The 70,467-nt window shown below is 51.6% G+C and overlaps 1 protein-coding gene across 2 annotated transcripts; it reads left to right on the top strand.

Annotated features, from left to right (window-relative positions):
* Positions 1-15,382: 15,382 nt before the first annotated feature.
* WSCD1 (WSC domain containing 1) lies at positions 15,383-57,693 on the top strand. Of its 2 annotated transcripts, none has more exons than XM_052658092.1 (9): positions 15,383-15,471; positions 25,742-26,444; positions 32,945-33,059; positions 33,412-33,596; positions 35,319-35,440; positions 50,137-50,296; positions 51,275-51,439; positions 54,768-54,968; positions 56,533-57,693. In XM_052658092.1, the coding sequence occupies exons 2-9, from the start codon at positions 26,018-26,020 to the stop codon at positions 56,883-56,885; spliced, it is 1,728 nt and encodes a 575-aa protein (XP_052514052.1). In that variant the 5' UTR covers positions 15,383-15,471; positions 25,742-26,017; the 3' UTR covers positions 56,886-57,693. The 2 variants fall into 2 exon arrangements, with proteins under 2 accessions (XP_052514052.1, XP_052514053.1); XM_052658093.1 differs by lacking the exon at positions 15,383-15,471 and adding an exon at positions 18,092-18,121.
* Positions 57,694-70,467: the final 12,774 nt, after the last annotated feature.

Here is a 70,467-nt window from a genome sequence, read left to right as displayed (position 1 = left end):
CATTGAATTGGTAATGCCATCCAACCACATCATCCTCTGATCTCTTCACACCTTCCTTTATTCAACATCAATTTAGGCTCCAGGCACCAGACTGGAGGAGGCAAAGCTGAGAAGCACATGGCCCTTAGGGATCCTTTGTGGCCCTTCAGGGAAAGATAGACATGTGCGGTAGACAGGTGTGGAGAGATTAAGCCACCCTGGAATGTAAAATCATCTTGTAGTTTGGGCTCCATTGATGAGCTTGACCCTGAAGGGGGCCAGTTGGCGCTCTGTCTGCAGAACTGTGAAACTGAACCAGTAATGGTCCAGCTTTCAGGTGGCTAGAACCATAAGGACAATTTAGATGCTGTCAGGTAATACTTTTCTACCTTGTGGCTAAGTTGAGGAAGATGCTGGTTTGTAGAGAGATGGAGAGACAGAGAGGGACAGAGAGAGAGAAAGAGGCCAATCCTGAGATAAAAGCAAGAGTTAAATGGGAAAAGCGGGTACTTGCATTTTCAAGTTTATATTCCAGGTCTTCCTGAGGCTCAGCTATATTCTTGTCCCTCATATACTTACAACTAGGCCCGTCTTTTTGCCTAAGCTAGTTTGAGTGAGTTCTTGATGCTTGCAAACAAAAGTGTTTGTAACCATACTGACAAATGGCGATCTCGCGGCCTGCTGGTCCTACAGAAGAGAGGAGGCTACCAGGAGCTGGGACAGGGGATGTCTCACTCTAGGTGAAGGAGTCAGGCCAGCCAAGGAGGGCTTCATGAGAGGATCAGAATTCAGTCACCCTTATGAAGGGACTGGTAACAGTGGTGAATACTGTGCCAGACACTCTTCTAAATGCTCCATGATTATCTCAAGATTAGTTCTCACAGCATCCTAGGAAGGTGGGACAATAGTAATTCCATTCTTTCAGAAGGGAAAACTCAGACTCAGAGAAGCTAAGTTGCTTGCCCAAGATCATGTAACCCAGAAGTGGTGGAGCTGAGATTGGCATTCTGGTCTCTGGCTTCATTCAGCTACTAGGCTGTGCTGTCTCCGCTATCCAAGGCACTTCCTCAGGGTTAATTTCATGGACAAGGAGCAGGCAGGGCTGGGCTGAAGGCTGATGCCTCAGGTAGAGGAAACTGCTCATACAAGGAAATGTAGAGAGGAGTGGGAGAGGATGATGAATCTGGGCATGATTCTATACACAATTTGCAGAGCCCAGCACAAAATGAGAATAGGGCACTCCTTGATCAAAAATTATGAAGAATTTCAAGACAGGACTTCCCTGCTGGTCCAGTGGGTGAGAATCTGCTTGCCAATGCAGGGGACACGGATTCGGTTCCTGGTCTGGGAGGATCCCAATTTCTCATGGCAACTAAGCTCGTGCCCCACAACTACTGGGCCTGTGCTCTAGAGCCCGGGCTCTGAAACAAGAGAAAACACCACAGTGAGAAGCCCACACACCACAACTAGAGAGTAGCCCCCCACTTGCTGAGCCATGTGGGCAGCAACGAAGACCTGGCACAGCCAAAAATAAAGAAAGTTATATACATATATAAATCTTTCTTTAAAACAAAGGAATTTCAAGACGGCCACAGCAGAGCCTTAAAGCAGACACAGCCCTTCTGGATGTCAGGTTCTGCATGCCAGCCCAGACCACGCACTCAACCTAGAATTTTCTGCCTGGGGTTCAAAAGGGAGTCGGGTGGGTATTGTGGTGTCAGATGAGGGTAGTGTGGGCCTTTTGTGCAAGATCAGAGGCTTTGGGTTTAATTCTAATTCTATAAGGGTTGGGTCACCAGTGAAAGACTGAGAAACCAGTGATTCCATCTAAGTTTGGGCTTACACCTAGCAGATCACTGTTGGCCCTTCAGTTGAAAAAGGAAAATTATCCTTTCTATAGCTAATTCTGACAGGGGTTTTCTGAATACAGCCTGCTTGGGATCTCTTGACTGTTTGAGAAGATCTGGCCAAGGAAGTTCAGAGGCCGAGGTGGGAAAATACTCATTTAGGGGATGTCAAATCCATTAACACAGTGCTTTTTTTAAGTCTCAGCTGGAGGGAAATATTTAAATAGAAGTCATTAGTGAGCATATTTCTGAAGCCAACAGCATCTAATAAGTCAAAATTGCTTTCCCTAAAAATGCAACCTATTGAAGGTTTTTCAACACCCTCCCTTTCTGAAGTGCTCAATTAGGGTGAAAAAAAAATCCATAGCTCTCCCTGGATTGAAACTGCTGAAAGGCCGGAGTGCTTTCTGGTTAAGCATTGTCCAACCACAGTGATACAAATCAGGCCTTTAAGATAATTTATACCTCGGAGAGGACTTCGGAAATGGGCCTGCTTGGAGCTAAAAGCATCGTAAATAAGCTGGGTCGGGTGGCTGCGCCGACCATGCTGGCTGCAGTGGGAATTCTGGACGGGTCTCCTAGCTCCCTGCCCCCCTCGAGCCTACCTGGTCCACATGGGCCCCTCCCAACATCCTTGCAGGGGACAAAGCCTCAGGGAGGAGTGGGGACCCATTCACGTCCCGCAGAGCGTCCCAGGGCTGCACCTCGGGACCACCTAGTGTGCTCAACCATGTCTCAGTGGGCGCTGCACTCTCTGCTGCCCCAGGGCCAGGGGCTGACAGTGAGGAGGGAGGGTCCAGTGCAGGAGGCCCAAAGACACCGTGGGAAGAGCCAAGTGGCTTCCTTGGTGGCTCAGAGGCAAAGAATCTGCCTGCAAACAAAACCCAGGTTTTGTGGAAACCCAGGTTTGATTCCTGGGTGGGGAAGATCCCCTGGAGAAGGAAATAGTCTCCAGTATTCTTGGCTGGAGAATTCCATGGTCAGAGAAGCCTGTTGGGGTCACAGAAAGTCAGAAACGACTGAGTGACTAACACTTTCACTTCACTTCTTCAGTATTAAGGTTAAAACAAATACACACACAAAAGCCTCTGTGTGTGTGTGTGCACGTCCAGCTGTGTGTGTGCCTGTACTCTCACATGCATGAGTTGCGGTGCGCTTTCGTGTCCATGCGTGCAGGTGTGCACTGCTTGCATGTGCATGTATCTATGTTTGCATATGCATGCATGTATGATCAACCCTGACTATTCATTGGAAGGACTGATGTTGAAGCTGAAGCTCCAATACTTTGGCCACCTGATGTGAAGAGCTGACTCAGTGGAACAGGCCCTGATGCTGGGAAAGACTGAGGACAGGAGGAGAAGGGGACATTGGGGGATGAGATGGGGGATGGCATCACTGACTCAATGGACATGAGTTTGAGCAAACTCCAGGAGATAGTAAAGGGTAGGGAAGCCTGGTGTACCATAGTTCATGGGGTCGCAAAGAGTCAGGCTCGACTTAGTGACTGAACAACGATCACACCTGGGGGAGTCAGAAAACTTGATTCAGGGACCGAGTTTCATGTTTGGAGCAAAAGCTGGCAAAATGTGGATGGCGCTTTGGGCTGGGTCAGTACTGGGGTTGGTGAAGGGGTTCCTGCCTGAATCTTGTAGAGCCTAGAAGGATCCTAAGGACGAGAGTGGCTTGACCAGATTTGCATTTTAGAGACTGTAAATGCCTGCATGTAAGATGTAATTATTTTTCCCCAGTGTTTCCCTCAGAAAAAGATTCCTTCCAAAGTCTGTCATGTAACAAACAGGGCACTGTAGAGATTGTTTCAAAAAGCAGAGTTGTCTGGGGAAAGACCTGGAGAAACCCCTCAATCTGTTGGCAAAAATAAAAAAAGACCAAGGCATTGAACACAGATGGAGTAATTAATCATTCCTGGGAATAATAATTATTTTTAGGCAAAATTAGGTAAAAATTATTATTTTACCTAATTATAATAACAGGTAATATATTATTACCATCCCCAGAACTGTGGGATGCTATCATAAGCAAACTTTTCAAAGCTTATCTTTATTTTATTTTTGCCCATGCCAGGCGGATTTGCAAGATCTCAGTTTCCTGACCAGGGAACGGAGAACCCCAGGCCACGGCAGCAAAAGCCCAGACTTCTAACCACTAGGCTCCCAGGGAACTCCCACAGAGGTTGCCTTTCAAAGGCACAGAGGAGAGTCCTTTCTTTAGAGGAGGCGGTCCTAGTGATGGGTAAAGTTACGCCCACAGCTTGCAGCTGGTGGGAAGAACTGACTCACTGGGAAAGACCCAGATGCTGGGAAAGACTGAAGGCGGGAGGAGAAGGGGAGGACAGAGGAAGAGATGGTTGGATGGCATCACAGACTCAGTGGACATGCTGCCGCTGCTGCTGCGTAGTCACTTCAGTCGTGTCCGACTCTTCGTGACCCCATAGACAGCAGCCCACCAGGCTCCTCCGTCCCCGGGATTCTCCAGGCAAGAACACTGGAGTGGGTTGCCATCATTTCCTTCTCCAATGCATGAAGGTGAAAAGTGAAAGTGAAGTCGCTCAGTTGTGTCCGACTCTTCGAGACCCCATGGACTGTAGCCTACCAGGCTCCTCCATCCATGGGATTTTCCAGGCATGAGTTTGAGTCAATTCCTGGAGTTGGTGATGGACTGCAATGCCTGTCGTGCTGGAGTCCGTGGGGTCGCAGAGTCGGACACGACTGAGCGACTGAACTAGACTTGCGGCTGAGTGTGACGGAGCCAGATCTGTGTCTACCGGGGGGGACTGCGGCTGCGGATGGAAGCCAGGGTCCCGGGTAGGCGGTTGAGTGGAGTCGGGGGAGGGGGGAGGCGGAGCTGGGGGAGGAGCAGGGCGGCAGGGGGCGGGGCTAGGCGTCAGCTTCGCTCTGGTGTCTCCTGCAGGGACAGGGGCGTCTCTGAAGTGCCACGTTCGCTCAGCACCAGCTCCGTCTGTCTTGGAAATCGAGGTGACAGAGACTTAGTGACTCCTGGCATTGGCTGTCACTTCCCATTCCCCTGCTCCTCAGAGCGTGGTCGGAAAGGGGTGGAAGCTGGTCAGATGCACACCTGAGCCCTGCCATCCCTCAGGTGAACAGGGAGGGGGACCAGGAGAGGCCCTGGGGTCACGAGCCAGGCCTTTGCTTGCTGGGAGTGTTGAGTTGGCCTCTTCACCTGGGGACTCTAAGGGAAGCGGGTGGACCCGCTGTTTGTCTGAGACTCAGCTTGAGATGATCGGGGTCGAACTCATACATATAGAAACAGAAAGATCTCTCTCCATGCTTTCCCCGCCATTGGTTGCCATGGTAACAGACAGGCCTGGGGACGACAGTCAGGATGGTCAGGACCCCACTCTTCCCTGCCCCTTCCCCATATCGCTGATACTACCCACTGGTGAAAATTTTCCCTGGCTCTTCAGCACCTAGCTCCAGGATAAAGGCCAAATCTCTCAGGTTCTCCTAACACACTCCCTGCCCCCATCTGTTTGGCAACCACAGAGAATTTCTCCCCTTCCCTTCAGCACTCCAGGTGTGCTGTCCTAGTCTCAGCTAACTTGCACTGGCCCCTCCCCATCCTAAAGTATCCTTTCCCCTCCACCCACTTCTCCTCCATCCATCACCATTTCTTCTTTGAAGTCTTCTCAGTCTCAACACCTGTTCTTCGAAAATATGCTTGCTCTCTTGAGCTGCTCCAACTGGCGAAAGCAGGGTCAGCAGGGACAATCTGAATTAGACACTCTCAGTGTCCTCAGGTCCCCACCAGCATCCGAACCTTACCCACCATCCTCCAGCTCTCTGCCCTCCCAGGCACTGGTGCACACCCCAGCCTTAAGGTACAATTTCTGAAGGCCTGGATGAAGCAAGAAGTAAGAGGGCACTCCAAGCATCATTCACTGCTCTCATCCTTCCCTGCCCCATGACAGGTGCTGTCCTAGATCCAGGGAAAGCAGTCTTCATGAATTTTAGAACGACCTCTGCCTTCGAGTTTCAAAGTCTAGTCTCAGAAGTGGAAGTGGAAGTGTTTTTTGCTCAGCTGTGTCCACCTCTTTGTGACCCCATGGACCGTAGCCTCTGTCCCTGGGATTCTCTAGGCAAGAATACTGGACTGCGTAGCCATGCCTTTCTCCAGGGGATCTTCCCAACCCAGGGATTGACCCAGGTCTCCTACATTACAGGTGGATTCTTTATAACCCCCCAAAAAATGACTAAAAATTGTGAGAACACATCCAAAGGGGAAAAAAAAAGTAACTTGGTGCATGCAAGGTGGGAAGCACAGGACCAACTCCCCCTCCCCCAAACATACATGTTTTCTCCTCTCATTCTTATTATCTCCATTTTACAGATGGGAAAACTGAGGCTCTGAGAGGTGAAGAACATTGCTCAGGGACACACACCACATGATTAGTGAATGGCAGAATCTGTCTGCTCTTCCAGAGACTGGTGAATTTCTTGCTCCAGTGAATTTCTGTCCCTTCTTAGCACTTCTATCCCTTGGTTCCCCTATCCCTCAGCTCCCCTTGGGAAACACACATAAAAGGAAGCAGAAGGAACTAGATGAAACATGGGGGAACACTTTATTTATCCAGCCGAATTTGCTCCGCTCCCGTGTGTGTCCTATTATAGAACAGTTTCCTCCTGTGGGTGAGCCCACACATCTGGAGTGTCTGGCACCAGGGTGCATGCAGGATAGGGCTGGGAATTCCATTCCTAAGGAGCTCTTTTCTCTCTGTCTTCCTAGAGGATGCCTTGATCCCACTCAACGATCTCTAGGAGAATAGCAGCTCTCCCTCCCTCCTTCCACCCCTCCCCCCTTCCGATGATCCCTTGAGCTCTAGCCATGACGTTCACTATGTCCTCTTTTAGTAACAACTCAGCAGTACCTTTCCCAGAGAATTCCTTCATAATCTGAGATGGAGGACAAGCACATGTGTGTTGGCCTTGGGATGACTGAGCAGGGGCAGGAGGCTGTCCCTGTGTGTCTCCTGGGTGGGTTGGGAGGATGGACAGGTGGGTGGACATGAGTGACCAAGTTAGAGCCCATGGGGGTGGGGCCCTTTGAGGCCAACCAGCTCTGAACTCCAATCCAGCTTTTTGCTTTATGGGTATGTGATTTTGGCTCAGTCACTTAATTCCTCTGAGCCTCAGTCTTCTCATCTGTAAAATGGGGCTAAAACAGTACATGTTTAATAGAGTTGTGAAGAGGATTACATGATCAACATATATAAAATGCCTAGCATAGGACCCAGCAAGCCATGATTCTTCCTAAGTGACAGCATCTTCCCTTGTCATGCTCACATGTGGCAGACAGGTGGTGACATAGATATTTCCTCCAGCAGTAAATCTCTGAATGGCTCTACACACCTGCCCCCCAACCCTGCCACACACACACACACATGCACACACACCTTCTCCTCCTACTTGGCTTCTGTATTTCTCCATCCTGGTTTTTATCCCAAGCACAAAGCTATGGGAACACTGATGGGGGGGCAGGGGTGAGAGATTAAATTTGGATGTGCAATCTGGGAAGACTTCAAGGAGGAGGGAGAGTTTGTTCCAGGCCCTGAAAGAGCAACAGATTGCGAGGAGAGGGGCATTCCAGGCAAAGGAGATAGGGTGAGTAGACTGCAGAGATGGGATGACAAAGGCTGATGGGGGGAGATGACAAAGAGCTTGGGAAAACCTCGAGGTGGGGGGCCAGAGGAGGGTGGAGAGGGGTAGATGGTGACCTGGGCAAGATGGGGGCGGGGCTGCCATGTGAAGGGGCTTTGAGTAAGTGAGGCTATTCAGGGCAGGGGACAAGAGAGTGCTGGGGTGACAGCCGTGAACTTGAAGACAAATGAGCTCCCCGCGGTCATGGAGCTCAGCTCAGCATCTATACAATCCAACCTTTCTGCTTACCCTCCGCCTCCTGTCTGCCTGCTTCTCCTTATGTCCATCTGCACAGCCCTAGCCCTTCCACCCACTTTCCACTCATCCACCTGCTTGTACACCAAAACTTCCAGAAGGGAGAAACTCAAAATATGCAAGATCTTTAGATTTCTACCCACTTGGTTCGCAAACTTGGTTATTAGGACTTTGCTGTTCCTATGCTGAACACTGGTGGCTCACAATTTGAAGGATAAAAGCATGTAAGAGATTGGGGTGTGTTTCTATACAAATAGATCTTATTTTTCTCACATGTGTCCACAGGGAAGGGGGTCATCCATTGGTTCACACCTGGGTCTCTCCTGTCTTTGTGCTCTGCCCCACATAGAGGATTGGCTTGTCGTCTCGTGGTCTTGAAGTGGCCACTCCACTTTCTGGCATAGCAGCGCAGCTGTGTTTAAGATTCTCTAATAGAAATCCCTACAAAGGGGAGGGAGAGACAGGGATTGGAATGAACCAAACATGTTTCTCTTTCTTTTATTAAACTTTTTATTTTGTATTGGGATATAGCCAATTAACAATGTTGTGATAATTTCAGGTGAACAGTGAAGGGACTAGGCTATAGGTACACATGTATCCATTCTCCTCCAAACTCACCCCCATCCAGGTGGCCACATAACATTGAGAAGATTTCCATGTGCTATACAGCAGGTCCTTGTTGGCTATCCATTTAAATTTAGCAGTGTGTACATGTCCATCCTAAACTTCCTAACTGTTTCTCCCATTCTTCCCCCTGGCATAGCTTATTATGTTAAGTCTGTGTGTTTCTTGTTCTTAAATATATTTCCAAACAAAGGATTAATTTCCCTTGATGAAGATGTTTATGGAGACTTAACTGTGCCTATTACCATCGATGTGCTGTTTTCAATCAGGTTGAGGTGAAGGGAGATGGCCAGCTATGTAAGCGGATGAATATGGGCCCCATGTGAGTTGGGGGATGGAAGGGGTAGGGCTGGAGTGGGAGTTTCAGGGCAGTAGCTCTCCTTCCCCAGTGACATGTCCTGTGCGGCCAGGACACTCAGATTGAAGAGAAATGCAGATAATGAGCAGACCCTGCATATCAGGAACGGGAATCGGCCAGTTATTACATTTGGAACTTCATGTTGTATTTCCTCCAGCCACTAGCCATCTGCCAGCCCCTATCCTGTTGAAATTTCCTCCATAGTGGCCTCTCCTCATCTTCTTTCCCTAGGATGCTGACCAGGTCTCTTGTAATGGACCATAACAGGCTCACACATAGAGATGGTATCAATAGTCGCATGAGGGACTTCCCGGTGGTCCAGTGGTTAAGACTTCACCTTCCAATGCAGGGCATGTGGGTTCAACCCCTGGTTGGGGAATTAATACCTCACATGCGTCATAGCCAAAAAAAAAAAAAAACAAAACAAAATATAAAACAGAGGCAATACTGTAGCAAGTTCAGTGTAGATTTAAAAAAAAAAATAGCCACCTAATGCCACCAGGTTCAAAAACCCTTCTAGTCTGAGATGTCCCATTTGAATGGAGCCCTCTGGACATTTCACAGGGTACCTGGCCAGTATTTCTCAGGACTGTCAAGGTCATGAAAGTCAAGGAAAGAATGAGAAACTGTCGCAGAACAGAAGAGACTGGGGAGAGGGATAACTAAACCCAATGTGGTACCCTGGACCCTGAATAGAATCTGAAACAGAAAGAGGACACGCATGAGGAAAAAAGAAACCGGTGAAACACAAGTCAAGTCCGGAGTCCAGTCAATAGCAAGCAGCATGCCAAGCTGAAATTCTCAGCTTTGAGCAAGGTACCTTGTCACATAAGATATTGTGTTAAGTCACTTTAGTCGTGTCCGACTCTGCAATCCCATGAACTATAGCCTGCCAGGCTCCTCTGTCCGTGGGGTTTTCCAGGCAAGAATACTGGAATGGGGTGCCATTTCCTGTTCCAGGGGATCTTCTCAACCCAGGGGTTGAACCCGTGTCTCCGATGTCTCCTGCACTGAAGGTGGATTCTTTACCAGCTGAGCCACAGGGAAAGCCCTATAAAACATTAACAATAGGGGAAACTAAGTGAGGGGCAGACAAGAATGCTGTGCTATCTTTGCAACTTTTCTGGAAATCTAAAATTATTCCCAAATAAGAAGTTCATTAACATGAACCCATCTCCTCTTGAATCACTGCCATCTGCTTGAGGTGCTCCAGCAGCTTTTCTTAAATGACAGTTTCCAAGTTCAAGGCCTTTGATGAATGACTTACAGAGAAGTTCATAAAAATGGAGCAAAGACAGGGTGCTTCCTCTGCTCAGCACGCATGTGCACACGAGGCAGAAGAAGCAGAGACGGAATCCACTCTGCCACCCTCTCCACCAGAGCCGACTTCCTGCCCCAGCACCCTCACAACCCTCTGGCTGATAACTGAGCCCGTGAGCCCTGCGTCTAACCTGACAGACCTCTGCCCTTGGCTGGTGATCCTTCAGTGCTTTCTGTTCCCCAGCCCCAGCCCGTTGCAGACAGAAAGGGTTGCGGGGTCAGGCAGTTCTAAACTGAATCCTACACTCTCGGCCAGGACCTGCAACATCAGACCCCACACCACACCACGGCCAGGTAGAATTGTCATCATACCACCAGTTGGAAGAATCATTCATGTCATCACTTACTGAATATATTACCCTGTGCCAGGAACTCTGCAGTAGAAAGTGGACTCGTTCCCCATTTTGCAGGTTAAAAAATTACATCCGGGCAAAATGATTTCGTTTGCCCAACCAGAGAAGCAGAACTTGACTTCAAAGCACTCTCATTTCGTTCCCATGCCTCGCTCAAAGCAAGGCCCTTCACTTATGAATTAGATGACCGCCCATTTTACAGAAAGGCAAACCAGGACAAAAGAAGGTAAGTTCAGCATGAGGTCACACAGCTTATTCTAGTCTAGTCAGACAAGGAATTTGGGGGACTACCCTGGTAGTCCAGTGGCTAAGACTCGTGCAGGGGGCCCGGGTTTGATCCCTAGTTAGGGAACTAGATCCCACATGCTGCAGCTAAAAGATACTGCATGCCACAACTAAGACCCAGCGTATTTCTTTATTTATAAAAAAAGAAATAAATAACGAATATTTTTTTAAAAAAGAAAAAAATGGGACTCAGGCTTCCTCCTCATTCTGATGCCAGCTGCCTCTGGATTCCTGAAACTTTCAGGGCACCTCTGGCCCCTACCTAGGAAGTCCAGCTGCTCCCAGACCAGACCTGTCCTCCCTTGCCAGGCAGCGCTTACAGATCCCCACCTCACACTCTGATATCTGCAGACACAGCTCAGCAGGGGGTACAATTACCATCTGTGTCGCTGGCGTCTTCGCAGAGGCATATTTAAGCCTCTGTGCCGTGCTCATGGGAGAGAGCAGGTAAATAGGCAGCATAGCAAAGTGGTGAAGCCAGTTTCAGGTCTGAGTGCACCGAGGGGGCACCAGTCACAGCACCACAGGGGAATAAAAGCAAAGGAGGAAAGAAGAAACTGCATCCTCATCTTTTCAGATGTTGCCAAAGGTTCTCTGGGTCTCTGAATGATGCCTTTTCCAATGATGCAGGGCTCCGCCAGGAGCGAAAGGCAAGCTTCACAGGCTACCCTGAGATGGTCAAGCCCATGTCACCTGCCAGGGTCCTGATGGAGCAGCAGCCAAGAGCTATGTAGTCAAAGGAGGAGGGTGTTCAGATGCAGATGCTGGCAGGTACTGGAGGGGCACCTGCTTCCATAACCCACCATAAGCCCCTGGCAGGGGGATGAGAGACCATGTGCCATCCACGCACTCCATCCTGGTCTCCCTGCTGGCCAGTAGAACCCAACGAGCCATTATAAAGTGGTTGGTCACAAACATGGATCTGTCTGTGACCTGAAGAGGAATAAGCAGTCTCTGAGTTCTTGGGAAGACACATGGAGACTATTGGGAAACTGTTTGGGTTCCTTAAAAATACGTCATGCATATTGCCTTTTTAAAAACCAGTTAATTATTTATCTAGTAAATATGCGGTGGGCGTGCCTATGTGCCAAGAATTAAGCTAGACACTAAGGATATAGTTCTGAATGAGATGAGAATTTTCCTGGCTTTGTGGGGGCTGAAATTCTAGCTGTGAGGGCTGGGAAGGTCTGGGAGAAGACAGACAATAAGCAAGTAAATCCACAAGATGAGGATGGAGTATGCTTTATGCAGCCTGGGATGTCTGGGCAGGCCTCTGGGGAGGTGACATTTGGAGGATGAGAAGATACTGTAAGCCTGTGGATCAAGAGACCGTTGCACAGGTGGCATTTCTGGATCGTAGCAAAGCCTTGGGAGAAAGCTCTTCATATCATGTTTACTAAAAGGCATTACGTGTGTATCCTGTGGCAGACAGTGCTACAAGCTCACCAAGCATTTCCTTTGATCCTCACAAAAGCCCAAGAATGGGTGCATTTTCTCTAATTTGCAGATGAAGATGGTGAAGACATGCATCACTTATTTTGAGTTCTAAGGGGGCACCAAGGGCATGAAAGAGTTAGGGCCAGCTCTACCGGCATGAGACCCGTGCAGGGCATGGGGCCTGAGCTCAGAAGGGCTCTGCGCTGGGTTTCATGCATCTGTTCTCCTTTCCTGAAGTTCTTACCCATTCCTGAACAAAGGCCCACATTTTCATTTTGCACTGGGTCCCACAAATGATGTAGCTGTCCTGGAGAGAGCTTCAAAAATCAAAATGCAATGCAAAAAATGTACAGTGGATTATTGTTGTTGGTAATAATAGCAACAATGGACATGAACTTGAGCCAGCTCTGGGAAATAGCGAAGGATAGGGAAGCTTGGCGTGCTGCAGTCCATGGGGTCGCAAATAGTCCGACAAGACTGAGTGACTTAACAACAGCAACAATAATAGCAACACACACATTCACACTTCAAAGAGACATGTATGGGGGCTTTTCTGAAAGCATCACCCCTCACTTCCTGTTCCCTCCTCCAGATCCTCCCGGGCCCCAGCACTCCCCACCTTCGTCCCAGGGAGGGGGGCTGACCCTCCTAATTCCTGCACTTGGCCTGACTAGCTGGGCTAACCTAAGCGCCTCCCTTTCCCCTCTGGATGCCACTTGACTCACCTACATAAAGCGGGGCTCCGACTGGTCCCCAAGCTAATCCTCTCCCCGCCTGCCTGCCCTCCACCTGTTGAAAACGGCTCCTCCCAGCCTTGCCAAGCAGTGCTGCCCCTAGTGGGAGTCAGAGGCATGCGACTCCCTTTCAGGAAGACCTGCTTAGAGCCATGCCAGCGCCACCTGTTCCTGCAGCCTCTGCTGGTCCCCAGTCTTCCTTCGGAGCATCTCAGCAGCCAGCTCCAGGTGAGACAAGGGCCAAGGATGTGCCTGGCAGGGCAGGGGCAGCACGGTGGCCTGGGGACTTCTGAGGAGCAGGAGTGGGGCATGGAGGGAGAATCCTAAAGGTTGGATCCAGTCCTTATTTTATAAAGGGGATGGGTGTGTAGCAGGGTGGCTGTATACCTGTGTGTCTGTATCAGTGCCTATCCACCTCAGGGGTCTGTGGGCCAATGGCCAGTATGACTCTCTACACAGCAGTGTGTGTGTCAGTGGACTCCAGTGTGTGGATCACTACACCTCGGTGTGGGTCTGTCACTGTAGGTCTGTGTGGGGCAGTGCAGTGGTTGGTGGTAGAGCCCTGAGTGTGTGGGTATGGGAGATGGGGTCAGTGTACTTGTGGAGCAGCGATCTGTGGGTGACTGTCTCAGAGTGCGTGCGTGTGTGTGTGTGCGTAAGGATGTGAATGTTAGTGTCTAGCTCTGCATGGGACAGTGATCCAACGTCTGTCTGTCTGCCTCTGTGGGTTGGTATCAGAGTGCTACAAACTGGGTGGCTGTCAGTGTCCCAGGACAGAGCCCTGTGTTTGTGTGTGTTGTGTGTGTGAGTGTGGGTGTCAGAGTGTCTGTGAAGCAGTGGCTCAGTGTGTCTGCATCACTGTGCGTCCCCGTGTGTTTGGGCGAGTGTGAGAGTGTGTTCCTCTATGTGGCAGTGCCCAGTGTGTCTGTGTAGACATGTGTTGGTGTGAGCGCTAATGCATTAACCTGGTGTGTATTACAGCAAGGGAGGCTCTTTGTGTGTGTGTGGGAGTGTGTGTATGGGAGTGGGTGCCTGCGACTCTGCTTCCCAGCTGCGAGTGTGGCTGCGCCTGGTGGGCTGGTCCCCAGGACCTGGGCGACCCCTCCCACGGGCGGCGGGAGGACGGTCGCCTCTAGGACCCGGCGGCGGCCGGCCGCTGTCCCCGGGCCGCGCGAGTGAGCATGTGCAGAGCCTGGCGCCCGCTCGCCCGCTCGCCCCGCTGCCCGCTCGGCGCCCGCTAGCTCTGCCGCCGCGGCTCAGCCCGGACGTCCGCAGCCCGGGGAGCCAGGCGGCGGCGCCCTGTGCCCGGGGCGCATTGGGCCGCTCCTCGCCGCGGGCCACCCGGGGGCGTGCGGGCGCCGGGGGCGCCTAGGCTCCGGGCACTGCGGGGCTGCGGGCTCAGCGCCCCGGGGAGGCGGGGAGCGGGCGCCCCAGCCGGCCGCGATCGCGTGGGTGAGTGCAGTCTCCGGGTGCTCCAGCCGGGACCCCTGCGCGGGCTGCGGGCAGGGTTTCCCCAGCCGCGGGCCAACAAGTTTGTGTAGACACGGCCGGGAGCGCGGCGGGGCTGCACCTGCTCCGGCTCGGGGCGCGCTGGCGGAGGGTGCCTCTCGCGGGGCCGGGGGCGGCTTCCCCCGGGAGTGTGTGCGCTTGGGTGGAGGGAGGTTTCGGACGAGCGGGATGGGGCGGGGGTGCTCAAGGCAGTTTCCCAAGCCGCGTACCCGCCTTGGGAACGCTCAGAGACTGTCCGTTTTCCGGGATGGAGGCCTTGGATCCGGGCCTGGGAAGGGGTGAGGACAGGATTTGGGGTGCGCACTGCCTTTTCTAAGACGAGACGTTTACCTAGCGGCAGCTCCCTTCGTTCTGCCAGCACGCCAGGTTTCCGGTCAGCGGAGGTTTTTCTCTGTCTCTTGGTGAACTTGAACGGAGGCATGGGCAAAAGCGAAACGTACGTATTTTGTCCGGAAAATTACCCTAAGTAGAGCTTTTGCATCTTTCTAAGTGTAGACGGAGATTCATGACTGGAGGCTGCTAATTGCAGTGTTTCGTTTCTCAGGGGAAGCCTCCGGGTGGGCTCCTCTGCTCCGGATAACGTCCCTGGTGTCTGTTTTCCCAGAGCATCTGTGCCCACGAATGATGCCTGCTCGGTGCCGGCTCGCCCAGTGGGGAGGCAGGGGCGGGGAGGGAGACCTCTGACCCTTCTCTGAGCACTGGGAAGGCTGGACGTGAGGGTTCCAGCCTCACAGCCCTGCCCTGGGATCCCGCTGCTGCCCACACTCGCCTGGTCCCCAGCAGCACCCAAGATGGACAGACTCGGAACTCCACTGCACTTTTCTAACAACATTAGACTCTGTCATCTCTCTTTTCGCTGGAAGGGCGGGCTTCAGTTTATGGAGCGCTTGGCTTATCCCGTGTCGGAACGCCGTGGTTGGGATCAGGAGATGGAGAGAGGGAGTGACTATTTGTTTTTCTCCTCTGGATCCCCTAGGTTCTCAGGCACAGGAGTGAGGGCTGGTGGAGAGGGGAATGCAGGCAGCAGAGGGCTGGTTTGCTGCGCTGTGTCTGCAGCAACCTCGACCTGGCGGTTGCAAGTGCGGGAGAGAAGGCAAGGTCGGCGGAGGTTCTCTCTAGTATTCCCCTCACCGCCCCCACCCTCCCCATACACTTAGCTCTGGCCTCACAAGTCCCTTGGAGATGATGCCCCGGTGGGCCCATTGGTTGCCCCCAGAGCCCAGTGGTTCCATGGGGGAAGAGCAGTTGTGTTCATATCCTGTGCACACTCGCTAAAGGAAGCTTGGCCGACAGCTGGGCTGGTGGGGTTAGCCTGGCAGCCTTCATCTTCCTCGCGGAGAAGCCCCCTGGCCCTCCCCTGCTTCCTCATCCTCTGGTCTTCAGCAGGACTATTTCCACAGCTCCTCTGGAAGCATGCTTTATGTTGGGGTGAGGGGTTCCCTTATTCCACTTGGAGCCCTGTGGGGTGCTGTCCTGTGTCCTGTGTGTCTGGCTGGAAGTGAAGAGACGCCTGGATGAAGCAGATGGCCAGCCCCCTGCCCCTTCCCTCGTCTGCCTAGTCAGGCAGAAGTGGATATTGTGGGCCACCAGTTGGCTGCTAAAGTCTGAGCCCTCAGAGCACCGTAGAGTCTGCCTTAACAGGCAGCCCAGAGCCTCCAGGCTAGGACTGAACTGTGTCTGAGCAGTGCTTCTTGGGAAGGTATGTTTCTCTATAGACACACCTGGCTTGTGCTTCCATCCGGCTCAGACCCCAGTCAGCCCTGGTGAGGCCAGTCCCCCGGATTCTCCATCTGGAGCTTCACTGAGGCCAGGGCAAAGGACTCTGGGGCAGTTCCGTGTTTATTTTTTAATTCTTCTGTCAGTTTCTATTGGAGTATGGTTGCTTTACAATATTGTGTTAGTTCTGCTGTACAGCAAAGTGAATCAGCTATAAATGTATCTCCCCTCTTTTTTGGAGTTCCTTTCCATTTTGGTCACCACAGAGCACTGAGTAGAGTTCCCTGAGCTCTATGGTAGGTTCTCATTAGTTATCTGTTGTATACGTAGTATCAGTCATGTCTATATGTCCATCCCGATCTCCCAATTCATCTCACCTCGCTTCCCCACTTGGTGTCCGTAGTTTGTTCTCTGTGTCTATGCTGCTGCTGCTGCTAAGTTGCTTCAGTCGTGTCCAACTGTGCAACCCCATAGACGGCAGCTCACCAGGCTCCGCCCTCCCTGGGATTCTCCAGGCAAGAGCGCTGGAGTGGGTTGCCATTTCCTTCTCCAATGCATGAAAGTGAAAAGTGAAAGTGAAGTCACTCAGTTGTGTCCGACTCTTTGCGACCCCATGGATTGTAGTCTACCAGGCTCCTCCATTCATGGGATTTTCCAGGCAAGAGTACTGGAGTGGGGTGCCATTACCTTCTGTATAGATGATCTTATTTGCAAAGCAGAAATACAGCTCAGTGTTTAGACCTTTATCCATAGGATGTGAGTGATGATCAGACCCACCAGCAGGAGCAGAACTGGGATGGAGGCAGGCCCCGCTCATCTGGGGAGTGAGAGCTGGAACTTGGCCTTGGACTATCTTCTGTCTGGGCTTCTTTTAACTCTGCTGTTTTAAATCTCTCCTCCTCTTGGCTTTAGTAATCAGCATGTGGACACATCAGGTGGTGGCGTGGTAAAGAACCTGCCTGCCAGTGCAGGAGACACTAGACACTGGATTGGATTCCTGGGTCAGGAAGATCCCTTGGAGTTGGAAGTGGCAAACCACTTCAGTATTCTTGCCTGGAAAATTTCATTCACAGAAAAACCTGGCGGGCTGCAGTCTTTGGGGTCACAAAGAGTCGGACACGACTGAGCACAACACACATGTTGACATGTCACCTGGAAAGTTGTTCGAAGGGTGGCTCTTTTGGGGAACATAGTTAGGGAGGAACTGTATTTCCTAGGGTGGATGTGAGAGTGGTTGGAAGAATGGGCTGGGTTAACCATATGCGGCTTCAAATACTGTGAGCCTCTTGGTAGCCATTAAAGCTTTCCTCCTCCACTTCGATTCTCTGTCTCTTACTGTTGAAAACTCATGAGGGGGCCAGGAGGGTCCTCCTGTCCTGCTGAGGACAGGAGGGTTCAAGGTGTTCCCCCCAGCATAAGTCCCCCATCCCAGTGACTTCAGGCACAGAGCCAGAGGAGGGTGAGGCTAACTTTGGCTGGATGCTCCACCCACTTGCCCAGATTTATCCAAATCACTCAGTGAGGTCTGGACAACCCTCAAGAGTTTGCCACTCAGTGGAAGAAACATCCAAGCACAGGAACAAAATAGGGTTCTACCAAAGAGGTGGCCCAGAGATAGCCTAAAAGAGCCTGTAATTGGCTCTTGCAAGAGTGGGTTGGTCTTCAGACCAACCAACTAAAAAGGGGAGATGCTACCCACCATGGAGGTGTTCTTTCTTTGCAGCCCTGGCTCCTAGCTGAGTGTCTGGAGGAATGGGTGGAGTTGAATGGATGAAGGAAGGCCACGTGATATGGTAGATGGTATCACAAACCTGGAATCTGAAAACTTGAGTTCAGTCTAGCAATAACTGTTTGTCTTTGGTCAAGTTAATTGGGCCTCTCTCTCTGTCTCAGATTCTGCCTGTCCATGATGGAGATGGTAATGATTTTGACCTCACAAGTTTATGGGAAGATCACTCATTCATTTGAAGATCTGTTGATTCTTTCAGCACGCTTGAGAGTGTGTGAAAGCAGTCTTGCAGTCTCTAATGTGGTACATACAGATTCAGTCTTTTTTGTCTGAACCCTTCCCTTCTCCAGAGGTCTTCCCTACCCAGGGCACTGAGTTTACTGGAAGAATCCCCCCTCCCACTACCTGCTTTGCTTTGACTGGAGTTTTGACCTTAGTATTATGCTTTATACCTTTTAAGCACCACTTCTTAATCTGGAACTTTTCCCTTAAGTTCTGAAGTTCAGAAGATCAAAAGATTTGCCTCTTCAAAGGCAGGGACCCCACTGCATTCCCATTTCCCAAAACTTGTCCCATCCCAGGGCCCAGCAGATCTCTGTTTAGTGGGTCCTTTGTTCTCTTTCTGAGCCTCCAAGACCCAGAGCCTTGGGACCTGGAGGTGAGGGCAGTGTGGCCCTGAGCACTGGAGGGAGGGTGACCCATGGGCACAGATTTCTGGGGTCTGCCCTGTACCCCACAGGCACCGCCTGTGTCTATGAGGGGCCCATAGGCTGGGAGGAGAAGTGGACAGTGTACCTGGGACTCAAGGCAGGACACGTCACCTGAGCATCCAGCCTCCCCGTTGAGCTCTGAGAGCAGCTTTGTTCTGGGGATCAGGAAGGCTTCATGGAGGAGGTGGTGTTGGAGCTGAGGTTGGTGGCCGCAAAGCATTTCTGAGCCACAAGACAGGGCACCCATTCCTGGCCAACGGAAGAGTATGTGTAAGGGGGCTTGAAGCATCACATGCTGGCCAGTGGGGCGTAAAGTTCTGGAGGGAATACTGAAAGGAGTTTGCTGGGAGACCGACCCAGGAAGGGCCAGTGAGTACCAGGCTGAGGGGCTTGAACTTGGTCATCTGAGTCCTGGAGAGCCATTGCAGCCTGGAGCTTTGCTCTTTCTTGGTGTTAGAAAGATCTCTTTGTGAGGCTTCTGGGAGAGGGCAGCCTCTGGGAGAGGGGGACAGTGTCCAGATGACAGGCATTGAGCCTGGGCAGGGCAGTGGCAGGGGTTGAGGGCGGGAAGAAACGGGGAGGGGTGCTAATTCATAGCACCGGGCCCCGCTGGAGGCTCTCAGTGGGGCTTTGCTGAAGTTTAGAGGCTGAGGCACCCTCCTACCAATCATGGAGGCTGGGGCTCTGAGCAACTGAACCACGAATGCCCATCTCCTTGTCTGCGGGAGCAACACGTGTGTCCCCTGTTTCTTGTGTTTGGGGCTCACCCAGCTAAGAGCGTGCGGCTCTGGATCCCCAGATGGTCACAGCCCACACGGCAGCGGCCGTGGTGTTCCCAAGGCTACTGGTGTTCTCTCCTTCCCTGTCTGTCCTCTCTGGTGGGGGCGGGGTGGTGTGGTAGAGTCATGTGCCTAAACCCCAGTGGCTACTGGTCAGGCCTGGGCCCTCTCTGAGCTCTTTCTCCAGCCCTCAGGCCCCAGTGGCTGCCTTCTGTCCTCTCCTGGCTGTCACCACTGCTCCTTCGTTCAATCCCGTGGAAATCTCAGCCTGGTGCCATCTGCCCAACGCCCCCCGCACGCCCCCCCCCCCCCCCGCCCCACTTCAAACGGAGCCATGGCTGCCACCTGGGGTCCAGATGGCAGCAAAGTAACAGCTCAAGTTGTCTGTGTCCCCACCTGTGCGAGGCTCCTGCTCCCTCCCAGAGACCCCCCCCGCCCGAGAAGCCTCCCTGTCCCAATGTTCTCTTCTCATTCCTTGGAAGAAGCTGAGGGTCTCCCTCCCCTGGGCCCTGGTCTCCTCTGGGGTGGCTTTTGGGCCTCTGGCAGACCCCCAGGCAAGCATCTGGTGTCCACCTTGTCCAGCCTGAGGCTGTGTGCCTCCTTGGTGCCCCTTCCCTCCTGAGAAGCCTGGGGTCTCAGGCAGGGGTGGGGGTCCCCTGCCCCCCCATCATTCTTCTGAAGCACTTTGCATGGTTCCCAGATGGGAGGTGTCACATGGGAAGCATGCCTTGGGGGAAAATGGCCCAGACCTGCAGAGGAGGGGAGGGGTCAGGAGGCTGGGGCTGTCACCACATGGCAGCGTTGGGGAGGTCTGGCTGGGGGGGTGCTCTGTGTGTGGCACCATGCCTGGGAGCTTCATCCTGGCATGTTTTCAAAGAGATCTGATGGAGGCATACCAACCCCCTTTCAGGATTTCATCTTGCCTCCTTTGAAGCTGGGGTGGGGAGAGAGGCGGGCAGCTGAGTGGACACAGGGTGGGCTCTGGAAGCAGGGAGCTGGGGTCTGAATCCTGGCCCTGGTTTGTCTGGCCTTGACCAGCTGAGCTTTAGAGACCCAGGCTCTTAAATGGGAGTGATCAGGTTATCCCCCTCGATGGGAGATATGGAGTAAATGAGATGGTACAGGTGAAACACACAACCCCGTGTAGCCTAATTACTAAACGCTGCAAAAGAAGAGGGATGGAAGTGTTAATCGCTCAGTTGTGTCTGATTCTTTGCAATCCCATGGACTGTGATGCCAGGCTCCACTGTTCATGGGATTCTCCAGGCAAGAATACAGGAGTGGGTTGCCATTTCCTTTTCCAGGGGGTCTTCCCGACTCAGAGACCAAACCCAGGTCTCCTGCATTGCAGGCAGATTCTTCAGCATTGAAAAAGCAAGCATGGGCTTCTCTGGCAGTCCAGTGGTTAAGACTCCACACTTCCAGTACAAGGAGCACAGGTTCAATCTCTTAGCGGTGAGCTAAGACCCCACGTGCCTCTTGGTGTGGCAATAAATAAATATTCAAAAAGAAAGAAATAGCAGGCAGTTTGCTAACACCTATCTTAGCATGGAGGGAGCTGCAGGTAAGAATGGGTCCCACCCCAGGGAGTTGGAGGCTAACTGGAGGTGAAGGTGGCTGATGGCCCCCACAGCTCACTGCTGTAGGCTTCTCCTCCAAGGAGTTTCCAAGTTTGCTTCCTTTGCCACTGGCTGTAGGTAAGAGGTTTCCGCTCTCATTTGGTTCCATGACAATGCTGATTAACCCCCATTTCAAGATGGGTAGCCTGAGGTGCCACCCATTCAGTGACTTGCTCAAGGTGGATTTGCTCTCATGGAGGGCCTCCTGGCTTTGGGGTGCAGTGGGCACAGCTGACAGGTAGTGGCTAGATATACCCGCCTCCCCAGGGGTTGGCTGCTTCTGTTCTTCAGCTACCTTGTGGCTTGGCTCTGAGTCCTTGTGCAGATGCTGGGCTTGACTCAGCACCCCCTCCCCCCACCCTCCAGGCTTTTTCCCATACAGTCACTCAACAGACATTTACAGGCACTGCAGGCTGCGTGCTAGGATCTGGGGATGTGATGATAAATCAGATGTTGTCTGTGTCCTGGTGGAGAGGTGAGTGTGGCAGAGAGTGGGGGACGATTGCCGAGCAGAAGCCTGGGCCAGGGGACAGGTTGCTAATACTGTGGTTTTACATGGCCCCACTCCCCACCCCCATCCAGGCAGCGGCAGGTATTCTGGGCTAGGAATCAGCTTTGCAATGTGAAAAGTTCAGAGTGGCAGCCTGTCTTATCAGAAGCAGGGGTTGTGGAGCTCTGGCCTGAAAGCAGCTGTCCCCTGCCCCCTTGCCCAGTGTCCACCTCCCCAGACTAGAGGAGGGCCCCAGTGGGAAGGGGTGGCTCCAGAAAGAACTTGGTGGAGAGCGGGGTTGGTGGGGGGTGCCTTGGCGAACCCAGGTGTGATCACTCGATTCCAGAATGATCAGCGCTGACCACACCTCACCCCGCTGCACCTTTTGTAGCATGTTCGCAGATCCTCTATACAAACGTATATGGAATTCAGGCTGCATCTTGCCTTCAAAATTCTGAACTGTTGATCCATTGCACGCCTTTTGGCTCCATCTCATCAGAACCTTTCTTCCCACAGCAGGGGTCCACACTCCCCTTTTATTTTAGTTTTATAGGATTTTTCACTGATAGAATCTCAATCTTGTAACCAGAAGCCTTTTGCAAGCAGATTTGGAAGCCCCTTTTCCTAAAATGACAACACAGGAAAGATCACATATAAAGCTCAGCTCCTGTGTTAACTTCCACGTATCTCTAAGGCCTGAACTGGTGAAGCTGTGTCCTTCGTGCTCATGTATTGCTTTGTCTCCCACCTATCTAGGGAGGCTCCCACAGCTCTGGATAAGCGGAATTTGAGATTTCATTGCCCTAAGATGGTGGTTTAAAATAGAAAAAGGAGTACATCAAGGCTGTATATTGTCATCCTGCTTATTTAACTTATATGCAGAGTACATCATGAGAAATGCTGGACTGGAAGAAGCACAAGCTGGAATCAAGATTGCTGGGAGAAATATCAATAACCTCAGATATGCAGATGACACCACCCTTATGGCAGAAAGTGAAGAGGAACTAAAAAGCCTCTTGATGAAAGTGAAAGTGGAGAGTGAAAAAGTTGGCTTAAAGCTCAACATTCAGAAAACAAAGATCATGGCATCCGGTCCCATCACTTCATGGGAAATAGATGGGGAAACAGTGGAAACAGTGTCAGACTTTATTTTGGGGGGCTCCAAAATCACTGCAGATGGTGATTGCAGCTATGAAATTAAAAGACGCTTACTCCTTGGAAGAAAAGTTATGACCAAACTAGATAGCATATTCAAAAGCAGAGAAATTTCTTGGCCGACTAAGGTCCGTCTAGTCAAGGCTATGGTTTTTCCTGTGGTCATGTATGGATGTGAGAGTTGGACTGTGAAGAAGACTGAGCACTGAAGAATTGATGCTTTTGAACTGTGGTGTTGGAGAAGACTTTTGAGAGTCCCTTGGACTGCAAGGAGATCCAACCAATCCATTCTGAAGGAGATCAGCCCTGGGATTTCTTTGGAAGGAATGATGCTAAAGCTGAAACTCCAGTACTTTGGCCACCTCATGTGAAGAGTTGACTCATTGGAGAAGACTCTGATGCTGGGAGGGATTGGGGGCAGGAGGAGAAGGGGACGACCGAGGATGAGATGGCTGGATGGCATCACTGACTTGATGGACGCGAGTCTGAGTGAACTCTGGGAGTTGGTGATGGACAGGGAGTTCTGGGGTGCTGCGATTCATGAGGTTGCAAAGAGTAGGACACAACTGAGTGACTGAACTGAACTGAACTGAAGATCCCCCACTGTGGTGCTGGAGAAGACTCTTGAGAATCCCTTGAACAGCAAGGAGATTAAACCAGTCAGTCCTAAGGAAATCAACCCTGCATATTCATTGGAAGGACTGATGCTGGAGCTAAAGCTCCAATACTTTGGCCACCTGATGAGAAGAGCCAACATTGGAAAAGACCCTGATGCTGGGAAAGATTGAGGGCAGGAGAAGAAGGGGGCAACAGGATGAGATGGTTGGATGGCATCACCGACTCAACGGACGTGAGTTTGAGCAAACACTGGGAGATGGTGAAGGACAGGGAAGCCTGGAGTGCTGTAGTCCATGGGGTCGCAAAGAGTCAGACACAACTTAGTGCCTGAACAACAAGACTCCCACAGAAGCAGGTTTCTGATATCAGGATCCACCTATCAGTGTATCTTCTCATCCATGTAAAAAATGTATTCAGACACAGAGAGGGCTGAGCATCTATTTTGCTGGGACTCATATTGTGAGCTGGAGTTACCAAAATGTGTACAGAGCATATGACCTCTAGCCTGGAGTCAGTCGCAGTCCTGCAAAGATGGTTGACAAGTACAAGGACAATTAAAATCATCCTAGGATGGCAAATGCTGGGATGAGGGTCAGCATGGGGAGACAGAGAAATCTATACCAGTGAGTGGGTGGTGGTCAGGGAGAGCGTCTTGGAGGAAGTGACACCTGGGCTGAGTCTTGGAGATACAGAGGGATTCACCCGGCAAAGAGGGAGGAAAAGACATCAAGTGAAGTATGTGCGAAGGCACCAGGGCAGACATGCTGTGGTTGTTTTGCTGGACCATGGGGTGTGTGTGTGTGTGTGTGTTTACACACACATGTGCACACCATGAGGAAGCAGAAGGGAAGGGCCCAGCAAGAGACGAGCTGGTTGGGCTGGATCAGGAAGGGGGCCTTGTATGTCACACTAAGGAGCTTGGAGTTTATCCCAAAGCCACAGGGAGCTATTGAAAGGGGTTTTAAGCAGGGGAGCACCGTGATCAGATTTGCGTGTTAGGAGGATCACCTTGGCAGCCTTGCAGAGGATGGATTGCAGGGGCCAAAGCTGGAGGCAGGGGGATCAGTCCGGATTTCTTGGGATTTTCTCTGTGGTTATACAAATCTGACGAGGCTGGCCGGGGTGGGCCTGGCACACACCAGCTTAGAGAGAAAATAAAAGCTCTGGAGACCCATTTGAAATGGCTCCCAGATTCAGCATTTAATTCCACCTTCATTTGCTGACTCCCTACCCTGCTACCCCTGCCCCAGCCTAAAGGACCCACTGGACCCCCTTAATTCTCAGATCCTGCCTTCCCCAGAAGCATCAGAACCTGGTGGCTCTCGGCATTGAATCAGAGAGGGTCATGCTGATCTGATACCACCCCCTCCCAGACCCTGGAATGCCAGGCCACAAGAGCCCAAACGTTGTCTTTCCTCTCACACCCGGCCACTGTCCCCAGGGCACAGAGCAGCCATTGAGGGGCCGTGGGGTCCTGGCCGGGGTCCCGGGCCTTGTTAGTTACAGGCAGCAGCTTAGTCACGCTCCTCGGAGCCTTTCACCCCGGGACAAGCCTGTCCTTGTGTGCCGGGCTGTCCTTATCCAGCAGCCCAGCTCGCAGCAGCTGCGGGTCCCTTTGCCAACCCCCGACAGTGCACTTCAGAGGCGCCGTCAAAGGAAACCAAAGCCCAGTGTGAGAACTGAGTCCTGGGGAGCAGAAGGGCACCCCGGGAAGGCTTCTCTGAGAGCCTTCCCCACTTATCTACACCAGGAGCCCAGCCTCTGCTGACAGGTGCACGGCCCCGGGGGGGTCTCCCGCTCTGGTGTCCTCCCTTCAGGAAGGAGGGAAGACTATGCAAGCCCACTCCCTCCTCTGTGCCCTCTCCTGGGTTAAAACCAACCCACCTCTGCAGAAGCATTTCCAGAAGACAATTTGCAACCCCAGTACACACATGCATTGAGCACCTGCTGTATACTCATGCGCTGGCCTGAGTGCACATATAGGTAGTGGGGTTCATTACAGGCTGGACCTCATGGGGGTTTACAGTCCAGGCTCTGAATTCAGGCTGTTCCAACCCTTGGCTCATCTTCTCCCCAGTTGTGTGACTGGGAAATTTACTTTGTCTGCCTTTGCCACAGTTTCCTCATCTGTAAAATGGGGGAAATGCTGTATGTATCTCTCTCTCTAGGTTGGGGTGAGGATTAAATGAGATGATACATCAAGGGTCTAGCTCAGAGCCTGGCACATAGTTTAAGGATTCATACAAGGTCACTGCTGCTGTTTTTCCTCCTTCCTGTTGTCATTAGTGGATTGTCCTACTGCTCCAGGGTAGAGCGTTAGTTCCATTTTACAGATGAGGAGACTGAGGCCCCATGAGGTGAAATAGCCCACCTGCTGTCACATAGTCATCCAGTGGCAGAGCTGGGGTTGGAACCAGGCTCTCTGTCCCTCACTTCTGCGGCATAGCCAGCCCCTTTGGCAGACAGAGCACAGAGGCGTGGGGCTCCTGACCCTGGGGCAGTGGGAGAGGTGGACCCTCCTATTCCCTCTAAGTGCCCTTTCTCTTTTCCAGGTTTCGAAGCCAGGACATGAAGGTCGCTAGAACCCAGGGATGGCCAAGTTCCTGACACTCGGGCAGAAGCTACAGCTGCAGGGCCCAGGGCTGGGGCTCAGTGATGGTGCTATCTGAGCACCTGTTGCAAACGGGGCAGGAGGAACTGTAACCCCAGGAGAGAACAGGCCGGTGCCGGCATGCGGGGATGACACCTCCGGAGGCTCCGGCCTCCTTCCGGCTTGGGTGCTAGGAGCCATCCCCGGGCTCCAGCTGGGAGCCCTGCTGCCCAGGGGCATGGCCAAACCTTTCTTCCGACTCCAGAAGTTTCTCCGCCGGACGCAGTTCCTACTCTTCTTCCTCACGGCCGCCTACCTGATGACCGGCAGCCTGCTGCTGCTGCAGCGGGCCCGCGTGGGCCTCCCGCCTGGCCCCCGGGCCCCTGGCCCGCTGCAGGCCCTGCCTGTGGCTGCCGTGGCACTGGGCGTGGGCCTACTGGACAGCCGAGCCATGCACGACGGCCGGGTCAGCCCGGAGCTGCTGCTCGGCGTGGATGTGCTGCAGGGCCCCCTGGCCCGGCCCCGGCCCGGCCCCCGCTGGCTCCGCAGCCGCAACTCAGAGCTGCGCCAGCTGCGGCGTCGCTGGTTCCACCACTTCGTGGGGGATTCCCCGGGGCCTCCCGCGCTGAGCCCCGAGGCCCCCCAGCCAGCCACCAGCAGCCGAGGTAGGTGCTTAGCCTGGGTCCGCTTACACATATGGGAGCTCTTCCCAGGAGCCCCATTTGGGGGCACAGACTGGTGTCCCCTCTCCCTGGCCCTGGCTGCAGCCTGAGAATTGGGAACCGAGGGCCCGTGGCCTTCCCATATCCTGCTTCCTCCAGCCCCACCATAGACAGGAGGGGCCTGGGAGGGGAAGCCCTTGGGAGTTTTGCTCACTCCCTAGCTGGACTGCATGTGGCTGGGGGTTGAGATGTGTAAGCATCTTAGAGCTGAGACAGACCTGAGCTTAAATCCTGGCTCATTCTCCAAACTTATTGGGTGACCACGTCTCTTAATTTCTCCGCGTCCCTTGAAAATGGAGGTTGAGATACCTGCCCCAGGGTTGTGGTGAGGATTAAATGTGATAATGCAGAGCAGCAGCTCAGTAAGTGGGATCCCATGCTGGCAACCCCAGCACCACCCAGGAGTTTGTGGCAAATGCAGGTTCTCAGGTTCTCTCAGACTCCCCAAATCTCGAACTCTGGGGCGAGGGCTGCAGTCTGGAGCAGTGTGGTCTCCAGGTGGTTTGCATGTGCCCTGAGGCTGAGGACCACTGGACTAGGGGGCCTATTGTATGCACTGGCAGTCAGGAATTATTATTATTTAATAACAGCTCACTCATGTATCAGTGACCACACACCTGTAAGTGTTGTATTTACAGGGGCTATTATTATTGTTATGGAGCTTCCCAGGCGGTTGCTAGTAGTAGTAGAGAAGCCACCTGCCAATGCAGGAGGTGTAAGAGACACAGGTTTAATCCCTGGGTTGGGAAGATCCTCTGGAGGAGGCCATGGCAATCCACTCCAGTATTCTTGCTTGAAGAATCCCATGGACAGAGGAGCCTGGCAGGGTATGGGCCATAGGGTCACAAAGAGTCGGACACGACTGAAGTGACTTAGCATGCACGCACTATTGTTATAGCTCAGTTTTGCCGGTGAAGAGGCACAGAAATTGTTAAGTAAATTCTCCAAGATCATTCTCTTAGTTTTGGTTCCTTGGAAGCAAACCCGGAAACTAGGATTCACATGGATGTGGTCTGCTTTGGGTATGACCCCAGGAACACTGGTAGGGAGTGGGAAGTGAGACGGGGGAGGAGGTGGCCAGTACAGGGTGTTATGGAGCAGATAGGGACTTGGAATGAGGGTAGAACCTACATCTTAGGGTACAGCCTGGAGACAGCAAGGCCTGGGGGACAGGCAGGGCACTGACCAGAACTGCTGGAGTCACGCCACTGGGACTCCATCATGGGGTCAGCCTGGCTCCAGCTTGGAGCTCTTAACACTGAGTTATCCAGACTGTGCAGGGCCTCGAAACTGAGTTGTGTGAAGTGCGCACCCAGGGAGTGTCAGAGCCACTGATGGGTGGTGACTGATCTCAGTCAGTGTCTCAGCATCTCTGCCACCACCTTATTTGATCCTGTACCACGAATTGCAGGAAAACTGCTCTCTGAGTTTAAGAAGTATGGTTGGAGCTTAGAAATCCTCAGTGGCAGGATATAGAAGAAGATGGTGGCCCGATACGATGAAGACTGCAGAACTAAGCCTTCTATAGAAGAAACTTCCGTAGAAGGAAGTTTCATCTGAAATCCTCTAGGTCATAGCTCTTGGGTGGGATTCCTCAGCAAGGCTTCCATGTAAGAATGAGGGAGAATTAAGGAACCACTTCTGTAGCTCATTTCGTGTAGTTATAATTTCTATAAACTCCTCCCAACACATCAAGAAGCCGAGTCTCTATCAGGGTGATGCCAGTGTAGAAAGTCACCATGCATTTCTTAAAAAGAAGGCATGGAAAGAGCATAGGTTTTGAAAACAGACCTGCATTTGTCTCTTGGTATTGCCAGTTATTGACTCTGTGACCTTGGCAAATTAGCCATGATTCCTCTTTTTATTTTTCTCAGTCCACACTCAGCACACGTGAGTCTCCACCTGTCCTATTCACTTTACACTTGAGGAGCTCCGTCTGTGGTGGTGGAATCAGATGTGCAGCTAAATGATTACCCCCTAGCATGACTGAGGCATAAGAGAGGCGTGTGCAAAAGGCTTGAGGCTCGGTACACAGAAGTGACAAATTCTTAGTAACCTGGCTTCAGGGTGACTGGCCAGAAGACAGGAGGACTCGGGGTGACCTGGTTACAGCCCTGTGTGTAGAATATCTTCATCCAGGAGAACCAGCAAGCACTCTTCAAGTCATCTTTTAAAGAGGCGATGGAAGAGGCTGTAGTAAAAGCTGAAGAGATGGTGGTCAGATCCAAAGAGGACAGACCGTCACCTATTATACACCAGGGTTTCTGCCCTGAGTCTCTGAGTACCTTCTGCACTCTGATTGATCATCCCTGGTGACCCCCAAACCTGGCAACGGAAGGGTTAATGCCTAGTTCAGCAGGAACAGTCAGGCTCTGGTGTTGAATGGTGACAATTCAGGCCAGTCCATGCCTCTCATCAGTTATTCAATATTTTGAATATCCCCCAGGATTGGAGAAAGAATTCGCCCTGGGAGAGGCGGTGGTGTCATGCAGTTAAAGATCTTCAGAGAAAGTGGGGAGAGGCGGGCACTGGCCCTAGAACCCTCTGGGAGCCCCCTTCCTCTCTTGGGGCTCTGTGGGGCCCTGCATAGCCAGGCTGGCCTCCCTGGTGGAGGCCCTCCCTCAGGACAGCTGCTGGAGCTGCAGACAAAGAGGGCGTCTCTTCGTGGCCCCGGGCAGCCCGCCATCCTCCTGTAAGGGGATCCGGCAAGCCTTGGAAGCCGCAGGAGGCCCCATCAATCACTGAGCATTTCATTATACCTTGGACAACATCCATAATGGAATAAAATGTCAGTAAGTTTACTAGGGGAAAAATAGTAACTTCTCCATAGCCAGTTTGCTTTTTATTGATAGTAATTTCCAAAGACATTCCAATATCTCCGAAGCCATCGTTAATAGCCTCACGGCATGTCCATTTTGATGTGCAAATGAACAGATGCAGAGTCACAGACAATAATGCATCGCCTCCGTTTCAGCCGAAAGTAATAAATCCGCCTCAGAATGTGTCCCAGTGCATCCCTGGGAAGTCCTTTCTTTCTACACATTCTCGCCTCTGTCAGGGAGTTAGAAAAGCCATTCATTATTTTTCTAGGAAAAAAGGCTCACCTCCTCCTCACGAATAGGGGGAGGTATCTGGGTCTTGCTACAAACAGAGACGGGGCCAGCCGAGCGTGGGTGTTCCTCCAGACTGGTCAGTTCCACCCACCAGCCAGCTGGGAGCTGGCTAGCCTCTCCTTGTTTTTGAAGAACCCAACCCTGACTGCTCGAAACCCTTTCTTTCTCTTTTATTAATGTGCTCTGCTAATATTTACGGAGCCATCGGCATACCCGGCCCCAGGTTACAGTGTAGGATGAGAATAATAATAGCTGTCGCTTATCCGAGCATCTGTTGTGTGCCAACCATTGTTCTGCCTAGATGGACATCTGTTATCTCATTTAATTTAATCTTCAAACAGCCTTATGATGTCAGCAGCGCTATCACCATTTTAATGATGAAGGGTTTGCATTTCGGGGAAGTAGAGTAATCTAAAAGTGTTTATTATTAATAATGACACATTACAACAGTAACAATCACCCCTGAGCTCACACTACATGCCACGCCTGCATTAGATAACTTTCCATGTTATCTCGTGGAATTCTCACAACCACCCCATGAATTCAGTGGGACCATGTGTGCATTTTACAGACGGGGAAGTAGAGGCTGCACATGCTAGGTCACACAGCCAGATAGAGCAGAGCCTGGATTTGAATCTAAGGCAGCCCATTCCCAAGAGAGATTTCTTCCCACCCCACCCCCACGCCCCGCCCCGCAAATGTGTATGTGCCAATCTCAGCCTCCAGGGGTCTTGAGCCCAGTCACCTCTTGGTGACCAGAACCTTCTGGTTAATTTCCCATCAGTGGTGATAAATGTTTAACAACCCCCGAGCCTGTGTTTTGGATGTTTACTTGAAAGCTGTAATAGAATTTCTTCTTTGCTGAGCAACACATGTCAGAAATCTCTCAAATATTAGTTTTCTCTTACTAAGTAGGCAGGCTAAGGAGAACGATTGATTTTCGCTGACCTGGATGAAAGCTTTCTGGTCTCAGCAGTCCTGAGCTTTATACGAAGAGAGAGAAGCTTGCAGGGCCTGGGTGCCTGGAGCCCCGAGTAGAGGAGTGGAGCTTGTATCCATGGATGGACGCTGGGTGTGGCCATGTGTGTGCTGGCAGGGATCCTGGTGAAGGCAGCCTCAAGAGGGTCATAGCCTGGAAGGGAGCAAGACCCTGTGCAGACACTGAAGGTCTTTGCTTTCGCTGCAGCCCAGTGTTCTCTAATCTGAGGTTTCTGGATCTTCAGCCATTTCTGGTGTGACAGAGAGTCCTGTTTCCTACCATCTTGGCCATCTTCCCCTTCCTTTTTTAACCAGGGGCCCTGGGAATTGCACATTGGGATAGACAGTAGGACCAGCCACTGCATTTGGGCTCCCCGTTTTCCCTCTTGCACCCTCACAGGATGTCAGTGTGGGTTTTAGGAGCTCTGACCCACTATTGGCATCGTGTCTGACCTTGGCAGCAAGTCACCAGCTAAGGGGAAGTTGTGGTCCCTGCCCTCAACGAGCCTTAGCTCATGGTACAAAGACAAGACACACAGGTGTACACAATTTTTAACAACAGTTAATGATCAGGATTTGGGTGACAGCAAGCTTTTCAGACACTCAGTGTGACAGTGCAGGGAAAGGAGAGGCTGCAGAAGACTTGAGTCGCCAGGGCTGTGAGCCATGCCATCAAGGATGAGTAGAAAGCAAAGAGTGGATGTGCAGGAAGGAGCAGGGCCATGACCGGACGTGGGCGGGAGAAATGAGCAAGGGGAGGGGGAGGGGGGCGTTTATCCATTTGACAGTTGAGGAAACTGAGGCACAGAATGTTGAAATGATTTAGTCAACGCCAGAGACGGATTTAAGCATGCTGTTCATACCCAGGAAAGTCACTCCCTGATTCACGTCCCCAGGAATGTGGGCTGGCAGACTCACTCCTTCAAACCACTCAGCTGGTGGCCCTGAGCTTCTGTTTTGGGCCAGCTTCTTGGCAGGAGTAATCAGCACCAGTCTCGCCTGATCCAGGAGCTCCAGGACTGGTGGACGAGACGGTCACTCCTCCCCGCAAAGCTGTCTGGGAGCTGGCTGGCTGTGGGGAGGCCTTGGGCACAATGCTTCCCAGAAACGCCCAACTTCCAGAGGCGACAGTGTGCTGCTCAGATGCCACTTGAGACATCCCAGAGCTGAGTGCCAGTGTTTCCCCAGAGATGGGCAGCATCTTCATCATGGGTGCCCCATCCGGATCTGGGCGCAACTCTGTGGGTGTGCATTCGCAGCTCGGATGGTGTGATGGCGTGTTTGCAAGTTTGCAAATCCCTAGTGCATAGTTCCTTCAATGCGCTGTGCTGCGTGTGACATTTACACACCGAATGCACTTGGTCGCGTTCAGGTTCCCCAGGCTTCGCTGTGCATTTCTGGGAGGCAGCTCCCTGGCGGGGTGTGGCAGGGCAGGACTATTTCCCACTGACACGTGCACTGTTGGCTCACTGCTTTGTGGAGTCTTGCCCCTCAACGTCGTCCCCTCCCAGGGGTGTGCTGGGGATGCCTGACCTGCTGAGGGCTCAGGGTCCTGTGGTCCTAAGGATTCCCACACAGAACAGCCCTCTTACATGTTAATAGATACCGCTTATACACCTCCAGTGATGGGGGCTTCTGCCCTCCTGCAATGACTGATATTTTCTTTCTTTTTCTTTTTTTGATGTGAACCATTTTTACAGCCTTGATTGAATTTATTAACAATATTGCTTCGATTTATTTATTAATTTATTTATTGGCCACGTAACATGTGGGATCTTAGCTCCCCTGCATTGGAAGGCGAAGTCTTAACCCCTGGACCACAAGGGATGTCCCAGCAGAGTTTTTTTTTTCTCCTGGACTAGCTCTCCCTGTTTGCAAAATCTCTATATTAGCTAAGATCAGACTTTGCGTATCTCATTTCTTCCTTCTGGATCACAAGGAGGCAACAGAGTCTGCCTATCAGTTCGTTCGTGGAGGCAGACAGGCCTCTTCCGGCCTAGGAAGGGTAGGGATGAAGAGGAGAGGGGTCCAGGTGAAGCAATTAAACCAGCCAGACTTAATTAAACCAGGTGAGGGCTGGCGGAAGGAAGTTGTGTTCTGGCTGATGCCAGGCTCCTGGCAGGGTGTCTACAGGACTGTTGGCCGTTAACTAAGAAAGAGAGCAGGAAGGGAACAAGTTGGAAGTGTCCAGAAGCACTGTGGGGAAGGTTGGACCACAGCCTTGTCCCCTGGGCTTCTCTGAGAAGTGTCATAGCCAGGAAGGGCAATGCCAAGGGTGGGTTCAGGAGTTAGTACCCTCCCACTCTCCAGGGTGTCTGAGTCTCTGCTGTGGTTCTGCCTCATCCCCTGCAGGCACCTATGTGGGATGCTTCAGTGATGACGGCCAGGAGCGGACTCTGAAGGGGGCTGTGTTTTTTGACTTGAGAAAGATGACCGTCTCCCACTGCCAGGACGCATGTGCTGAGCGGTAAGTGAGGGGCCCTAACGGTCAGCTCCACTGGAAATAAGGCTAAGAGCCAATCCCAGAGAGTGGGAGTGGTGTCCGTGAGGTGGTGCTTCTGCTGCCAGTTGGCTGTCAGAGTGCGATTAGAGCTCGACCGATCAGATGCGGTTGTGAAAAACAAAGAAGGTTTACTGATGAGATGGCAGGGGATTGTGGGAAGAGCTCTGGGCTCAGTGTCAGGAGACCTGGGGTTCCTGTCCTGAGATTCCAGGACTCACCCTTATCCTGGCCCCAGACCCAGTGGCCATTGCTAGATCCAGACCTCAGTGCCCCTGGCCAGGCTTGGGACTCACCCCAGGCCCCGTTCTGCCTGCAGGTCCTACATCTATGCTGGCTTGGAGGCCGGGGCCGAGTGCTACTGTGGGAACCGACTCCCAGCGATGAGCGTTGGGCCGGAGGAGTGTAACCACGAGTGCAAAGGGGAGAAGAGCTCCGTGTGTGGAGGTGTGGGCCGGCTCTCCGTGTACCGCGTGGAGGAGCTGCAGCCTGGCTCCAGGAAGCGTGAGTGCGCCAGCCTCTCCCTGAGCTCTGTCTGCCCCTGCTCTCTGCCACCTCTTCGTCCACAGCCCTTCATCTAAATTCTGGAGGACGGAAACTGTGCTCTGCCTTCCCTACCACCTTCCCTGGACAGGCTTGTGGCAGGGGGCGAGGTGTTAGGGTTTGCCAAAGATCGCTTGAGTTCGTGACCAAATCACATCTTTCCTTGTCCTCTGCAGGAGAGAAAAACCGACCAGGAGGCCCAGAGCCTTGGCTTAGGTGTTTCTTAGACGTGCTGTGTGGCCTCCCATCTTTGGGTTCCAGTCTATTTTGTCAAGTGCAGAGACAGACTTTGATTACCGGGACAGACCAGACAGTAGGAGTGTTTCCTAGCTACACAACACCCTGAAGTGCTGGTGAAAGTGAAAGTCGCTCTGTCATGCCCGGCTCTTTGCGACCCCATGGACTATACAGTCCCTGGAATTCTCCAGACTAGAATACTGGAATGGGTAGCCTTTCCCTTCTTCAGGGGATCTTTCCAATCCAGGGATCGAACCCAGGTCTCCCACATTGCAGGTGGATTCTTTACCAACTGAGCTATCAGGGAAGTCCACGAAGTGCTGGGTAAAACTGAACAAGTGTTGCTGTAAATGCAAAGCTGAACTATCAAGAAAGTAAGGAAATCCCTGGCTCCAGTGGGAACTAGGAATCATGCGGGTGAGATGAAGACGGCTGACGACGCTGTGCAGCACTGGGTCTTCATGGGGGAAGCTGCTGGTCTTGGCGGCCACACGGCTTAGGTTTTAGTGTCCACGGAGGACAGAAAAGGAGGTTTTGAGTCCACCAGCGTAGGGACCTGGATTGAAACTTCTTTGTGAAGGTGGATTCAATTTCACTGAAGTATGTACATCAGTGAAGTTTTAGATTAAAACAAACAAACAAACTCCTGCCAGAGACAGAAAAATGCATCTGTTTGAACTGAGCTTCAGGTTGGGATCAGAGGAAGGTGCAGAGTAGGTCATCTGTGGCTCCATCTTGGAGGTGCCCTCCTGCTCTAAGTGGCCTGGGACTCTCACCTGCGGAGCGGGGCAGAAGGGTGTGGAATGGAAGTGACAGCCTGTGCCACACCTGAAGTCTAGAGGCAGCTGAGGCTCTGCCAGCAGCATCTTAGATCACTAACTTCTCACAGCTCATGCCGCATCCTTACCTCTCAGCATGTATAGGGCACCTGCTATATGTCAGGGTCAGAACTGGGTGTGGGGTGCGAAAGGGTGACCCAGATGCTGCCTCCCCCCAGGCTGCAGGGAGGTACTCACAGTGGAGCATGGGTTCAATCCCTAATCAGGGAACTAGGATCCCACATGCTACACAGCATGGTGAAAAGAAAAAAAAAATCAGATTTGTGGAAGGAAGGGAGAAAGAGAAATGGGGAAGAAAGGAGGGAGGGAGGCAGGATGGCCACTGTCCCCCGAGGGCTGGCAGAAGTTGCAAGTCATGAGTTCAGCAGCTTCAGCCAAGTGGTCCCTTGTCAGTGACCCTGGTGAGCAAGGTTCTGGGATCTGGTTTCTCTCAGGAGCCTGGCTTGACCACAGCCTGTCTGGGCAGTTTACCCTCTCCAATTTGGAATCTGCTCCTCCTGAGTGTAATTCCACCTATTTCAGAATCTGAAGCTGCCATTTCCCCCGGGTCACTCCCCAAGAAGGGCAGGCTCTGCTTCTCACCAGATCCCCGTTTCTTTCCTCGCAGGGAGGACTGTCACGTACCGGGGCTGTTTCCGATTGCCAGAGAACATCACGCATGCCTTCCCCGACTCCCTGGTACAGGCCAATGTGACCGTGGAGACGTGCTCCGGATTCTGCTCCCAGAAAGTAAGAGAAATTATGACTTCACAGCTTTGTCCTTTAACCATCCAGCCAGAGTGGTGGTCTCAGGGAGGGGCAGGTGCCCGTGGGGGACTGCAGCTCTGTGTCCTCCTTGGAGCCCGGGTGGGAGCTGAGGAAGGAGGGAGGCGGGCTTTGCAGCGGAGTTGCTGAGGATGCCAGCAGGGAGCCTGCTGATGCTGAGATCCGAGCCTGGGTGGGGGATCGTCAGTGAAGGTTGTAAAACTGAAAGGATCGTGCCTTTCCCGATGTGAGCTCTTGGCACAAGTGTCAGATGTTAAATTGACTTGGTTTGGAAGCCGGAAGATGCTGGCTCGGGACTTGGGGAGTGCTGATGGATTTTCTTTTATTGGCACTGACAGTGTTGGGCCAAGAATCTGACTTCAGGGGCTGTAGTCGCTCAGGTCCCTTTGGTGCCTTAGCCAGGGCTGAAGCGTGGAGTGTGACTCTGTGCAAGTGCTGGACTGGGTACCAAAGGCCATCTGCCTGCACCGCCTGTCGGCTCTGGGGTGGGAGACATCGATCAAGGCCAGATAGGCTTTTCACATGGCATGATTGGGGTGGGGTGTGAAGCAGGGCTGGTGAGACCTGCAGGCTGCCCAAAGAGCTTTGAGATCTGAGGCTGGAGACCCGAGATCTCCAGACTGGGCCAGATGCTATGGCCCTGGAAATGGCCCTGAATGGCAGTAGGCTAGGACTTGGGGCTGCTCCAAATCCTGGGGTCCACTGGCTTTGATGGGACTGTAACACGTGGCAGTGTAATCGAGTGGGTCTAGGAGATAGGCGGGTCCTGGCTGTGATGGGGATGACGATGGTTATCAACAGTCTTAACCAGTATTCCTCATTTTTTCCATGCCAGTTTCTGTTCCAACTTCACATGGGTTAACCCATTTAATCCTCTTGACAACTGAATGGGATAGGTGTTCTGAGTAATTGCATCTTGCAAGTGAGGAAACAGAAAGCTTAAGCATTCTGCCTGAAGTCACACAGCCAGGAAGGGGGAGAGCCAGGAATTGAACTCTGCCTAGTTCTGTAGCCTTCTGGTGCTTTGAAGGGTGCAGGGAGTGGACTTCAGTGAAAGCACGTGGAGCTGGACACAAAGACATGCCTTCCAAGGGCCCCTACTCACCAGGAGCCGCCTTCGCTCTGCTCTGTGCTCCCAACCCCCTTGAGGTGCTTCCCTTGGAGATGGGGGGAGACAAAGCCCTTTTCCTACATGCTTTCCTCTCGCATAAGCGCAGCCTTTGAAGTGGCTCTCTTCCATCTCCAGCATTTCCAAAGCCACTGCCAAGGGTGTCTTGGTGTCAGGGCTCATGAGACACAATACTGGGATCCGAGAAGACCATTATGTTGATTCACAGACGCCTGGACTGGGGCCGCCTTCTGCCCGTCTCCCGCTGGTAGGGCCAGAGCCAGCAGAGGTGGCAAGAACACCTGCTTGCACAGCAGGGAAGCAAACCTCCCACTCTGGGCTCCCTTCGCACCTGCAGTTCAGAGCGGCTCTCGGGAGAGACCCCCACTGTAATCAGAGGAACTCGACTGGTCCAGATCCGCTGGCCTCCCGGGTCAACAGATGCACAGGCATCTTCCTGTGTGCTGGGTGCTGGGTTGCAGCCTTCCCCCTGCTGGTCAGCTCTGATCCTCCCAGCACTCTGTGAAGGGGGATCCTCTGACCCCTGCTTGCTGCAGAGCCAGTGCAGGTTTGCAGGAGTGAGAGTTCTCATACACAAGCATGGAGGGACCGGGTTTACATCCCACTCTTATCTGTCTGTCTGTTAGTCGCTCAGTCATGCCCGACTTTGCAACCCCATGGACTGCAGCACCACCCCGTCCCCCATAGGCTCCTCGGTCCATGGGATTTTCCAGGCAACGATACGAGAGTGGTTTGCCATTTCCTTCTCATATATATATAATTTAATTCATTTCTCTTGGGCTGCACTGGGTCTTCACTGCTGTGTGCAGGCTTTCCCTAGTTGCGATGAGCCGGGGCTACTCTTCACGGTGGTTCGAGGCCTTCTCGTTGTGGTGGCTTCCCTTCTTGCAGAGCACAGGCTCTAGGCTTGCAGGCTCAGTGGTTGTGGTACATGGGCTCAGTTGCTCCACGGCATGTGGGATCTTCCTGGACCCATGTCTCCCGCACTGGCAGGCGAATTCTTAACCACTGGACCACAGGGAAGCCCCCCTACATCCCACTCTTGACCCCATGCCCCATGCTTTTCATGCTGCTGCCTCTCAGTGTGACATCAGTGGAGGAAGGGGACAGGTGGGTGGACTGTCGAGGAGGAGACAGGAAAAGAAACAAGAGGAAGGGAGCCGGCAGCCTCGCAGCTGTGCGTCTTTGGTGCTTTAAATTATTTTTCCTAGATGCTCGCGTGGATCATGGTGAAAGGACACCCAAGGGTGTCCAGGAGAAAGTCTTCCTCTCACCCCTCTGTGTCATCCACTCTGTCCTTCCTTGGATGCAGGTGATGGGCCTAACCTCTCCATTCCACTCTCAGAGAAATTCTATGAATATTCAGGCAGTTGTTCCTTTACAGAGTCAGGATGGTGTTACAAACCCCACAGATGGTGACGAGCCATACGCACTACCCTGCCCCACTCTCCTTCCCTGTGTCTTACAGATTGCTCCAAATTGGCACAGGAAGCGCTTCCTCACTCTTCTATGCCATTACATGGATGTCCTATAATTTATTTAACAAACACCCCACTGTTAAGCATTTAGGTGGTTTCCAATCTTTTGCTTTTACAAACAAGGTTGCGATGACTATCCTTATAGGGGGGTAGATCTGTGTTGGTGGTGGATCTGCCGGATACAATTCCTAGGAGGGGCTAGGTCCTTGTTCTGTGAGTAAACTTTGCTATACTGCCCTGGTCAAAAGCTGTGCTCATTTTATGCATCCCTCCCCACCCCAGCCCTGCGTGAGAGAGAAGCAAGGCACCCCTGAGACTCTGCTGTTGGGGAGGATGGTTTCAAAGCCACATTCCAGGTGGATGCCCCAGTGTATGGAGGCACCTTCCCTGGGGCAGCCCGTGAGGGGCCCAGACACAGAATTCGAAGCTTTTAAACTCTTCAACGCCTATTTCCAGCCTTTCTTCAGATTTACTGACACAAATCCAGGTCGCTGCTGTCTCTCACTGGAGCATGTGCCAAATGAGACCTGCAGGCTCTTGGTACCTTATGCCACTTTGCACCTTAACGCTTCATACTTCTCCCCTTGAGATGCATTTCGTGGATGGGTTACCTGCTCAGCTCTGGGCAGTGATGCTGCGAATTGTTCAGATAGAACAAGGATGAAGGGGCACCCAGGGTTCTCATAAATGGCCTTTGCCCTCCAGGCATCAGGATCTGTGCTAATGGCTTGGCTCCTGTCCTCGCCTCCCCTGTGTCATCGAATGGGGGGTGGGGGCTGTTTTCTTGGGTCCCATTGTTTAGACCCACAGGATGTTGCAGCTGTGAGGAGTAGTCACTATTTCCAGCTTTCATGTTGCAAGCAGGTCTTGGCAGGACACACTTAGTGGGACAGGTGCATACGCTGACGCCGGGTGGGGGGTGCCAGTCCCCGCTGAAGAGAGGCTAAGACAGGAAGCAGGGACTCTGGCATACATCAGAGTAAGGTCAGTGCCTGATGGAGATGAAGGAGACTGGGAGGAAGGCTCAGGGAAGAGGACTGCAACTTTTTGGAAGGGTTGTTAGTTGCTCAGTCTTGTCCGACTCTTTGTGACCCTATGGACTGTAGTTTGTCAGGCTCCTCTGTCCATGCGATTTCTCAGGCAAGGATACTGGAGTGGGTATCTCCAGGGGACGTTTCCAACCCAGGGACTGAACCCAGGTCTCCTACACTGCAGGCAGATTCTTTACTGTCTGAGCCGCTGGGGAAGCCTTAAAGCCAGCAGATGCTGGGCAGTGTCAAAGGGCAAACGAGGGGTGTGAGGAATGCACGTAACTGGCAGGGGTGAGGGGGCTGGGAAAGCAGCCAGCCTGCCCACCCAGTGTGCAGGGCTCCATGGCACCGTGTGAAAGGTAGGGCGGGGACAGATTGCGATGGGCCTCAGAGGCCTGCCTCTCAGTCCAGATGTTTTTCAGTTGGTAAGAGGGAGCTATGGACGGTGTTGAGGGGGAGAGGGTGGTGTAACTGGTGTGGGCTTCATAGCTGTGGGTGGGATGCTGGGATCCCTCTGGGAGGCAGTGGTCCTCAGGGCCACCCCCAGAGATGCCTTGGCAATACTGGCACCCAAGTTTGCCTGTGACCTGCCTCTGGAATTAGGGATTCCAGGTAGGGCAAGGATGATGCTACAGATGTGCTTGCAGGTAAAGCCGCCATCTATCTGAGAGAGTGAGCCTTTGGTCCCCAGAATGTCTGTTCCTCCCTTCTCCCTTGCCCTGCCCTGTGGTTGTGAGTGTGACTTGGACTCAGGCCTTCTGGATGGTCCCCAGCAGCTTTCAGTGGGAGCTGGACTAGGACCCCGATTTCACTCTACGGCAGGGTTGCTCATCCTTGCAACTCTTATCAGTTGGGTCAGCTAATTTGTGCGGGGATCTGTCTGTACATTGTAGGATATTTAGCATCCCTCTATCCTGCTACAGACCAGTAGCACCACCACACTTAGATATGACAACCCAGACTGTCTCCAGACATAGCCCGGGGTCCCTGTGGCACCCCCATTGAGAACCACTGTCCAGCGGGCCACCTGGAACCTGTTGGCTCAGCCATGCTGAGACCCAGCTCACATTTGCCATGTGTCTGAATCCTAGTGATCGATTATCTTCTACAACTATTTAGGGAGGATGAAGGAGCAAATTCCACCTCCAGCCCTGAGGTCTGGTAGATGCAGGATCAGTCAGAAGTTGAGGCCTGCAGGGGTCATGGTTCTATTTGCCGGAAGGGTTTTCTTTGTCCTCTCCTTGATGTGGAGGGTGAGAGAGAGAGGTGAATTTGGGGATTTCTGGCTGTGCTTTCCTGCCTGGAGTGCCAAGCACTTCCTCTCCAGAAAGGCCAGCAGCAACCAAGGCTGCAGAGACATCCCAGTTGCAGCTTCATCTCATCCTAATTTGGCTTCTAGACAAGCTCAGATAGATGTGCTGCAATGTGGGAATGGTTACGTGATGCCACAGCTGTACAGTGGACTGTAATACAGCCATTGAAAGTGTTTTCAAAGTCTTTTATGATGGAAATGCTCACAGCAGAATGTTAAATGGGGCACAGCTAAATCAGGGAGTGGGGGCTACAGGCTTAATTAGGGCTGACTGGGCAGGGGCACCAGGAGCAGCAGATGCCAGAGGTGGGGCACAAAAGCAGGAAAAGAGGGGGCGCCTTCCTTGTGCCATGCCCCAGTTTTGAGCACCATCTGAGGTTTATTTGTGGCTCCCGATAAAAATCTCTGTGGTTTTTTTTTCTTTACTAGTTAGTTACAGTGGATTTGGGGAGCTCCCAGAATGTAGTTTGACAAGGAAAGAACATTTTGGGCCATATCAGCATCTTAATGATCTGACTGTCTGCCAACAAGAGCAACTTGACCCATGTAAATGTGTTTTTAAACACAGTAAAATGATCTTGTCTAATTTTCTGCGATCGTGTCGGAGCTGGAAGAAAACCTGCTCATTCTCAGTCCTCCGGATCCTGTCACCTCCTTCATTTGGACAGGAGGTGAGAATGAGCTGAGCTGTTTGCAGTGCTGCCCATTCAGGTGAGGGGTCATTAATTTTGAAGCCCCGTATTGGTGCACAAGTAGACAGGCCCTTTATGGGAGCGTGTGTTCCACGGCAGGGCTGATGTGTGAAATCCGGCACCATCTGTAAATAGGTTACTAACGTGTGAAGCTTCAGCTATTAAGCCTTGTGATCTGAGGCTTGTTCTCCCAGCGACTGCTAGTAGTTCTACCGAGAAAGGCATCGCAGGGAGAGGTGTTATCCTTTGCGCCTGCCCCCTTTTAGCCTCTTTTGGGGTGTGTGAGTTCTGCATACAGAATAGTAACCACCTGGATGTTTTCCCATCGATGTATCTTCTGAGGTTTTTTCCCTTGTCCATTTAATGGAGGCGCTAACCCAGCCGCCTCTGTGATGGAAAGGCACAGATTAACTCTGAGCCTACTTGTTCTCTGCTGGGCGGTGGCCTGACCAAATCCCCTTGGATCTTGATAGATGCAGTCCATCCTGCGTGGCCCCATTCCCTCCACTGGGCATGAAATTTCACATCTCTGCCAAGGATTGGGTCTGTACGGGTCTGGGTTTTGTGAATTAGTACCTCTATCTGCTGTCTGGGGCTCCAGTCTGTGGAGAGCCATCGCCCAAGGGGACACTTTAATGTTTGCCCCAAGCTATCTTGAGGTGGCACCTTTGAGGCTGGAGACATGGAAGGGGACTAGTGAGGCAGTGCTTCCAGTGGAGAAGAGTGGATACAGGGAGATGGCCCAGTGCCCCCATCGCCACCCCATATGTTAGCCTCCCCCAGACTCAGACCAACCAATCTGCCGAGAATCTACTCTCTGAAAGACACCTTAATAGTATGGTTGTTCCTTGAAGAACATGGTTGGAACTGTACTTGTCCACTGATACATAGATTTTTTTTCAGTGAAAAGATACCACAGTTTACATCATCAGCCACTGGCTGAATCCATGGAAGTAGAACCACAGACTTGAGGAGCCGAGGATTTTGTTATCAGCAGTGGGTTCTGGAACCCGTTCCCTGGAGATACCAAGAGATGACTGTATTTCACTCCATCCACAAATCCCCTTATAGCTAGAGAAGTCAAGACTCCATCTGTCTGAATTTAAACTCATACCAGAACCCTTAATCATTAAACTATGCCCCCCTTTTACAGATGATAAAATCAAGGCTCACACTGCCCAATAGTTTGTTGACAGTCATGTAAATGGGATTCAAAGCCTGGGATTCCTGGGGCTTCCAAGTGGCGCTAGTGGTAAAGAACCTGCCTGCCAGTGCAGGAGACATAAGAGACATGGGCTGTATCCCTGGGTGTAGAAGATGCCCTGGAGGAGGGCATGGCAGAGCCTGGGATTCCTTATGACAAGCCTTGAAGTGGGTCCACTTCCCATAGCTGCCTCCCCAAACCACACAGCTGCACACCTGCATTCAGGTCAGAGGGAAACGTGCTCTCAGTTCCAGGATCAGTAGGTTTGCATTCAATCTGACATTTGCCTGAAAGCAAAAGTCAACGCCCTCACCCCCCATCTCCCTCCATGGGCATCTCCGCTCCTTTTTGTGTTTTGAATGTTACCCAGTTCTGCCTCTGGAGGCGAGAGACTGGTCAAAGCCAACCTCCACGCTGGTTCATGGATTTCATCACAAATCTACCGCCTTCACGTGTTTGCCTCCCAGAGGTCAAGTGTGGTGTATGGCAAAGCCCTGGGCTAGGAGTCTGGAAGGCTGGCCTCTGCTCCCACTCACATACCCTGACTGTCTGAGGTTGTTGTGGGCTTCCTTCAAGCTGCCTCCAAGCCTCAGTCTCCCCTTCTGAAACCGGAGGCTGTTGTCTCTGAAGTTTGGGGTGATGCTGTGTGATCCTAGAGATCCCGAGAAAGATGCGTAGAGAGGAGCAAGGATGCAGGAGAGGAGATCCCAGAGGGGCTGCTTGGGGCCTCACTCCTTGCCTGGTGGAAGGTCCGCTCCTTGACCCCTTGGCCACGGCCAAGCCTTTGCAGATGGATTCCCACCCCACCCAGGGATTCCCAGGTGGCACAGTGGTGAAGAATCCACCTGCCAATGCAAGAGACACAAGAGACACAGGCTCGATCCTGGGTGCAGAAGATCCCGTGGAGGAGGAAATGGCAACCCACTGCAATCTTCTTGCCTGGAGAATCCCACGGGCAGAGGAGCCTGGCGGGCTGCAGGCTATAGAGCTGCAAAGAGTCAGACAGGACTGAGCATGCATCACGCCCCACCACTTGGAGAGCCCAGCCCTGGCCATGTCATGACCTGGCTCTAAGCTGAGTGCCCACCCACACCACAGCCCCAGCCCACACCCGAGCTCCCATCCTGGGCACCCAGCCTCAAGTTGTAGAGGAAGTACTGGGATGAGCACGTATATCCCCCCTGCCCTCGGACACAGGCTCAGCCGGCTCCCTTTGGAGCCCCTCATCTGCTTGAAACAGTGCCACGTCTGTGTTCCCATTTTTCTGCCTTGTTTTCCTGGTTCATTCTCTCCTCTTCTTTCTCTCTGTGCATGTGTTCTGTCTGTCTCTCCGTCTCTTTGTCTCTCACTGGAGCTTGGGGTGGAGGTACAGGAAGCAAGGAGGTCGGCAGAGAGAGAAGATTCATCAATATTTAATTTTTATGGAAATCCTGTCTTGGAAATCCCCAAGGGGCTGAAAATTGTTCTGTGTTTTCAGAATCCAGTGATGTTGCTGAAGAGGTTATGTTGTAAATAAAACCACATTACTGTCTGCAGCTCTCCCGTTGCTCTGAAAACACCCGGAAACTTGACAGTTTAATCCACTCAAGGAAGCAAAAAGGTTCGGGTCACTGGTGGGGGCAGCCGAGGAATACAGGCTCCTGAGGCCTCAACATCAGAAACTACCACCAGGGAGGGAGACAAAGCCAGGCCAACGAGCAGACTTTTTGTTTTTGTTTCTTTACCATGTGGCTGAGATTCTTGTCTGAACAGGATTCTCAGGATGGCAGAGCCCCCTGGGGTTCCTGTTGTCAGAGAGGGTTTGCTTAGATGGAGCAGACTTTCTTCTCTTTACTCATGCCCGGGACACAAGTGACCCACAGAAGGCTCATGTCAAGGTGTATTGCCAACAACTTTGGGGGGAATTGAGATCTGGAAAGGACGTTCATTCATTTATTCCTTGGTTCCTCCATCCAACATTCATTAAGCATCCACCATGGTGTCAATACTGTTCTAGGTACTGAGAATGCAGCAAAGCATGCCAGGCACTCAAAAAAATCTCAGCTTACATTTTCGTGGGTAAAGGCAGACTGTGTGTGTGTGTGTGTGTGTTAGTCATTCAGTTGTGTCTGACTCTTTGTGCTCCCATGGAGTGTAGCCTGCCAGCCTCCTCTGTCCATGCAATTCTCCAGGCAAGAATACTGGAGTGGGTAGCCATTCCCTTCTCCAGGGGATCTTCCTGACTCAGGAATTGAACCTGGTCTCCCACATTGCAGGCAGAGTCTTCACCATCTGAGCCACCAGGGAAGCCCCAAAGACAGATAGTAAACCAGGTGAAATAAGTGAAATAGTATCCTGAATGATGACAAGGCTGTGGAGGAGAAGATAGCGGAGACCTTACATCCTTATGTATTTTCCCATGGGAAATGAAGATGTGTATCCACTGAAATTCTTGTCCAGGAATGTTTATAGCAGCAAGATTCATAATAGGTAAAACTGGAAGCAGCCCAGGGGTCCATCAAGTGAATGAATCCACAAACTGTTATGTCTACACACGGAATAATACTCAGCGATATAAAGGAGCAATCTGCTGCCAGATAAAACAACATGCGTGGACTTAAAAACTATTTTTTTTTTCCTGAAAGGAGCCAGACTCACAAACATATGTGCTGAGGGATTCTATTTATAGGCTATTCTAGAACAGACAAAACTCATCTGTGGTGATGGGAATCAGATTAGGAGGAGGGAGGGAGAGATGAGTGGGAAGGGGCCGAGGAAACTGGTGGGAGGGAGGTGCTGTGGGTCCTGATAACCATTCATCAAACAGGCTGGGTGGTACAAGAAGGTCAGAGCATTCTTTTTTTTTTTTCATTGACAAACTGTTATTTTTAATATTTACCGTCTGATTTTTTTTTTCAATTGGAGTATAATTGCCTTACAGTGCTGTGTTAATTCCTGCTGCACAATAACATGAATCAGCTCTATGTATACATATATCCCCTCCCTCCTGAACCTCCCTCCCACCCTACTCCCGCTCCACCACTCTAGGCCATCACAGAGCACGGAGCTGAGCCCCCTGTACTACACAGCAGTTTCCCACCAGCCATCTGTTTAACACAGGATAGTGTATATACGGCAAATCATGATGGACCTACTTACAGGGCAGGAATAGAGACACAGACGCAGAGAAAGGGCTTGTGGGGCGGGATGGGAGAAGGAGAGGGCAGGATGAACTGAGAGGAGGCCAGGGCATTCTGCTGAGGCAAGTTACATGCATGAAAAAAAGCAGACAGCACAGTGAGGGGTTATGGCATGTCTCGGTGATGGCAGGAGGGATTTGCAGCTTGAAGTGGGGTGGCCCTGGAAGGCCTCACGGAAGAGGTCTTACAGAAAGCGAGGGAGAAAACCATGAGGGTGTCTGGGCAAGGACAGTCCAGGCAGAGGGCACAGGAAGTGACCTGCTCGGCTGCCGTAACTGAGTTCCACAGACTGCCAAGTGGCTTAAACAATGGAAATTTATTGCCTCTGAGTTCTGAAGGCTAGAAGTCCAAGATCAAGGTGTTGGCAGAGTTGAGTTCTTCCGAGGCCTGTCTCTCATGCTCGCTGATGGCCTTCATTTCTGTGTCATCACTCCGTCTCTGTGTGTCTGGGTCTTAATCCCTTCTTATAACACCAGTCAGACTGGATGGGGGCCCATCCTAATGGTCCCATTTTAACTTCATTGCCTCTTGAAGGGCCCTGTCTCCACATCCAGTCATATTCTGAAGTATTGGGGGTGAGGGCGTCAATATGGGAAGTTTAGAGGACACGATCCAGCCAGTGTCTTCAGAAGAGCAGGAACACAGATGCAGAGCGCGGGGTGCACTCTGCTGCCGGGTGGTACCCGGGCTGCTGCTTTCCGCCGCTCGCTGTGATGAAGGTGTCAGTCTGGGACGAGGTGGGACGAGGGCTTTGCGGGAGAGGATGGATGGCAGTGAGAGAGGCCGGAGGTCGCAGTTCTTGTGATGGCTTTTCACTAACTCACAGCAGCAGGAGAGCTGGCTTCCAGAAAGCCAGCGGCCTTCTGATTGAGGGTCAGGACACAGATTCGCTTTCTGTTGAGAAATGACACGAGGGCCTCGGGGCGGGTGGAGTCTAGTCACAGATACTGATGGGGCTTGTCAGGCTATTGTCCTCTCTTGGCAAGCCCAGCGGCCCCAGGTGCCGGGGCTGGATGTCACGGCAGCTCTGACAGCAACGGCAGCTGTGGCCAAGGGGATCCTGGTTCCGGGGTTAGGGCCCTGTTGGGGCCACTGAGTCCTCAAAGCAGTTCTTTTCTTTATGTGACTGATCAAGAGAAATGGGACAGATGAACCTATTTGCAGGGCAGGAATAGAGACACAGACAGATGCAGAGAACGGACTTGCGGACACAGCGGGGGAAGACGGGGGTGGGACAAACTGGGAGATGGGGATTGACATATCCAATACCATGTGTAAAACAGCTAGTGGGAGCCTGTGAGAAAGCGCAGGAAGCTCAGCTTGGTGCTCTGTGATGACCTGGATGGGTGGGATGGAGTGTGGGGGGAGGGAGGTCCATGGGGGGGTTGCCTGCATACTTGTAGCAGGTTCGCTTTGTTGTACAGCAGAAGCTAATGCAACATTGTAAAGCAATCACACTCCCCCCCCCCCACCCCCATAAAATGGCTAAGGGCCGCAAGTGCTGCTTGGGAGAGGGGCTTCCAACCTTTGCTTGATCCTGAGCTTTTGAGGCCTTGGAGGGGGAGCCAAAGTGGGAATTTTAGGAACCAGACTCTCACATGCTCCGAGTGTCTGCAGGGTGGTCTGCGGCCTACCTCTATGATGAAAGGTCTTAAGAGCTAGGAGTAGGCGAGCACCTACTGTATGCTGGGTCCTTTTTATGCATCGTCTTCCTTCCATCTCCCTACACTCTGTGGCATTAATATTATTGCCCTCTGATGACCCATGAGACAACTGAGATTTGAATGGGCCCGGGTACTGGCGCAAGGTCACACAGATACTCAACTGTTGCCCTGGGGTTCGAGTCCAGGTCTGTTGGAGCGCAAACATGATGCTTTCTCTCCTACCCGGTGCCTCCTCGCTGGTGCCCCTGGACATGAACTCGTGGACACCCAGAGTGACTGCTTGCCCCCAGCCTCCCATCCATGAGAAAATCCTCAACTCACGCCTCATCCAGAAAAAGCATGGGGGGATAGGTGTCCTAGTCACATTGGTCCTTGTGGTGGATCAGAGGGAGAGAAATAAGATCCTCTGACTCCTCCAGGCAGGACAACTCAAGGGATGTGTCCATTTTACAGATGGAGAAGCTAAGGTTTCAAAAAGGGAGGTGACTTGCTTACGATCTCGTAGAATGTTGAAGAGCTTTTCTAGTGCAAGACGAAGCACTGAACTCTGGAAGCAGGCTGTGTGAGCGTGTGTGTGTGTGTGTGTGTGTGTGTGTGTGTGTGTATGTAGGGGTGTGTAAGAATAGTGAAAGTATCCTGTCTCCTGTCCCCACGTGGCAGGAACCCTAAGAAGGAGTTGTGGGCCTGGCTCCAGGTGAAATTCTGGGCACATTCTCGCAGAGGCAAAGCCTCCCCTGAGGCTGAGAGAGGAGGTGGGAGGTGGGGAGGGGCCTTCATGGGGGCTACAAGGCACCTGAGGGAACAACCCCCCTGTGTCCAGGAGAACACCCTGGGATGTTCTCACAGGGGGGCAACCTCCCCTCCCCCTTCCTCCTAAGGGAATGCCCCACCCCCAGGCTCTCCCCACCCCCAACTCTCTGGCTGGGACACCATCCATTGTCTTTTCTGAGTGTCAAGATCCTTGGCTCTGCCAAGCCACGCTCAGAAAACGCTATTGATTTTCCTTTATTTATTTATTTATGAAATTTTTGCTGTGGGCAAAAAATAAAAAGGTTTGTTCAGCGTTTCCCCAAGCAGTGAGAAGTTTTCTCCGCCCACTGCCTCCTTTGCACATACTCAATAGACTCCTCTCATCTCTCTGCCTGGGGGAGGGGCGGGGACTCGAATCGCTCATTGTCTGCAAGAACCACCAGAGAAGCAGAGTAGAAATGAGGCTGAGTGTCCTGGTACTTGGTGCCCTGTACACAGGAGGTGTTCAAGTAATAGGTGTGGGAGAGATGGGTGGAGGAACTGTTAAGCGAGCCTTGGCTGATGCCCACAGGGCTGGGGGAAGGAGGCAGAGGATGGCCCATTCCTCTGTGAGAATACCCACTGCGTGCAAGGCCCAGTGTTGGGCAATTTGGACCTTTCTCATCTAGTTTTCTGGAGAAGGCAATGGCAACCCATGCCAGTACTCTTGCCTGGAAAATCCCATGGATGGAGGAGCCTGGTAGGCTGCAGTCCATGGGATGGCTAAGAGTCGGCATGACTGAACGACTTCACTTTCACTTTTCACTTTCATGCATTGGAGAAGGAAATGGCAACCCACTCCAGTGTTCTTGCCTGGAGAATCCCAGGGACAGAGGAGCCTAGTGGGCTGCCATCTATGGGGTCGCACAGAGTCGGACACGAGTGAAGCGACTTAGCAGCAGCAGCATCTAGTTTTTGGGCTTCCCAGGTGGCTCGGTGGGTAAAGAATCTGCCTGCAATGCAAGAGACGCAGGAGACTCATGGGGGTACTGCGCAAGGTCAGTCCCTGGGTTGGGAAAATCCCTGGAAGGGGGAATGGCAACCCACTCCAGTATTCTTGCCTGGAGAAATCCCATGGACAGAGGAGCCTGGCAGGCTATAGTCCATAGTTGCAGAGACGGACACAACTGAATCTACGGAGCACACACGCACATCTAGTTTTCACAATGGATGTGCAAGGTGGGTTTTATTACCTTTGTTCAATGGTGACATTCAGAGAGGTTCAAAGGTACCCAGCCTGTGAACCTGAATTCACATTCAGGCTTTCTGGAGACCAGCGCCCCAGCTCTCACCGCTGTGTGGTGGGTGCAGCCTCCTGCTCAGAGGGAACCAAGCAAATGTATGTAAAAGACTTCCAGGTGGGACTTCCCTGGTGGTCCAGTGGCTGAGACTCTGTGCTCCCAATGAAGGAGGCCCAGGTTCGATCCCTGGTCAGGGAACTAGATCCCACATGCTGCAACTAAAGATCCCACATATGGCATAAGACCCAGTGCAGCCAAATATATAAATGTTAAAAAATAAATAAAGGCTGCGAGGAGCGACTTGTCCTTCTCCTAACTCTGGCAGATTTCAGCAAGTCCCCATTGAGTGGATCAGCTCAGAGCAATCAAGGCCTGCCCTTGTCCACCCCTCCTGTCCTGAAGAGATGCTGTGTGGGAAACTGTCATCCACCCTGCCCACCACCCCAAAGCAGGACTGCAGAAAGAGGGGTTAGGTCGTCTCCAGGAAGGGCTGGCAGGAATTCCACAGTCTGTTGGTTAAAGATGCTGAGCACCTCACTAAGCTGCCCTTGGGTGGGCTTCTCCATCCCATTCTCACCCCTGCACACGTGCGTCCATGTGACTTCCTGAGCTGGAGTGCTGTTCCCTCCCCGGCACTCGTGACATCTCCAAGATCTCAGATCCAGTCCCCCTCCTACAAGCACCATTTGCACTCTGGTGTTAACTATAGGCTTGTCACTGGCCAGCAGTGAGCTGCTGGAGGGCAGAGTCCCATCTTGTTAAGTTTTGTCTCCCTGTATTTGGCCTCAGTGCCCGGCCCTGAAAGGACGGATAGATACCCATGTTATCCCAAGCAGCTGGCAGGACATCCTCAGAGATCGCCCCAGTGCCTGAGCAGTGGGCGCGTGGACCTGGCTTTCACCATTCACTGGAGACACATCTCTTTTTCTCCTCCCCGGCAGGAGTTCCCCTTGGCCATCCTCCGGGGATGGGAGTGCTACTGTGCTTACTCCACCCCCCAGTTCAACCTGCGGGATGCCGTGGACAGCTCACTGTGTGGCCAGGAGTCTGAGGCCCAGAGGCTGGCGGAGTACTGCGAGGTCTACCAGACCCCTGTGCAGGGTGAGTTCCACCCCAGAGGTGAACTGGCATGCAGGGCTGTCCTTCTGTACTTGGTCTGGGAGTCTGGACTGAGTATATGGTCCCGGGATGGGGAAGGCATCTTGGTGGGTGGTCCTATCTTGGGATAATGTGAACGGAGAGGCCTCCGCCATCCCTGGAGGCTGGACAGGGATGCAGGGATCGGTGTGAAGAGCACCTGACTTTTATCTGACTCTGGGGATGAAGGTGGTTTGAGGAAGAGCAGAAGAGGCAGGGTCCAGAGGGATAACATGGCAAGGTGGTGGGGCTGGGTGACATGGGAGCCCAGTGGCTGCTGGGACATCCCTGAGCCAGCCTGTACCTGGGGACCAGTGAGTCGCCCGGGCTGTGCCCAGACCCCAGCTTCTTCCTTCTCTGAGAAGCAGGTCTGCCCCAGCTGATCTTAGGGGCTGATGAGAAGAGGAGGTGGGGAAGGTCATTGTCACCTTTATCAAACACCTATGGTGACCCGCACAGCCCTGGGGCCTTGGGAGACTTTCACCTGAGGGTTCTATGTGCCCCTGACACAGCCCTGGAGGGCCTCCCAGAAAGAGGGGGCACAGAGACTAACGCCGGAAGTTCCGAATCCTGATTCCTTGCTGCTCTACCTGGCGTGTGACATTGTTTTGCCTGGCCACGACCCCCAACCCCCCTCCCCTGCAGAGTCTGGAATTATCTGAGCTGGGCCGCTTGAAAGACAAGGTGGGCACCCTCAGGGCACCGATTTCCACTAGACTTGTCCAGTGGGAGGGCTCGTCATCACTGTGGCTCTCTCTGTCCAGCCACAGACCTGTGCAGCCAAGGGCCAGGTGGCAAATCCCTTCCCCTCTTGGAGCCTCAGTTTTCCCATTCCATTAAATGGGGGGCTTGGGTCTGTACTTCCTGCCAAGAGGAGTCGGGCTGTGAGTCTGGGAGTCACAGTGGAAATGGGGAACCCTGAGATGACTTCTGGACTTTCAGACACTCGATGCACAGACCGGAGGTTCCTGCCCACCAAATCCAAGGTGTTTGTGGCTCTGTCGAGCTTCCCTGGAGCAGGGAACACATGGGCGCGGCACCTCATCGAGCATGCCACCGGCTTCTACACAGGGAGCTACTACTTCGACGGAACTCTCTACAACAAAGGTGAGCGAGGGCTGCTGGGAAGGGAGGAGGCAGCTCTCAGGCCCAGACCCCAGCCTCTGCAGCCCAGGTCTGCCTCGGAGCACCAGAGCTGTGCTTCTCACTCTTGAAAGTGTGTCAACATCACCTTGTGTGTGCATGCTCAGTTGCTAAGTCACATCCGACTCTGTGTGACCCCAGGGACTGTTGCCCGCCAGGCTCCTCTGTCCATGGAACTTTCCAGGCAAGAATACTGGAGTGGGTAGCCATTTCCTCCTCCAGGGTATCTTCCCAACCCAGGGCTCGAACTGGCATCTCCTATATCTCCTCATTGGCAGGCAGATTCTGTACCACTGAGCCACCTGGGAAGCCCTAAGCAATACCTTGAGGGCTTATTAATTCAACATAGATTCCTGGTTTGTACCCACCCTGCCACCAAGAGAGTATGACTTGATTAATCTGAGATGGGGCCTAGGAACTGGCATTTCTAACAAGCTCCTGTGTGATGCTGAAGCAGTCAGCTCTAGGACCGCACTTTGAGAGGAAATTCACAAGATCTGATATGGATTCAAAGGGAAAGCCTAGTCACTTAGATTCCCTCTCAATAAACATTTTTGAAATTTTCCTTAATTTTTACAGCCCTCAATAATTAGGGGAAACTGACTTCATCTGTTCATTTTTTTTTCCCCCCTGAGGTAAATGTAGCTTATCAAAATACTGTTTCTTAAAACTAGGTCTAAAAATCTTCAAGAGTTTAATGATTTCTAATATTTCTCTTGTAGAAATAAGAGGCCTCATTATGTCAAGTAAATGAACTTTAAAACGGCTCAAATCTGTGCACTGTTTAAGACTAAGAACCTCAGATAAGCCAAGTGGGATACATATTTGGTGAAATAGATTTCTCTGTTGTCAGGTGTTAACAACAGTTTCTCTGGGATTCTTAGCTCAGAGTTTGGTTTAGAGAAAGAGGATCCTATCAGTAACCTCTTAGAGAAAATAGAAAGTTCCTAAGGTTCTGTGATTACCCACAGCAGTCTTGATCTGGTTGGTAAAAAAGCCAAGGGTGTCCATATAGCCCAGTCTCATCATAGTTGGGAGTCTTTTTAAAAAAATTTTTTTGAACTCATGTTTATTTATTAGTATTATGTAGCACAGAGCTTGATGGGTGGTTTTCTTTTTATGCATTTATTTATTTGTTTATTTTTGGGCGTACTGGGTCTTTGTTGCTGCACACTTTTCCCTAGTGGCGAGCAGGGGCTACTCTCTAGTTGTGGTGCAAGGAATTCTCATTGCAGTGGCTTCTCTTGTTGCAGGGCACGAGCTCTAGGGCACTCGGGCTCAGTGGTTGTGGCTCACGGGCTTAGTTGCTCTGTGGCACTTGGAATCTTCCTGAACTGGGGATCAAACCTGTGTCTCCTGCATTGGCAGGCAGATTCTTTACCACTGAGCCACCAGGAAAGCTCATCCTTGGGAGCCTTGAGTGTTACAGCACCGATAGGCAAAGTAGCCAGATGAAGACTGTGGTCCTGCTCACTCTGGTCTCGTCCCCTGGGAACCACCTACTGTGTACAGGCTGTAGCTGCCCACCATATTCATCCAGAAGGCCTTTACCTTATTCAGACAGCTGGCTGACTTGGTCGACACATGGCTAAGTGACCCAGTGGCTCAACAGCCAGGTATCAAGGGTTGCAGTGACACTGTCTCTGAATGGCTCTAGAGATACCTGGGTGCATCTTTTAGCCTTACGGGACTGGTTAGGTATAGCCGCAGGTCACGAGCACTGCCAGAGCAATGAACGCACACATGCACACATGAAATTCTCAAGGCAACTCCAGTGCCCGAACACCAAACCTGTCATGGGTGAGCCTGGTCTGAGTTATAAGGAAAAGTGGTCACTGCTGAATTAGGCTAAGATAGTACAAAAGACACCCTGGGTCTCAGGGTATCAAAGACCAGCTTGCATGCTTCCTCGGCCCATGGATTGACTCATTCTTTCCTGGAACTTCCCAGCTGTTTGACAGAATGAATCAAAGCAAAGACTTTTGGTGTTTGGCCCATGGCAGAGATGAGCTTGAAAACATATGTTGAGTTTCATCTGATGACCCCAGACTTTCAGATTCAAAAGAGACTTGATTTTCCAGGCATCAAAGACTCCCTCGCTGCTGGCTGTAGACATGGATGCTTCCAAGCCATTCATGGGGTGGGGGTGAGAATCCTTTATGTTTCCAAGAGCTGAAGACCAACTCATGTACATTTATAGTGTGTCCCCAGAGCTGATGGCATGGGCTACATTGGGATTTGGCCAGGAGATTAGCTTCAGGGGACATCTTTGCAGGAAGCCTTCTATTACCTCCCACCACACTCCCAAACTGGTCCCCCTACTCTTTGTCCCCATAAGCCCCTATCCTCTGTATTACATACACTTGGGCTGTCCCCCAAATAGCTGCTGTTGTTATTTTTTATCTAAGTTATGTCCAACTCCTTATGACCCCATGGACTACAGTCTGCCAGGCTCCACTGCCCATGGGATTCTCCAGGCAAGAATACTGGAGCGGGTTGCCATTTCCTTCTCCGGGGGAGCTTCCCATCCCAGGGGTCAAACCCGAGACTCCTGGAGAGAGATTCTTTACCACTGAACCACCTGCCCTCCCCCGAATAGACTATAAGCTTAAAGACAGGCTCTGAGTCTTACTCCTTTATCCATGACATAAAGTTCAGCATGGCGTGGGCACACGATGATCTTTGTTGATAAATGCATGACTCTATGTAGGGCTGGGGAGAGTCTCCGAGGATGCAAGACTGGAGTTCAGTTACAGAACATAAGGTCAGAGGGTGGGGCTACAGTTGCTGACTGCCCTTGAGCCTGTTGATGGGGATCCCGCCTACTCTGTGGGAAGGTGGGTAGATGGCAAAGGCCTCCCAGGGACACACAAAGCCACATGGAGAGAGCCCTGGCTCTGATGCTGTGGTGCTGTGTGATCTTGAGCAAGTCACATACCCACTCTGAGCCTGCAGCCATGGTTCATTCATCAGGCTCTCTGCAACGCTCATGTGAAATAGCCATGAAGGAGCCCAAATGGGTGCATCATCAGGCCTCTGCCTCCTGACTTCCGGCACCCACAGGAGGTGCCCGATCTGCTTTCTCTTGCAGATGCCATCTTTTCCCACTTAGATGCCTCCCTCGCTCACTGTCTCTTGGGCAGGCTCAGGCCCTGTGGTTAGAGGCCGCCCCAGTGGCCCCTCAGTGCCCACCAGTGTCGGCTCTCCCTGGGGGCACAGGTTAGTGTTCACACCTGTCTGCCACTGTGGCAGTGGGGTCTCCATGATGCCTTTCTCGCCCTTGAATGGGCAGGGTTCAAGGGCGAGAAGGACCACTGGCGCAGCCGGCGTACCATCTGCGTGAAGACCCACGAGAGCGGCAGGAGGGAGATTGAGATGTTCGACTCGGCTATCCTGCTCATCCGAAACCCGTACAGGTCCCTGGTGGCTGAGTTCAACAGGAAATGTGCCGGGCACCTGGGCTACGCAGCTGACCGCAACTGGAAGAGCAAAGGTGAGCTGAAGGGGCCAGCAGGGCAGGGGACGGGCTGCCTCTTTATTCCTGGAGTCATCTGCTGACACATAGTAACTGAAGTCCTACTGTGTACCAGGCACTGAGTGAGGTGCCAGGGGTTGGCTGAAGGGGTCACGATCGCCACCCTCAAGGTGGCCACACAGTCTAAACTTTGGGTAATGGATTAGAGAGACACAAGTCAGGGTGGTGAGTGATACAAAACGAAGCTGTCAGAAATACAGCTGTGTCCAGCAGAGTGGGTGGTGTGGTGAGAAACGAGGCTGGGCAGGCTCCTGCTTCTGTCCCTGTGTGATCAGCTGAGGCTGGTGGGTGTTCTCCCCATTCCCTGACACCCTCCCTCTAGGCCACTCCCCTCTCCAGCTATTTCTGCCTCCCTCTGATTCCCCTTGAGCCAGCAGGCAGGCTGAGCTCTGATCCCTCCTGGGCCTCTTACTAGTCCAGTGACCCCAGGCAAGCTGCAGACCCTGTCTTCTGAGCCTTGCTTTTCTCACCTTAAAACCCTATAGCCCCTACCTCTTAGGGTCATTAAGAAGATCAAAGAAAGCAAATGCTTCCCACAGCATCGCAGAGTGGCGCTAGTGGTAAAGAATCCACCTGCCAATTCAGGAGACGCAAGAGACAAGGGTTCAATCCCTGGGTAGGGAAGATCCCCTGGAGGAGGAAATGGCAACCCACTCCAGTATTCTTGCCTGGAAAATTCCATGGACAGAGGAGCCTGGTGGGCTACAGTCCATGGAGTCACAAGGGTCAAATATGGCTGAGTGACTGAGCACAGAGCAACAACCCAGTTATGGAAGCTTATTTTGTTGGGGGTGATTCTTGATACTGGCACCCTTCTCTCTACTGAGGCAGGGGGTGGTGGGGGCACCAACTTTCTAAATTTGCTGGAAAAAAAAATCTCATGGACCAGATCATCTGTCCAAGATTGCAGCTCCAACCCTTGCCTTGTTGTACATCAATGGTTAAACTGGCGATCACACCCATGTATCAATAAGCATCAATTATGCACCCCATGTAGCTGCATAGGAGCACCTGGGACAGGAAACCCAGCCTGCCCAGCATCTGCCCTCACACACTGCTCAGCCCCCATCACCCAGACTGGATGATGTGCACAGTTGCCAAGGCAACATCAAGGTGAACTGAGGGTCATCTCAACAGAGATGCCCAGCCTTGCTTGTCTAATTCCGCTGTGTCCCATAGGCCTGAGACCCTGGGCTCTTCCTGTCCAGGGATGGTCACAGAGGTCAAGGTCCATCAGAGGGAGAACCAGTTCTTGGAACACTCAGACCCCATGAGTCTTGGTGTGTTTCCAAGGAAACTGCTAGGGGAAGGCGGACCCAAGGTCACATCTCCCAGGCAGGCTTGGGGCTCTTCAGAGCCCAGCCTCATAGTAACTGTCCTCCTCACGAGATCCTTCTTTGGTGGGCGGATCCGGGCAGGTTGGTCTCAGGCAGAGGGGGATGGAGCATCCTGGCCCCCAGGAGGGGAGGCCCCAGGCCCACCGGGCCCGGCTCTGACATGGTGCCCCTTCTTTTCTCTACAGAGTGGCCAGACTTTGTCAACAGCTACGCATCGTGGTGGTCCTCACACGTGCTAGACTGGCTTAAATATGGCAAGCGACTACTGGTGGTTCACTACGAGGAGCTGAGGCGCAGCCTGGTGCCCACGCTGCGGGAGATGGTGGCCTTCCTCAACGTGTCCGTGAGTGAGGAGCGCCTGCTGTGCGTGGAGAACAACAAGGAGGGCAGCTTCCGGCGGCGCGGCCGGCGCCCGCACGACCCCGAGCCCTTCACCCCCGAGATGAAGGACTTGATTAACGGCTACATCCGGACGGTGGATCAGGCCCTGCGCGACCACAACTGGGCCGGGTTGCCCCAGGAGTACGTGCCCAGATGATAGGCTCCAGGCCTGCTCTGCCCGCCCCACCGGGAGCCGGCCGCCTCCACGGGGCTGAGCACGTGCTTGCTGGGACGCTCGCCTGCCGCTGCCTCCCTGGGATGCTCAGGGGAGGGGCCTGTGCCACCTGCACGGAGGCCCGCCCTGGGGCTGCGTCCCTGCCGCACAGGGACACCTGGGCCGGACACCTGGGCCTGACTCCCGGTCAGCAGACCCGATGTCACAGGACAGATGCAAAGAGACACACACTCCTTGCCAGACCCACTTAGACCTGCCACGCTCTGCTCACGGTGTCCCGTTAATGCGCCTAAGCCACCACCCTGGGCGTGCCTGACATTCTCAGACTTGCAAACACAAACGTCAGTGCAGGCACACAGACACCAGGTTATGTGTTCCCAGGGGCTGCCTGTCTGTCTCTCTGACACACTGACACACATATGCACCCGGAGTTCTCAGGGACCCGGGGTTTCCTGTTGCCAGCCCAGTGCAGGCTTGCTGCTCAGGGGCTTTGACTGCGGGATGCTGGGCTGGGTGGGCTTAGTGCCCCGAGGAGCCAGGACCCTGGCCTGGAGACGGGCTCACAGTCTGTGGCCGCTGGGCCAGGCAGCCCTGAGCGCACGTCTGTATCCCCCAGCGTGTGTGGTGTTGTGACCGGCTCTGTGGTCCAGCCTCTCCCCTCTCCTTGGATGGGCTGCTGGCGATACGGGCAGAGCAGAGCTGCCCGCAGACACCCCCACCTCAGGAGTACACCCCCCCCTGCCCCATCCAATATCAGCACTCCTTGAATTGGCGCCTCCTTGTTTGGCTTCTTTCTCCGACTCTCCCCATAAAGCTGGGGACTCACGCCTTATCCCAGAAGCAGGGTGTAGGGGTGAGGAGACCAGGGGTGGGGGTGGCGGGTTGGGTGGGAGGGGGCTGGGCTTCCAGGAGAGGGCTATATGCCAGCAGTGCCAATGGAGGGGGGCGCTTGGACTGGGCAGACCCAGGAGAGATGAGTCTTGGGGGCCACTGGGCTGGTTGCCCCACCCATCTTGACAGCTCTCCGCAGGATCCCCCCACTCCTGGTCATGAGGAAGTGGGGGGCGGCATGGCCCATCAAGACCCTGGGGGGAGAGGCCACGGCTGCAGCTTCTGCCTGACCCCTACCCGCCAGCCCTCTCGGTTCTCTGTTATTCACCCTCCACTTCCTGTCACTGGGTCTTTTTGTCACACCCTCTGTCTCTGTTTTTGTGACACTGACATCTTTCCCACTCGGGGATATGGGAAGCTGGTGCTACCGGCACTGCTGTGTATGAGCTTACAGGCCCCCTGAGGAGATGGCCTCCTCTTCACAGCTCAGGGCCTAGAGGCGCTGGGGGAGGGGAGTGAGAAACCCAGCAAGAGAGGAGTGTGTGTGCTGGGTGTGGGGGTCAGAGAATGCATTGCAACGGCTTTGAACTGGTCCTGAGGAATCTGTAGAAATTATTCCAGTGGAGCGAAGGGGAAGGGGAATTGAAGCAGCGGGAACAGCACGTTCGAAGGCTCAGAGGCTTGGAAAAACCCTTGTGTGTTTTGAGAACAGGTGAGTGGGTGTGGGTGCGTGCCTCGGAGTCTGTGCAGGAAGAAGGTGGGAGTGGGTGGGTGAGGACAGAGGAGGGGACAGAGAAAAGGACTCTCCTCACTGCCAGCTAGTGCTCAGCCTGGGAGGGGGAGGGGTGCTGATGCTAATTACCTTCTTGGGTCACCCTTCACTACACATCTTGGGCTCAGAAATGGGGCTGCAGAGACCAGGGGGCTGAAGTCTAGAGGGTGAGGTGAAGCTGGGAGCACAGCCCAGGACAAGTGGGACCCAGGGAGGGCTGTTGAGAGCTTGGCCACACACTGACCCCTGTGAGGGAGAAAGGTGGATGGGCTTGAACTTGGGCAGCCCCTGAGTCCCTTTGCAGCTTCTCCAGGACTGGGCTGGGCCTGCTGGTCTGACCTCTGCATTAGCAGGAGAAAGCAGCGTGAGGGGTTTGGGAAAGCCGGGCATGGGAATGTGGGACCATCCGCTCCCCGGCTGGAGATCTGGAACTGACAGCACCCCAGTGGGGACAGGCAGAGCTGAGGGCCCTGGAGGAGAGGCCCTTCCTCAGAGGGAAGCCTCCCTAGCCTTCAATTTTTAATGAATGGCCTTGAGCATCCATTCCTGGTGGCCTCCAAGTTCTTTTTGAGTCTTCCCCAAACCCACACGGATACTGAGGCCATTTTAGATCCTCCTAAAGCATTGCTGGGGCTCAGCTCAAGGCTGGAAACTCCAGGGTCTTGATAAGTAATTATTGATACAGCATGGTTCAAGGATCAAGTATGCAATGAGCCCTGATGAGGCTGATTCTCCTGAGTAGTAGGAGCAGTTGAAATCCACCAGGAGTTTTCACCCTGCCTTGGAAGGGGGCCCAGGGAATACCTGCATCCCAGAGTGAACCTAGAATCTCAAAGGAGTTTGCAGCCCTGAGTGATGGAGGAGAGGGAAGCCAGTCCAGAGACTGGCTCCCTGGCAGTGACCCTTACTCTCCTGCCTACGCAGACAATCTTTGGGGAGAAGACTCAAATGTTAAGGAGTCTGAAAAGGGCAGTGGAGGGGCTGGAGAACCAACTAGGACCACAGCCAGGGCATGGCCCCCTGGGCTTCCCCCACCACCCCAGGGCTCAGGAGAACAGTGGTCCCAGCCTGTTCTTCCTGATAGATGATGAGACTGTTCCCTGCTGTACCCAGAGACCCTCGCTCCTTCAGGTGGAGGGCCACTTGCTCAGATGGCTTGGAATTTACTGTGCACCTTAGCCAGGGATGCAGATAAGTGGAATGTTGGGATCGGGGTGCATTGAGTCAGTCCACCTGGCAAGACACCTGAACCTCGGCACCTGATCCTGGACGTTGGGTGAGTAAGATGTTAAGGCCCCATGTGCTAATGGTTCTCAGCAGTCACCCCCCCACCTCCTGAGAAGCACAGGAAGGGGATGTGTCTGTTCTTTTGGGAAAGTCTGTTTGTCCTTCTTCAAGTTAAGCCTCATCTCTAGCTCTCAGCTTCTCCATAAAGAGGATGCTGTCCCAGCCAGCCAAGGAGTAAAACAGGCTTGGATTTAGGAGAGAAGCATGGCAGATGTAGCTAATCAGACCAGAACAGAGTACTCCTGTTTACAGATTCCAATTTTAATAGCAAGGCTGTGGAGTTGCACAAACCTGTGTTAAAACATGTAATTTTCACGGATTTCATCTCCCGTTGTGGATCAATTTGGAAAAACCAAAATATATAATTTGAAAAAACTGAAACTCATTCTTGATAATCCCAGTGATGTGTTAATGAGAGAGAAGAATAGACAGGCTTCCAAACCCTGGGAAGAAAACTGCTTAATTATGTGAGCGTCTTATAATGAAGTCTCGAGCAGCTAAAATTAGATTTGGAGTGCATGAATATGCGAGAATATTTGCACACCAGAATGCATTTTTCCCCTTAAAAGTAACAGGAGCCACTTGGTTCTTAGGGGGCCCTGAGAGGGGAAATGGAAGTGCTGGGGTTGATCTTTGTGGCTGCAAGAATTTCTGGGACTGAGGTTTGTTTTCTTTTGGCTGGAAATTTGTTGGAGGTGTTTAAAATGTGATGCTTCCAAAGTAGTTCATTAAGGTTTTGGGAGAAATTGATTGGTCTGAACCCACATTGATGACCACTCAATATTTCCTGAGTTGGCCTGAACAAGGTCGAATTAGAATAGAGTGGAAATAGGATCGAGTCTGCAGATTAAAGGGGTGGGTCATGGTCCTGGCTCTTCTCTGCTGTGATCTTAGAACAAGCCTGTTCTCTCTCTGGTCTCAGTTCCCCATCTGTAAAAGGAGAGATGAGTTGGAGGCTGTTGGTTTCATCCCTGATGCTCATTTCCCCATTTCCTTTCCCAGCAGCCCCTGATGTCTCTTGACAGGGGTGGGTTATGCTCTGCTGGGGCTGTCTCTGTCATCGTTTCTGGGGTGGGATGCATGATCTGGACCAAGCCCACACCTCATCCCATCTCTCTGGCTACAGTGATGGTCATGTTTCCTAAGGCAACGGAGCCAGAGGGAATTTCAAGACTTTCTCTGGAAATGTTGAGTAAAGGCTCTTTTTATTCACCTTGCTAGATGTCAACGAAGAAGTAGGTAATCTTGGATCTTGACAGTGGCTGTCTTGGGAATCCCTCCCAGCATGAAGCTGACAACTGAAGGGAGAGTCAGGAGGCAGAAGGAAACCAGATCCTTGGTGATGCTGTTAAGTATAGGATCTATCTTTGCCTGTGACTGGCCCCGCCTATGGATGGTTTTGTTACATGAGCCAATAAATTCCCTTTATTGTTTATGTTGAGTTGAGTTTGGTTTCTGTTACTTACAGCCCAGAGGGTTTTTACAAAGGGCTTGGATTGAGAGACCCTGGGATTCTGATATTCTCCATCTCTGTGGCAGAACTAGATGAAGACAGAGACACGAACAACAGTGAGCTGTCGGATTAAGAAGTTGCTTTTCACAGGAATGGGGGTGGATGCGAGATGCTCAGTAGGAAGTTGTGCTCTGTTAGCCAGGACAAGTAGCATTTTTAAGTTGGTACATAATGAGGTCACCTGGGTTTCCTTAGAAAAATCGATCCTCTTGATTGACCAACGCAAACCATAAATTGTCTCATTCAATCCTTACCAAATTTAGTTTCTGAGACTGAGTTGCCCAAAGTTCAAATCCTTCATTTTACAGATAAGAAAAATGAGATTGGGAATGGAGGTAGGTTTCCTATGAAGATTTGAGAATGAGTTGTGGGGGTGGCTAGGGCCAGAATATGGGCTCCTTCCCTGAAACCACCTGATTGCCCCTGTATTGCATGCCTATATCTCTTCCAGAAGTTTCTAGAATTGGAAGTGACCCCACTCATTTCACTGCTAATTCTTTGCCAAGATATTTTTGGTGGGCACCTGAGTTCAATGTTAAGGGCCATTTATCAAGCATCCCCAGGACATGAAAACTTCCTCAGAGGGAGGAGGGCTTTTCAAATGACTGAGGTTAGAGACAGGGACCATAATTGCCCCTTGGAAGGAGAGCTATGACAAACCTAGACAGCATATTAAAGAGCAGAGTCATTACTTTGCTGACAAAGGTCCGTATAGTCAAAGCTATGAGGCTTCCCTGGTGGCTCAGCTGGTAAAAAATCTGCCTGCAGTGCAGAAGACCTGGCTTCAATCCCTGGGTTGGGAAGATCCCCTGGAGAAAGGAAAGGCTATCCACTTCAGTATTCTGGCCTGGAGAATCCCATGGACTGTATAGCCCATGGGGTCTCAAAGAGTTGGACACGACTGAGCAACTTTCACTTCATTTCACTTCATGGTTTTTCCAGTAGTCACGTACAGAGTGAGAGTTGGACCATAAAGAAGGCTGAGTGTCAAGGAATTAATGCTTTTGAACTGTGATGCTGGAGAAGACTCTTAAGAGTCCCTTGGACTGCAAGGAGACCAAACCAGTTAATCCTAAAGGAAATCAACCCTGAATATTCATTGGAAGTGGCGATGCTGAAGCTGAAGCTCCAGTATTTTGGACCCCTGATGGGAAGAGCAAACTCATTGGGTTAGACCCTGATGCTGGGAAAGATTGAAGGCAGGAGGAGAAGGGGGTGGCAGAGGATGAAGTGGTTAGATAGCATCACTGACTCAGTGGACGTGAATTTAAGCAAACTACAGGAAATAGTGAGGGACAGGGAAGCCTGGCGTGTTGCCGTCCATGGGGTTGCAGAGTTGGATATGAGTTAGTGACTGAACAGTCAATTAAATCAGGAGCTCAGAGTTCTCATTCCTTAGTCATAAGCATTCCAGGCAACAGAAAGGCCCTGCTCCTCCAAAGTATTATTAGATAAGCATCTTTGGTGGATCTGAGCCCAGCAGTCTGTATGTGTTTATGTATGTACATGCAGGTGTGGGCTCCGGCTGCTGAAGACAGCTATCCCTTTAAATCACACGCCAGCCATCCTGACCACTACAAGTGACAAGAGTCTGGATATTGAAGAAGCCAGTCTTTGTCAGGTCTCCTTCAGAATGGATAGTGCCCTAGGAGAAGTAAAATCCTCTTAACATAAAAATGATTTTTGTTTATTTCTTCTCTTCTTCCTCTTCATTTTTTTAATTCGAAAATCAATTCAATGGGCTTCCCTGGTGGCTCAGACTGTAAAGAATCTGCCTGCAATGCAGGACACCCAGGTTTGATCCCTGGATGGGGAAGATCCCCTGGAGAAGGAAATGACTGCCCACTCCAGTGTACTTGCCTGGAGAATCCCACAGACAGAGGAGTCTGGTGGGCTACAGTCCATGGGGTTTCAAAGAGTTGGGCATGACTGAGCGACTAACACAGCAACAATCAATTCAACAACACTTTCCATTCACTTGAAAAGCTATATTTACTTATTTGTTTCACTGGCTTTGAAACCAGTGAAGACAGGAACAGTGGAGTATTTTTTTTTATATATATTTTTAACTTATTTATTTGGCTGCGCTGGGTCTTAGTGGCGGCACATGGGATATTTGATCTTCCTTGCGGCAGGCAGGGTCTTTAGTTTCAGCTTTCGAACTCTTAGCTGTGGCATGCTGGATCTGGTTCTCTGACCAGAGATCGAACCCAGGCTCCTGAACTGGGAACACCGAGTCTTAGACACTGGACCACCAGGGAAGTTCCATCAGGCATCGCTTCTTGATACCCAGGAGGACTGTCCTGGTTCCCCCCATTCAGCCTGGCAGGGAACCAGCAAGGCAGGAAAACTCTGTCCCTGGCCTGACATCCTAACAGGATGGTCTACTCCCCAGGGTTACCACTGAAACCAGCTCTTAGCATAATCCATTATTTCCTGTTATACTCAGGCTTCCCCTGTTCCATAGCCATATTAACCTCCATCAGATAATTAAGGGTTTGGCTTTCCATGAGAGACCTTAAATGTCACCTCTCTGCCACCCGATACGTCTTTGAATGACACAGGCTCTAATGAGATGTTCAAATATAGAAAACTGAGTGACTCCTTGCTTTGGTCGTGACATTTATTCAGCCGGAGTGATCTGACTACACCACTACATTACTTATAATTTCCACCTGACCTTGGATGGTGGAGTGTAATCTTTAAGGAAACTATCCATTTAATCTCCTTTGCCTTATTAGCATTTAATTACTATGACAAATTTTCAGATGTACAAAAGATGTTAGGATTATAATTCAATTTTCCCTTCAAACGGCCCAGTAGCCAAGGACAGTGGGACCATCTCTGACATCAGTGAGTTCTGACTGAGGAAGCATCCTGGGCCTGACTTGGTCTCCAGCCCCTTGGAGCAGCAAGCAGGGCTTATCCCAATCATAGCTGCCCCGGCTGGGGACCCTGTGCCCAAATCTTCTCTCTCTCTCTCTTTCTCATCACTGGGCTGAGCTTTGTTTTGCTGCTCAGGGTAAGGCCAAGTCATGGGACCGGGAAGAGGACATAAGATGCGAAGGATGTCAGCCCAGATCTGACAGCTGCGCTGGACAGTGGAGCCCATAAGTGAATTGTTTTTTAAATTTTTACTTATTACTTATTTTATATTTGGCTGCACTGGGTCTTCGTTGCTTCTCGAGGGCTCTCTCCAGTGTCAGTGAACAGGGCTTACTCTCTAGTTGCAGTGCATGGGCTTCTCATTGCTGGGGCCTCTCTTGTTGAGGCCCCACAGGCTTCAGTAGTTGCAGCCCTCGGGCTCAGCAGTTGTGGCGCACGGGCTTAGTTGCTCCATGGCAGATGGAAAATGCAATGCGGGAGACCCAGTTTCTATCCTTGGGTTGGGAAGCTCCCCTAGAGGAGGAAATGGCAACCCACTCCAGTATTCTTGCCTGGAAAATTCCATGGACAGAGGAGCCTGGTGGGCTACAGTCCATGGGGTTGTAAAGAGTCCGACTGAGCAACTTTCAATTTCATGTTAGGGATATTTTCCCATTTTGCTATAGTCTTTTTGAAGATCTTCCCCCTCTCCCTGATTTCCTTTCTTTTCTAACTTTCCTGTCCTGCCCTCAATAGAGTCCCAATAGTGACAGCCTGGTATAATCCATTCATACTGCTTTCTATAATCTTATGAATATGTAAAACCATGTGTGTGTGAGTGTGACTATATCCATATCCATGAATGATAGTGCATCAGTTAGTGGAAGATAAAAAGGCATAACAATCTGCGTTGTACAATCACACTTTTGCAAAATCAGATGATGGTCCCCAATATTTGATTTCCCTCTTTTAGGAAGGTAGCATGATATTCTCTAGTAACCTCCAAAACAGGGAGCCTGTACCCCACTGGCACAAAGAAAAAATATTCAAAGTTCTATCTCTTTATTTTTAATCTCATCTCTTTAAACTTTCTATTTTGTATTTGTTTACCCTACACTTAAGATACTCACACGTGCAAATAAATATCCATGTCCTGGAAGTACATGCTATCATTAAATGAGCAATGAGTAATACTTAGAGGCCACCAGTCTACAGATTCAGGGACTGCTTTATTCACACCGTTCCCTTTTGATGACTATCTAGGCAGTTTCTAGCTAGGGCTACAAACTAAGCTGTAAAAAGCATCACTCCACATAGGCATTTCTGCACGAGTGCTTTTAGATCTATAGAACAGATTCCCAAAAGTGAAATTGCTGATTCAAAGGGTATGTGTACTTACAATTTTTAAAAATTGTCTTTCTTTCTTTTTGGCTGTGTTGGGTCTTCGTTGTCGTGCGTGGGCTTTCTCTAGTTGTAGTGAACAGGGTCTACCCTCCAGCTGTGGTATGTTGGATTCTCATTGCAGTGGCTTCTCTTGTTCTGGAGCACAGGCTCTAGGGCACAGGGGCTTTAGTAGTTGGGGCACAGGGGCTTCGCTGCCTCGAGGCCTGTGGAGTCTTCCCAGACCAGAGATGGAACCCATGTCCCCTGCACTGTCTGGTGGATTCTTAACCACCAGACCACCAGTGAAGTCCTGTACTTACAATTTTAATCAATACTGATGGCCTGCTCTTAAAAAAGTTAGTAATGATTCATATTCTCATTATCAATGTATACAATGTTTATCTCCCTGCATCTTTACAGGCTTTAGGAATTATCACTCTTTTCCAGGTTTACCAATCCAGCGGATGAGTTGAGAAACGGCATCCAGTCTTTAAGGGCACCGTCATGTCATGGACTTCCCTGATGGCTCAGATGGTAAAGGGTCTGCCTACAATTCAGGAGACCCGCGTTCCCTGGGATGGGAAGATCTCCTGGAGAAAGAAATGGCAACCCACTCGTATTCTTGCCTGGAAAATCCCATGGATGGAGAAGCCTGGTAGGCTGTAGTCTTTTGGGTTGCAAAGAGTTGGACATGACTGAGTGACTTCACTTTTCTTTCATGTCATGTACAGGTGAGGACATTGGACAAGATGACCTCAAAGATCCTTCCACTTCAGGCCCATGCTTTTCTAGTTAGCTGTTTTCAGAGCTCACCTGCTCTAGGTGTGCCTCTAGTCTCCATTCACGAGTCATGTCTGAATCCCAGAGATGTCTATGGAACAGTTGCCAGAAACCAACAAACCAAGGACTGGAAAGAAAGCGAGCTGAATGCCATCCAGAAGATCATCTTGCCAGCACTCCTCAGCTTGTAAAAACCATCTTGGCCAAACCCCTGCGATTTCATCCAGAACAAATAATAAAAAGCAGTGTGCAATATTTCTAGGATGAGCATATTCATAGTAAATATTTTAAGATCAATGGCTGCACAAAATGCATTTTCCTTGGAGTTTCACTTTTCAAATGCCTTTGTATTAAAAGTGCAATTTCAATAAATATTCATGGGGAAATTCACTGATGTGTTTTACCATTTACAGCTAAAATTGTAAGGTTCTGGGGGAAAAAAAAGATGTATGATGCATATTTTACCCTCTTAGGAGAAAAGTGGTGAAAAATGTGTGATACGCTTTTGTTTTTTCTGACAATAAACCCTCTGAGGCGGGGAGCTATCTTTGTACTCCTGCTCTTCTCCAGCCAGTTGCGGGGCTGCTGGCAGTGTGGGCAGAGTGGAACTGCAAGAAGATCTGACAGAGGAAGGTGTGGGAGGCGAGGAAGGCCTGTGTGCAGAGCCTTTTAAAGTCCCCAGAGCCCCTTTTATTTTATTCTTTTAATTAATTGATTAATCTTTGCCTGTGCTGGGACTTTGCTGCTGCATCTGGGTTTTCTCTAGTTGCAGCGAGCAAGGGCTACTCGAATTGCAGCGCCCAGGCTTCTCACTGCAGCAGCTTCTCTTGCTTTGGAACACAGGGTCCAGTTGTGGTACACGGGCTTAGCTGCCCAGTGGCATGTGGGATCTTAGTTCCCAGACCAGGGGTCGAACCCACGTCCTCTGCATTAGCAGGCAGATTCTTAACCACTGGGACACGAGGGGAGTCCCAAAGTCCCTTTTAACTTCCCTTGTGGCTCAGTTGGTGAAGAATCCACCTGCAATGCGGGAGACATGGGTTCGATCCCTGGGTTGGGAAGATCCCCTGGAGAAGGGAAAGGCTACCTACTCCAGTATTCTGGCCTGGAGAATTCCAGGGACTGTATAGTCCATGGAGTTGCAAAGAGTCAGACACGACTGAGTGACTTTAAAAAAAGTCATCCATATCACCTGCTCTAACATTAGCACTTGCTGCATATCTAGAGTTTTAAAACTTCCTCTACCTTCTCCCACTGAGAAGGTACAGGAAGAAACAGTCACTATGATTTCCATTTTACAGATGAGGAAACTGAGCCTCAGAAAGGTTGAACAATTGGTCTTCATGGTCGCCCAGCTAATTAAGTGGCAGGATGAGGATTCAGACTCAGATGCATCTGGCTCTAATGTGCTTTGTTACTGGTCCCTCCAGACCTCAGCATCCCATCTATAATTTCCCCAGATTGCCAGGAGTCGGCTGGAGCTGCAGGGATTGGAGGAAGTGAGCCGTTGTGCTAAATGCCTTCCTGTTTACCTCCTCAGCCTTACAGTGCCTGCTAGGTGCAATTTGGCCACCTGCTCTGCACACGAGGCATCCCATGGCCCCTGTGACATCATTCTTCTTGGCCCCTTTGCCTGTGGCAGGAAGCTAACTCACATAGGCAAAGCACGGAAAATCTGGCTGCTTATTCCTGCCAATTTCCTCAGAGTCTCGGGTGAATGTATTTATTTTTATAATGGCAGGTTGTACCCTTGGCAACAGTTAGAGCCTATTGTTCCCTTGCTTAAGGTGCTGGAAGCACTGCTCAAGGCCAATAGAATAAAACCCAAACGCCCCCTCCTGCCCCTGCCTTGGCTTGGTATTCAAAGCCCTCTGTAATCTGGCCACACAACCATCCTCTTCCTTGTTGTCATCTTCATGTGATGCTCAGCTACTATAGATGGTTAGCTGTCCTTTGCCCAAGTTCATGGTCTTCTACTTCCCTGGAATGTCATTCTTTCCCATCTCTGACTATTAGCATCTTAAATACCATTCAAGACCCACTTGAATGGACCTGCTCCTCTGAGGAGCCTTCTCTGTTCCCCCAGGTGGGGTTCACAGGTCTCTCCTCTGTAATCCCCACAGTCCAATTCCATGGTTCTGCCGCTAACCCTCAATGACCCCGTCTTATCGGTATCTGCCTTTGCAGTTGGACTGTGAGCTTTCTTAGGGCAGGGACCATGCTATTTTTCTCTGCTTCCCCAGCATCCCCCCAGACAATTGGCTAAAAGTAATAGTAACAACCTCAGATAGGCAGATGACACCACCCTTATGGTAGAAAGCAAAGAAGAACTAAAGAGCCTCTTGATGAAAGTGAAAGAGGAGAGTGGAAAAAGTTGGCTTAAAACTCAACATTCAGAAAACTGAGATCATGGCATCTGGCCCCATCACGTCATGGCAAATAGATGGGGAAGCAATGGAAACAGTGAGACTTTAATTTTTTGGGCTCCAAAATCACTGCAGCTGGTGACTGCAGCCATGAAATTAAAAGACGCTCGCTCCTTGGAAGAAAAGTTATGACCAACCCTAGACAGCATATTAAAAAGCAGAGACATTACTTTGCCAAAAAATGTGCATCTAGTCAAAGCTATGGTTTTTCCAGTGGTCACGTATGGATGTGAGAGTTGGACTATAAAGAAAGCTGAGTGCCGAAGAATTAATGGTTTTGAACTATAGTGTTGGATAAGATTCTTGAGAGTCCCTTGGACTGCAAGGAGATCCAACTGGTCCATCCTACAGGAAATCAGTCCTGAATACTCATTACAAGGTCTGATGTTGAAGCTGAAACTCCAATATTTTGGCCACCTGATGTGAAGAACTGACTCATTGGAAAAGACCCTGATGCTGGGAAAGATTGAAGGCAGGAGGAGAAGGGGATGACAGAGGATGAGATGGTTGGATGGCATCACCAACTCAATGGACATGAGTTTGAGTAAACTCTGGGAGTTGGTGATGGGCAGGGAGGCCTGGCGTGCTGTAGTCCATGGGATCACAAAGAGTTGGACACAACTGAGCAGCTGAACTCAACTAAACTGAACAATGACAGCTTCAGCAACAGTAATAGTAGTGGACTTTTATGGAGGATTTAAAAGGTGATTTTACTGAATCCCTCAGAACAGTAAAATGAAGGAGATACTATATCTAATTGTATTTCACAGATAAGGAACTGGGGGCTTGAAAAAACTGTGTGGAAATGAGGGAGCTGAGAATTGAACCTAGGGTGCCCAGTTGCCAGCTGACTGCTCTTACCCAGTGGTTCCATTCAGTGCTTGTGAAATATTTGTTGAGTGAATAATCAAACACATCAATGAGCAAATGAGTAATGAGGGGGAAAATCACACAAATACAGAAAAATTATCCACTCCATTGACTAAAGCAAGGCATTTCCTAGAATCTAAGTAATGATCATAAACATTTTCCTCCATCATCCAATAGTGGACCCCTCACAATTCAGGAAGATTCCATGGACATACTTATTACAGAAGCCACACCAGTGGGTGTCATTCCAGATATGTTCCTAAGGGATACAGAGAAGCATGTCTCATCCTTTTAGGTCCAGGACAATCCTCTGACGACCCTCAGGAAGACAGGAACTTTGTGCTGTAGCCAGGCTAGGAGCGATGGGTGTTTCTGGCTCATTTTCTCAGCCCCTTCCATGATCCTCCAGGGACAAATACTGATTTGAAAGCTGCTACACAGTGTCACAGAGCAGTGCAGGCAGGAGATGTCTGGAGAGCCCAAGGAAGCCAAATGGAATGCAGGAAGTGAAGAGAAGGGCAGATGGAGAGCCGCCATGGCAGAACGGGTGCCAGGCTGCAGCTGGGCTTTGCTTGTGGGGAACCACAGGTACTGACAAAATGGAGGTCACTGGTGCAGGAATGTGGGAAGAGTAACTGGTGTCTCAGTCCCAGAGACACCTAGCGTGCTGAATAAGCACTTGCCAGACAAGCTTAGCTCAGGGAGGGGCCATATTTACCTGCAGTTCAGCCGGGAGCAAACACACAGACTGCGGCCTGGTCCACTGGCCTACTGGCAGCCACCCAGTCCTGCCTGGTGCTCAGAAGGAGGAAAGCAAGTCCTAGAGTGTTCTCCATC

Source organism: Budorcas taxicolor, chromosome 19 (genome assembly GCF_023091745.1).
Source record: "Budorcas taxicolor isolate Tak-1 chromosome 19, Takin1.1, whole genome shotgun sequence".
NCBI classification, from domain to species: Eukaryota; Metazoa; Chordata; class Mammalia; order Artiodactyla; family Bovidae; genus Budorcas; species Budorcas taxicolor.
This window is presented reverse-complemented; position numbering and strand designations above follow the sequence as displayed.

Excerpts from the sequence above, each read along its gene's own strand:
- WSCD1 (XM_052658092.1), top strand. The coding sequence starts at position 26,018 with ATGGCCAAACCTTTCTTCCGACTCCAGAAGTTTCTCCGCCGGACGCAG. Across the intron at positions 26,445-32,944 it reads GCCAGCCACCAGCAGCCGAG|GCACCTATGTGGGATGCTTC; the intron begins GTAGGTGCTTAG and ends CATCCCCTGCAG. Across the intron at positions 50,297-51,274 it reads CTACCAGACCCCTGTGCAGG|ACACTCGATGCACAGACCGG; the intron begins GTGAGTTCCACC and ends CTGGACTTTCAG.